General features: G+C 39.3%; 1 protein-coding gene across 1 annotated transcript; it reads left to right on the forward strand.

The window, feature by feature from the left end:
- Positions 1-6,806: 6,806 nt before the first annotated feature.
- On the forward strand, positions 6,807-51,464 carry TMEM26 (transmembrane protein 26). The gene is made up of 6 exons (XM_065894521.1): positions 6,807-7,071; positions 25,364-25,442; positions 29,522-29,635; positions 31,632-31,852; positions 47,520-47,596; positions 50,608-51,464. Exons 1-6 carry the CDS (start codon positions 6,881-6,883, stop codon positions 51,030-51,032), a joined length of 1,107 nt encoding a protein of 368 aa, XP_065750593.1. The 5' UTR covers positions 6,807-6,880; the 3' UTR covers positions 51,033-51,464.
- The last annotated feature ends 20,625 nt before the right edge of the window (positions 51,465-72,089 follow it).

Raw genomic sequence — 72,089 nt, forward strand, 5'->3', positions numbered from 1 at the left:
CTCTTGCTATTCTAAAAGTATTTTCAAACTATCACATAATTATTCCCTTACCTGACATTTCTAACGTGAGCTTTTGAATTTATAAGCTGCTTTCAAATTAAATGAAATAATCAGATAAATTCTTATATTAGTATGTCAATTTCCTTTTCGAAAACACACTTTTAAATTTTATAATAATTTTAGATTTACGTAAAGTTTGCAAACATAGTGCAGACAGTTCCTGTATACCCCTCATCTGGTTTCCCTCTTGTTAATATCTTACATTACTACCAACTAAACTCTAGACCTCATTTGGACTTCACTAGTTTTCCACTGTCCTTTTTCTGTTCCAGGATCTCAGCGAGGACACCACATTCATTCATCATGTCTCATTAATTTCCTGTGGGCTGTGAGAGTTTCTCAGTCTTTGCCTGTTTTTCATGACCTTGATGGTTTCGAGAAGTACTGGTAGGGTGTCCTGCAAAATGTCCCTCAATTTGAGTTTGTCTGGTGCTTTTCTCATGGTTAGACTGGGGTTATGGGTTTTGGGGAGGAAGACCACAGAGATACAGTGCTATTCTCATCACATCATATCAAGGGAATGTAAACCAACATGACTTATCACTGTAATGTGAACCTTAACCTCAGTGTCCCTTTATGGAGCAATTTCATATTCGTTACCTCATGTGACTCTTTTAAGGATCATGGCATGTACAAGCCTGGCATCCCCAGCTCCATTTTACAAAGGAAGACCTTGAGATGGGGTTTGGAGACAAGGCATTATGACTGTCACACTATCAATCTCTCCCTAGCCCCCTGACGGTCTCTTGTAAGTCACACCTAAAAGAAGCATTTATAAGAAGCATCTTACGATGCCTTCCTGTATACATTCATTTTAGTGCTCCTGTGGTTAAGAATTTTCATGATTCAATGCTACATGTTATCTTCACGACTACAGCTATAATCCTAGGCTTATAATCCTAGGCTGATTTGGACAAACGCAAAATGGATCAACATGTCCAATCAACCAATCAAGTAGCCAACTAATCATTATTTAAATTCACCTTTGGAATGAACTTTCTTTTTTCAAACGGATGACTTGGTGCTTGATAGTCATACTTTATTTTCTGAAAGATTCAAGCCTTCTTACCAGACCCCAAAAATCTTTAAAAGAAAGTTGTTTCTTCATCTGTGAAATAGGCTTGTGATTTACATAGAGATACAATATTTTGGGTGTGTATTTCAATATGATAGGAAGGGGGCCTGATAACTGTCCCTCTAGAGACACTAGTAACAATAATGATCATTGGTATTATAATGATAGCAATAATAATAATGGGGCTTCCCTGGTGGCGCAGTGGTTGAGAGTCCGCCTGCCGATGCAGGGGACACGGGTTCGTGCCCCGGTCTGGGAAGATCCCACATGCCGCGGAGCGGCTGGGCCCGTGAGCCATGGCCGCTGAGCCTGCGCGTCCGGAGCCTGTCCTCCGCAACGGGAGAGGCCACAACAGTGAGAGGCCCGCGTAACGCATAAAAAAAAAAAAAAAAAAATAATAATAATGGCTAACATATTTAGCTGTTACTATGAGGCAGAATCTGTGCTAAATGATAATCTCATTTCATCATCAAAATCTATGGGTTAAGTGCTACTTAACCCATAGATTTATATCCTCATTTTGCAAATGAGAAAACTGAGGCTCAGCGAGATAAAGAAACATCAAAGTTTACACAGGTCATATTCTTGAAGTATTTACTTTGCTAGGGCTGCCATAATAAAATACCACAGACTGGCTTAAAGAACAGATAATCTGGGACTTCCCTAGTGGTCCAGTGGTTAAGACTCGATGCTCGCAATGCAGGGGGCCCGGGTTTAATCCCTGGTCAGGGACCTAGATCTCACATGCCGCAACTAAAATATCCCGCATGCCTCAATGAAGATCCCGCACGTGGAAACGAAGATCTCACATGCTCCAACTAAGACCTGGCACAGCCAAATAAATTTTAAAAATAAATAAATATTAAAAAAAGAAAAGAACAGATATTTACTTTCTCATAGTCGTAGATCACAGAGAGCAGTTTGCTTCTGTCTGAGGCCTCCTTGGCTAGCTGAATCCTCACATGGCCTGTCCTCTGTGCACGTACACTCCTGTTGTCTCTGTGTACCCAAATGTCCTCTTTTTATAAGGACACCATTAAATTGGATTAGGACCCACCTTAATGGCTACATTTTAATTTAATTACCTCTTTAAAGACCTTATCTTGAAATCCACTTACATTCTGAGTTACAGTACTAGGGGTTGGGACTTTTAACATATGGATACTGGGAGAATGTAATTCAGCCCATAACAGGAACTGTGACTCAAACCCAAGCTGCATGACTCCCAAGCCAAAATCTTAACTATTTAGCTATCCTGGGAAATGAATCTTACACCTTCAGGGTAGTAAAACCACCAGCATCTTTAGACTTACTTATCATCACAGCCAATCGTGCAGTGTTTCCACTGATCTGTGATTTACTACTTTATTATTTACCCCATCATTTACAAGCAGCTGGCCTTAGAAGAGGACTCAGCTATGATGCCAGCTGGGGAATAACATACTTCTGTTTTGGGGTGTTGCTTATTCAGCTCTCACTCGTATCTTCATTTATTTGTTCAACAAATATTTACTGAGTGCTTGCTATAATTTGGGCATTTTTCTAAGCACTTTAGAAATATCAGTCAATTTAATCTTCATAATACATGAAGGTATTATCATTCCTCTTATCTTACAGATGAGAAACCAAGGCTCAAAGAGGTTAAGCAACTTGCCAATCGCTTAAGAGGTGGTGCCAAGGCTTGAAGAAGGCACCTTGAAAGCAGCCTCACTCCAGACCCTTTGCCTGTACTTCAGATTTCTCTTCCTTTCTAGCTGTTAAAGTGTCTGAAGATGGATAATTACCTCTGACTTTTCCTTTTTTAAAATAAAAGTAATTATTACAGTTACTAGTAACTTAGCAAAGATCTGTTTTTCCTCTACTATTATACATAATGTGAAATAGTTGCAATTAGAGTTCCTATTTAATCCTTAGGTTTCAGAACAGTAAATAAATCTGTGAGTTTTCTGGTTCAAATTTGTGATCTAGCAGCTAAGACGTCACCTTTGAAATAATAGAAAAGATTTTTAAAGCCAGAAAGGATGCAATTAAAACAGTGCTTTGAAAGCATGGGGGGACAGAACAGGCATTTTGAGGAATTTCAGGAAGAGAGAATACAGAGAGGATAGGGTCAATGGAGAAAGTAGAGCAGAAGAAAACAGCCTAAGAGAACAGAGATGAGCACAGCTCTTTCCATGAGAGCTCCTAAGACGCTAAAGTCATACCAGCAAGTGTGAAGAGCAGCTGTGCTCAAGGTATTTATTCAATAACTATATTCAGACGGTCTATATTGGGGTCCACCGCTACTCCTTACCTAGAGCCCTCAACGATCTCGAGTTAAAATCTGAGAAGTGTTCTTGAAAGAAAGAGCGGGGGTGGGCTGGGTGAGACTCCTAGTAAGGGTGTAAGGAGAATCAGAACACTCTTGGGGGTGGATGTGGCTCTTGCAGCAGCCAGGGCTGGGGGATGGGGTAGAGGAGAGAAATCAAGGCAGCTCTACCAAGGCCTGAGTGAGACGCACTAAGCACTAGCTCTCAGAGGCTCATGGGAGCCCTCCTTACACTGACACCACTGCCTGCTTCTGTGTGTGTGCGTGTGCGTGTCAGAGTGATGTCTGAATAGGATCAAAATGGGGCTATGGGAGAAATGAACATTATTAGGAGGTTGTGGCTTTTGAAACCAACCTGCAACTTTGGTAGCTCTGGATGCAGACATGACTTTGGATTGCATCACTGTTGGGAGGCCATGGGTGGGACCGTAATTGCATGCACACTCTTCAGGTAGTATCAGGCGGGGACATCTCTAGCCCTGTAGGTGTGGGAGATTTTTTTAACTGCTCAGTGCTTTTTTCTTTTTTAAAGATTATTGGACTCTTGGCTTGAAGGTTTCAAAATATTTTTCAAAGCTTCCAGTTTTCTAAAACGGGTTTAGGAGAAAATTAAAAAGAACTAACCTTAAGGTGCTCGTTAATGACAGTTTTGTTTTTCAGATCCAGAGACAACAGAACCTATACCGAATCTAAACCTTCAAAACAGAGAAAAACCAAGATGTGGGGAAGATGTCAGATTGACCTCCTTTCTTTTCTGTTAACCTCTCCCCCTGGAGAGCCCTTCTCAGGAGACCTGAGAAAGAGAAAAGGAACCCCCTAAAGCAGGCAACTGGTCTCCTCCCTCTTTCTCAGGAGACCTGAGAAAGAGAAAAGCAACCCCCTAAGGCAGGCAACTGGTCTCCTCCGGGTGAGCACAAAAATTTCACAGCACATCCACTTCAAGCAAGGCCACTCTGTGAGCGTGATGGATCAAGACAAAAGATAGGACCACTCTACAATCATGTCCGAACACAGACAAAACATGAACATTGTCCAAACCACAAAAATGACCAAACATTCCCCAACTATCTAAATTAGCGTCAAGACACTCAATTGTAGAATTATTAACGCCTACTTGCTGATAGCATCCAATTTAGAGTAAAGCCCCACCTTCTTCAGCCCTCTTTAAAATCACCTAACACAAGCCCAATCCTTTCTAGTAAGTCTTTTCTAACCTTTCTGACAGCTTCTTAGTGAGACACCCCACAGTTCTCCATGGAGTGTGTACTCCCTCCCTAAAAACGTAATAAAACCAACTTGTTCAGCAATAGATGTGTTCCTGGTGCTGTCGGGATGATGGATTTTGACAGGTCTTAGGAATGTCAAGTTTCTCTCTGCACTTTTATTATTACTTGTCTCAGATCATCAAAGAGCAGCTCCCCTGGACTAAGTTTCCTGGTCCAGGCAGTAATTGCCAAGGTTTGCCAAGCTCTTAGGACGTGCCAGGAGCTTTATATGAATTAACTCCTTTTATACTCACAATGGCCCTACGAGTTGAGAGGCTTAGTACCCCGTTTACAGATGAGGAAACTGAGGTACAAAGGTTACACACAACTAAGTGGCTGAGCCAGGAGTCCAGGACAGCCAGTTGAGCCAGTGCTGGGGCTCCAACGTCCACACCATGCTGCTTCCCGCTGCACAGAATCACTGCTGTACAGTCACTGGTCACTGTGCCATCAGCCTGCACTGAAGGGCACTATAATAAACAGCCCCAGGATATCACTGCTAGGTTTCCTGTAAGATATGGAAGAATGCAGACGCACAGGAAAAAAAAAAATCTCCTTAATCACAGCACCAGAAATAACTGAGTTTCTTTTAAGTAACTGGATTTTTTTTCACCTAATGAAGACAGTAATTGTATAATTCAGAGATTTCAACCTAATTTAAGACAGGTATGGGATGATTTTAGACTGAATAAACCTAAGCAAGAAAGACAATTCTCTTTGAGTTTTACTTTCAATTTTACTAATGTGGTCAAGAGAGCATTCCTGCTTGGTAGTAAGAGGACTAGCTTTTTTTTTTTGGCCGCCATCACGAGGCACGGGGGATCTCAGTTCCCTCATCAGGGATGGAACAGAGCCCCCTGCAGTGGAAGCCCAGAGTCTTAACCACTGGACCACCAGGAAAGTCCCAGGACTAGCATTTCTTTATTTTCCCAGAAAGAGGGAGGTTGAGGCACAGAAGCTTGGAAGGTAATAATTAATATCTAGCAAGATCTCAATAACTTAGCTTCATTTTATTCTACTGATTTTTGGTAATTACCGTCCATTTATAGCCTACTACACTGATTTTCCATTTACAAGTGATAAAAAGATTTCTTTAAAAATTATTTCAGTAAAAATTTGAGTTCGTTTAAGGAAAAATGTTAATAGTGGTACAGGTGGTAGGAGACCAAACAAGGAAACAAAAATCATGAAGGTGCTTTGGGAAACGCTGACTTCAGTTGCCTCTTTGCCTTGGGTGCTGGCAAGTCGGAGTTTACTTCATGAGTCATTGATGTCAAGGGTACAGTTCCCTACTCCATGAATATCTCCGTCTGACCTAAACCTAGCTTTATCTTGTCTCCCCCTCACTGTCCCCTCTGCCCTCTTGTCTTGCCACCCTACTTCCTTTCAGAAAAAATAGTGTGTGGGGGGGCGAGACATAATAAAGACTATCTCTTTGCTTTAATAACACCTGGTCCAAACAGTGGAAGTGACCCGGGCTACCCGTCCGCTAAGGGAGGGGCAGGGAGCTCTGGGAAAGCCCAGGGTGCCTCGTTTCCTCTAGTTCGGGAAAGTTTTAATTCTTCAAACTGGGCTGGAACCTTATTTCTAAACCTGCCTGCGCAGCAGATTCTCCGGCTCTCCTGCGTCCCATCTCAGAGTCACCGTGAGAGCCTGTTCCTGCAAGAAGTGTGAGTGAATTAAAGTACTTCAGTGGAAAAGTAAGGGAACCCCCCAGCCCCCGACGTCCCCCTCCCCCTTTCTGGCTATGCAGCCCCACGACCTTCAGTTCGCCTCCCTCTTTCCAATTCCCCGGAGCGGCGACGTTCTCGAGGACCCCACGGAGGCCGGGCGGCGGGGGTCGAGGGCAGGGACAGAGAGAGACCTCCCCACTCCCCGGGATTGGGAGGGGGATGGGCAAGCGCGGGAGAATAACGCCTGGGAGCCCGAGCAGCGCAGCCCCAGACTCCCCGGAAAGCCCGAAAAGCTGGGTGCAGAATCGCCTCTCTTTCAAGAGTTCTCAGGAAGTTTGGGGGAGGGGCGCTCCGCTCGCTCCTGTTCGCGGGAGGGTGAGGGAGGAGGACAGCAGCGGCAGGTCTCGGAGCTGTGTCGCGTCCCGCCCTCGGGCGGGCTCGGGTGCTCCCGGCGGCGGGGTCTGCGGGGCGCGGGCGCGGGCAGAGCGCGCCGGGCGGCATGGAGGGACTGGTCCTGCTCAACGCCCTGGCCACCCGGCTGCTCTTCGTGCTGCACTCGCTGGTTGGAGTCTGGCGAGTGACCGAGGTGAAGAAGGAGCCGTGGTACTGGCTGCTGGCGCTGCTCGACCTCTTGCTTTTTCTGGAGACGGCGCTGACCCTCAAATTCAAGCGCGGCAGAGGCTACAAGTGGTGAGCGCACCCTGGGTGAGGGATGGGCATGCCGAGTCCCCGGGCGCTGTCCCTTGCGGCACTCTCAGGCGGCCCAAGAGCCCGTCTCCCCGAAGATTCTTTACTGGGATGCGGAGGACACCCTTTGTCCTCGCTGGGAGCATCGAAGGAGCGCGGGATGCTTGGGCGTCGCTTGGACACAACGGAGTGCCCCAGGGTCCCAGGGCAACCCGGGCGAGGGGAAGGCTCCAGTTGCAGCCATGCGCCACCCAACCCCAGGTCTAGCAACTTGAAAGATGGGAAAAAAGAAGGGAAGCGCTTGCATGCTCTACAGAAAGTGCTCCAAAGTGGGAGAGTAGTGGGGCGACGGGGGTGTCATGTGCTCTGCGTTCTGAATTTGGGGTGTGGTTGTGCACGGCTTAGCCTGAGTGCATGCAGTTATGGGAATGCCCTTCGCCGGGCATCAGCGACTTGTGTAAGGGCTAGTGCACATCGGGCAGCGCTGGGGGCAGCACTTCCCGGGGTGAGAAGCCACTCGCAGCACGTCTGTGGTTTCAGCCGCTTCGCCGCAAACCAGCCCCAGCATGGCACTAGCTTCAGGTGTCTTCCGGGCTTGGTTGCTTCCGAGCCTTGGTTAATGGTCAGCCCATCTTGTCAAATGTGTCATTTCTTGCTTGTTTCAAACAGTCTGCTTAGTTTCACTTAGATTTGTTCTATATCACCTTAGGAAGTTACCTTAGATATAAATGTGTGATTTTGACATTGGTTTCACTTAACCTGCTTAGATTCATCTTAATTTGCTCTAACTTGTACTAAGATGGTACTTTTGAGATGAATGTGCATTTCTGAGCTTGTTTGCTCATATAAAGTTTATATAGCATTTACAACGTTAAAAAAAAAAAAAGATGGGTTACCATGCTGGTGAAGGTACTAGCAGGCAGTGGTTCAGCCTTCACCTCAACGTGCCAAACCGCAGACTCTTTAGTGATGTTTGATTTCCTCCCCAAAGACTTGGATGGCAATCAAAAAATTGAGAAAAAGATTCCCTGCCATTTACAAAGAGCCTCTATCTCTATGGCTCCACTCCCAGGAAATTTTCAGCCCAAACTTATCTGAGTTAGGCCTCTTTCTGTATTATTTTTTAAAACAATGAGTCTGTGTTTTCATGTATGCCATATTTAAGAAGAATACCAACTGCTATGAGATAGAGGAAAATACTGTTAGCCAATTCAAGAATTGTATACATGATGGCATATTAAGAAAAATTAAAAGAAAAAACCCCTCGGGACGGTTTTACATAGTAAACTACAAAAGGCTGTGTATTTCACTACAATCCAAGGGAGAGAATGCGTTGTCTCTTAAAATCATGTGAGTCTTGCTTAAATTTTCCACTGTCGAAAAATTTCTAGAATTATCAATGAAGGAATTATTCAAGTAGAATCAATTTAATACAACAAGGATTGGAGGAATGTCACTGCCCCTCCCCCCACTAACAGCTTATCAAGCAAGAGAGATCTGAGGAACTTTCCAGTATGCCTTTCGGAAATCTCAAAGAACAATAGTATTAGTTCCCCAAATAAGCCTTAGGGTTAAAGAAACAAAAGGGAGAAAAGTGTTCACACAGCAAGCGGATCACGTGAGATTGATTTAGCTTTTACTGAGTAGCTTTAACACGCTAGGGTAAAAAATATCTTCAGTAACATGAGGATGAAATCTGAGGCTTAAATATGTTCCATGGAAAGTAGTCCTGCCACCAGCCACCATCAGAGCTTCTGGGAGAAATGTCAACCTCAGAAGAAGGACCAGCTCAACTGGCCCTGAAATATCCTCCTTCTTCTCCAAGAGTGAGGGCTTAGCTCACATTAAGTCAAAATTCCATGCCAGTTGTGTAGACATACTGTAGGCAATGGAACCTTCATGTCCGTATCACCATTGACCACTGATTGACCCAGATTGACATGTAACTTAAAACTGAGAGAGGACAAAAGGATGGGCCAAAAACTGGTGATGGTCAATATGGCAAATTAAACAGGAAACTGGGGACATGTTTGTATATAGAGCATGGATTCAAAATCAGACAGATAATGGAGTAAAAATTGGGGCTTTCCTACTTACTTGCTGTGAGGCACTGAATAAGTTACTTAACCTTTTTGAGTCTCAGTTTCCTCATCTATAAATACTTATCTCATAGGTTGTTATGAATTAAATGAAATAATATATATTGATGGTCAATGAATACAAAAGAAATGGTCTTTTCTAGATCCTAGAGTTTTTCTTATTTTTATTATGAAAAAATATTCTGTGTCCAGTGGACATATTTTCTGTCTGTAAAAGTCAAAAAACTTTACCTGAGAGACTGGCCAGTAAACCATTGGTTCAGAGCCAAAAAGCCGAAAATAATTCTCATCTTTATTTCAGAACAGGCCCATGATGTATATTGTATATTATAGCACTAACTGAAAAAAATTTTTGCTGGCTCAATATCAAGATTATATTTGAGAGTTAGCAAAAAAAAAAAAAATCCTTGATAGACTTGGCTATTATAAAATTTCAGGAACAAATGAGTCTTTGTAAAATGATCTAAACAGAAATGTGGTAAGTAATTCTTTGTTCTACTGATGTTACCAAATAAAACCGAGTCTACAAATATCGTCATTTTCATGATGGACAAAGGTCACATGCTGTTCTTTCATAAGTTTGAGAAAAAAATCAGAAAGTGGAATGCTAAAAAAATATAGAAAATTATCCTAGATGTAACATGGTGACACTTAAAAAGGGTTTGATTTGGGACATACTTCATTTCTGGATTGAAGTTTTCTGAGTAAGGAAAAGCGTAATTTTTTGTTGTTTTTGAACGTTAAAAAAAAGTTGTCATTAGAAAATCAAGGCTGATGGAATAAAAAAAAGATAAAGTAAAAGTGATGGCAGTAGGAAAATGTTCCTCTAAGTAGGAAAATGTTACTACAGAGATCTTTATGTAGATCTACATAATATAAAGATATATGTATCTTCTTCTTTTGGCTGAGTTGGGTCTTCGTTGCTGCGCGTGGGCTTTCTCTAGTTGCGGCGAGCGGGGGCTACCCTTCGTTGCGGTGCGCGGCTTTCTCATTGCGGTGGCTTCTCTTGTTGCAGAGCACGGACTCTAGGTGCATGGGCTTCAGTAGTTGCAGCACATGAACTCAGTAGTTGCAGCATGCAGGCCCTAGAGTGCATGGGCTTCAGTAGTTGTGGAGCATGGGCTCTAGAGCACAGGCTCAGTAGTTGTGGCACACGGGTTTAGCTGCTCCACGGCATGCGGGATCTTCTTGGACCAGGGATCAAACCAGTGTCCCCTGCATTGGCAGGCGGATTCTTAACCACTGTCCCACCAAGGAAGTCCCTATATATGTATCTTTCGATCCATTGGTCTTACATTTTTGACTCTACCCTATAGAACCAAAAGTACCCATATGCAAAGACACACATACAAAAATACTAATTTTCATCTTGTTAGTGGAAAATAAAGCTAAAAGCAACCTGATTATTCACCAATAGATTGGTTGAAAAATTGTAATATACCCATACTATAGAATATTTTGCTGGTATTAAAAATAATGAACTAGGGCTTCCCTGGTGGCGCAGTGGTTGGGAGTCCGCTTGCCGATGCGGGGGGCACAGGTTCGTGCCCCGGTCCGGGGGGATCCCACGTGCCGCGGAGCAGCTGGGCCCGTGGGCCATGGCCGCTGGGCCTGCGCGTCTGGGGCCTGTGCTCCGCAGCGGACGAGGCCGCAGCAGTGAGAGGCCCGCGTAACGCTAAAAAAATTTTTTAAAATAATAATAATGAGCTAGATTTTATCTATTGACTTTGAGGGATGTCCATGATATGTTGTCAGAAGAATAAAGTTACAGACTTATGTATATTATGCCCTCAATTTTTAAACAAACTTGTCAAAGAACTACCCTTTGTATCAATTGAATACATTGTCTATTTACTAGTCAAGAAGAAGAAGGAGGGGGAGAGGAGGAGGTGGGGAGGCAGGAGAAGAGAATGAGAAGAAGAAGAAAGAGGAGAAGAGAAAGAAGAAGAGTTGGAGGAAGAGGGACAACCCTCTCACACTGAAAATCAATCAATCAATCAATCAATCAAGGCCTGAACGGTGGACTAAACTCTGTTTATACATGAAGTGAAAATTTCTCTTCTGGAATATCAGATCCATGAAACTCCTTTAGACTGCTCTAGGCTAGTTTGAACATTGTTCTTTTTATTAAAATTTGCACCTGGCCCCAAATAAATTAAATCTATAGAAATCATGGTGCAATAAACAGAGCTAGAGAGGAAAATGTGAAAGAAATTTCTTGAAACGCAGCAAACATATTACACTTGTCCAAAGAATGTTTCTTTAGCTATTCTTTGGATAGGAAAAATGGAACTAGAGCTGCTAAGCTCAGCTGTCCAGGGACAGGCAACATTACATCAACACTAAGAACTTGCCAGTTGGAGGAGCTTAATTTGTTGGAATCCTGTAGAATAAAGAGGGTAAGCCAACGACACGTTCCTTGTTAAGTCCAACAAATGTGTGCTGGTGGAATTTGGCCCTTTTCCCCTAGTATTTATTAATTTCATCTGCTCTTCACTTACTTTTCATTAAGATGAAAATTAGTTTCACTGCTTTATTTTTTCTTGATTTTGTTTTCTATTGTCTGGGGAACAATCCAAAGGGTCTGTGAATTACCATTTAGGTACAGTCAAACAGAAGATAAGATTTCCAGTTGCTTTCTAGCTAATACTGATAAAATATTCCTCAGGAAATAGAAAAGCGATCAAGATTGTGACAAATTTGAAGCCTGTTCACTTAAAAGCAGGTGGTATCTGAGAATAAGTAGAAATCTAAGTTGAATTTATTGATAAAACTGTAGAATTGTAAGCACTGAGCTTTCTTCATCAAAATTTCAAGAATACAAGGTAAATATCATTGAGTTAATAAAACAGCTCACTTATATGGTCACCTTTCTGCATTGTCTCTTTCCCTTCTCTTTTTTTTTTTTAAAAATAAATTTATTTATTTATTTTTGGCGGTGTTGCTACCAGCAGGCTTTCTCTAGTTGCGGGGAGCGGGGGCTACTCTTTGTTGCCGTGTGCGGGCTTCTCACTGCGGTGGGTTCCCTTGTTGCAGAGCACGGACTCTAGGCGCTCAGCCTTCAGTAGTTGTGGCTCGCGGGCTTAGTTGCTCCGCGGCATGTGGGATCTTCCCAGAACAGGGCTCGAACCTGTGTCCCCTGCATTGGCAGGCGGATTCTTAACCACTTCGCCACCAGGGAAGTCCCCTCCCTTCTCTTTTATTAGGTTGAATCAGACAACTACTTGTTGACCTGCCTACTAAGTAAGCATGACACATGCTAGGCGCTGTGAAGAAACAGAAAACAGACACATTTGAGATTTTAAAATAAAATGTAGCATTTCAATGAAGTGTTCAAATGTGTGGGAATAAGAATAATTGTGAATATTTAGCATTTCGTGATGTTCGGGCTCTTTCAAGTGTTTTACAGAACTTCCCACTTGATCCCGACAGCAACTGTAGTTATTTTCTGTTTCTGTTTTCTCCCATTTTTAGGTGAGGAAGCTGAGGCACAGAGCTGTTAAACCATTTTAAGATCATTGAGTTGGTGATGGGGAAAACAGGGATGTTAAGACTCTAACAATTTAGAGGAGAAATGGATGTGGGGAGGAGTGATGGGGCAGGGTGGGGACATGGCCAGGGAGGAGAAGAGGGGGCTTTACAGCATTTGAGCCGCAGCAGGAGAAGCAGATATGAGAGAGAAGAGTGCCAAGGCTGGGTAAGCAAAGGACATCCTGAGGGAGGTGAGTGTGGGGAAACGATAACAGATTTCTCTGGAGGAAACACAGAGCCTTATCGTTCTTCATTCAGCAAAAATACCTGGAACATCTCAAGTGTGTTAGATGTTTTTTTTTTTAGTGCCAAGAATACGGAGGTGAATAAAGCAGGTAAAATCCTGCCCTGCAAGAACTCGTATCTTAGTCAAGGGACTCAGAAAATAAAGTAAATAATAAACAAGTGTGCTGACGGGGAACTGGATAAAGGCAGTCAAAAGGTACAAACTTCCAGTTATAAGATAAATAAGTACGAGGGATGTAATGTACAACATGATGAATATAATTAACACTGCTGTATGTTACATACGGACGTTACTGAGAGTAAATCCTAAGACTTCTCATCCCAAGGAAAAACTATTTCTTCCCATTTCTTTTATTTGTATCCGTATGAGATGGATGTTCACTAAACTCACTGTGACAATCATTTCATGATGTACGTAAGTCAAATCATTAATGCTGTACAACCTTAAACTCACACAGTACTGTATGTCAATTGCGCCTCAGTGAAACTGGAAGAAAAAAACCAGGTGTGCTGATAAGTAACAATAAGCAGGTAAACAAATGAGGGATCAGAACTATGAAGGCCTAAGTGGGATGGGTTATAGAGGGATGGAGGCCCCGGGGGAAGGTTCCACTGGGTGGAAAGAGAGATGTCTAGCTGGGGAGGCGACGTGTGAGCTGAGTCCATTAGAGAGAGAAGGAGCCAGGCAAGGGAAGAGCCAGGGAGACGATGAAAGGAGTGAGAGGAAGAAGAGCTATGCGTGCTTTGGGACACTTCCAACATCCTCCCAGAAGACAGAGAAATACTTTCTCTTCTAGTCTTCATTGTCTCTTCTCTCCATGTCCCCTGCCTCCAAGTGAGAAATTCCTGCTAAATTTTATATTTGATCATATCTCATTTTAAAAAATTGAAGTATAGTTGATTTATAATGTTTTAGGCATACAACAAAGTGATCCAGTTATATACACATACATACATACATACACACACATATATGTGTATATATATAGTCTTCTTCAGATTCTTTTCCATTATAGGTTATTACAAGATACTGAATAGAGTTCCCTGTGCTATACAGTAGGTCCTTGTTGTTTATCTATTTTATACACAGTAATGTGTATCTGTTACCATATCTCATTTGAAACATCATGTGTTTGAAAATGTCTGGCTGGCCCCCAACTAAAAACAGGAAAGATAAATTAAACATCAAAAGATATTCCTTCCTAAATTGACTGCAAATTCAAACCAATTGTGTAAAAAACTCAGTGAAATCTGATTTGATTAATCAGTTGTATTTAGACGGTTCAGCAGTGGAAATGAAGAACCTAGACTTGACAGGTATCATATGAGGTCTGATCCCGAACAAGTTTTGAGCAGTGTAGAAGAGCTCTGTAGGATTATAATGCTGTAGTATTTGATAATATGTATCTTCCTCTACCAAAACTGCTTACAAGAACGCCACAGAGGACGTTGGGAAATAAAAGCACTCTTCTCCTGATCTTGTTGGGCATCAGAGAGGACGAAATGAAGGCATTTAGAAGGAGACCCTATGATTTCCATATGGCCAGGGTGGGCACCGGAAATTCTCCCAGGAGATAAACTGTTTCTCTTCTTGTTCACATTTGCCGTCCAGATTTCCTGATATCTCTCCTTAACTTTTTAGTTATTCCAATAATACTTTCCACTGTGCGTTGGACTTATCAGCACTGCCTGCAGTGTACATCCAGAGCTTTATAATATTCGTTATCTTCACATGTGTTTGTGTGTATGCGTTTTCTATCCTGAACCTTGAGCTCAAGGCAAAAGGGTGACTTACATTTGCATCCTTTTTGTAGGCATACACTGAATGTTACCAGCAAATGACTTTGATTTTAGTGATCCGAGTCATGGTTTAGGAGGAAGAGTCTTAACCTATCTTGAGTTAGTACTATGCTTTGCTCCCAAGAAGAAGTCATATTTTCTTCCTTTATTTCACAATGAACTTGGGATCAAATCAATAATTATGGCTGCATTTAGAATGGGACCCCCAGGAAGTTGAACCACTGAATGATGCCCGTGTTTTTCTCTACCAGTATGTTCAAGTGAGACATTTAAAACTGAAAATTAAGGCTATAATATTTTGTAACTTCGTGTACTTGACTGGGAGAAAAACAAAGTACAAATTAGTGTGGGCAGCTCCCATGAGTCAGTGTATATGTGTATATCCCTACTTCTAAATTTCAAGCATTTCTCCTTCTCATAGCAGTGACATTATTATGCATACAGCATCAGGACGAATCTGAGTAGCTTCACTTTTACAACAATGGAAAATTCACCTTTACATGGAGGTTTATTTTCCCCATGTGCATTTCCCTCCCTACTCCGGAAGTTCCTCTAAAGTACCAATATCAGGCGTGTTAGACCTGGAGTGCATAAATCATTTTGTTAAAGAAAACCCATGGTTTTAAAAAAATAAAATAGTATTTTTTAATATGCAGGTATGAAAAAATGAACTTTCTTTGAAAGTCACGTTAAGGATTGTTAACAATCCACAACTTTAATATAAAATGCCAAGGTGGGGCTGATTTTGTTTAATTTTTCTGAATATAAACTTACCACCCATAGTTGTTCAGGGAGAGGGGTTGTATTTTATCTTTGGGTTGTCTGACCTCCAAGAAGTAGCTGGTGTATGACTGACTTAATGTTGTATGCTTATTAGAATAAAAATTAGTAATTCTTAGAAAAAGAAGAAGTCCTCTCTATGACGGATGCCTCTGGCAGCCTTGGTTGGGTCCTACAAGAGTCCTTTGCTTTCTTATTTCCCTGATTGAGCCCCCTGTTCCACACACCTATTTTATTATTAGGAATAGCCTCTTAATATATTGGCTGTGCCATTTTCTGACAGTCTGTTGATAACGGAGATGAGGATGATGATGAAAGTGACGGTGATAATGCAGGTGGTAACAGTTATTGATTACTGAGTACTGACGGTGCTCCTAGCCTGCTTTACATCCATTATCTCCTGTGATCCTCACGACCACCCAATGAATTCGTTCTCATCTTTATTAGTATTTTATGATGGGGACGCTGCCGCATAGCAAGGCTAGGTCACGTATCTAAGGTCACGACTAGTAATAATAAATCACAAAAACAATGCCTAGCATATGGTGAGCCCTCACTTTTATTGAGCCCGGCTTTTGCACTGAATGGATTACCTCCTTCACTCCTCACAATAGCCCTCGTGCTACTATTCTAGCTCCTACTTGCAAATGAGGAAGCCAAACTCAGAGAAGTATTCCCACGCTCGGATTAAACTCCATCAGCCTGTTTGTTGCGCTCTGCGTTCAGTAACCAAACTGGGTTTTGCCTGTGGACAGTACAACTACGTATATTTTGGGGGTCAAGGATTCCCTGCAGTAGAGAAAGGGTCAAAGTATTTACTCTGTTTCAAAATTGGGTAGGTGAATCTCAGGTGACTTGCTAATGAGTACTAGGATGGTTTTGCTTAGAATGTAGAAAATTTCAGACTCCACATGGCCACGACTCAGAGACACTTACACAAGCAGACATCCCTGTAAAATCAAAGCAGATGCAAAAGAAGACAGAAGAGGGGAAAAATTCTAGAGCGTCTTCATTTTTGGTCCTGAAGTGAAGAACCAATCTCTTCCCCAGAACAGAAATAAATACCATTGTCTTTTATAGAGTGAAATAAATTGAAGTGTTATATAAATAACATCCATAATGCATTTAATCCTCTGAGAGACCATTAAAATTCATTAGTCATTAGTGCTTAAGTTCGCTTGTTCATTAAACAATCATTTATTACAGTAGGTGCTATGATGGTGTTCTTGAAGGAATATAAAATATGCGCAGTTATATGAGGACAAGACAAAACAATACTCTGAGAACCAAATAATTTTCCACAAATTCAGTCCAAGAGTGCAGAAAGGCTTCAGAATAAAGATACGGTCTGTATGGTACACTTGTGGGACATGGAAAATTTCTCAGGTATGTGCTTTATGTCCTAGCCTTTGAAGTGGCTGGTGGTTTTACAAGAGTGGAGAGAAGAGGGAAGGGCTTTTCGGGTTGAGGGGATATCATGATGGTAATACACAGGGCTTCAGTTGGAACCAGCTCATTTACGAAGATGTCACGATTTCCTTTGCCTCAGAAATTCTATGAGCAAAACAGTAATGTAAATCCTAAAAACCGATGCATATTTTGTCCCTAGAGCTCGTTTAGTCGTCCTGAAGCATTTTGTTGAGGTTTGAACGTGAGCAACTTCAATTTTAATGGAGTTTGTTCTTGCTTTAGATATCATCTTGGAAATTCTTAAGTGAAGTATGTAATACTAATTTTGCTAGTGGTTGATATTATACTTTGAGAATGTTACCTTATTGAAAAAACAATCAGCGACAATGAACAAAGAAAGTTACAATTAAAGGCCTAGTGTTCAGCTTCAGAAGTATTCTCCTTTTTACAAAACCTAGATGTGGGCATTCTTCAAGGGCTTTGGAAATCTAAAGAACGATTCCACTGTAATAGGTATTCCTAGCCCATTTGAAGTTCCTCCCTGTCTCTTCTGTTCTTGTTATTAGTCTGCTCCCCCATAAGATCCTGGAAAAGACAAACCCATCATCTGATCTTGGTACCTATTGAAACATACACACTCCATATTCAATTTTCCATTGGTGGGGAGTTCTCACCAGCCTACGGCCATTTGGTTGTGGCCTCCCCTCCCCCTGCTCCTCCCTTATGGGCGGGCACCAGCAAAGGGCTCTAGGAGGACAGATTAGTGATTTCCCAGGCATTTGGGGGTCCTGTGTTCTAGAGGAGCACAGGGTGCATTTTGAGGGGTGGCAGAGAGGTAGGTGCTATCTGGAGGCTGTCGTATTGGACACCCTTACCCCCTGTGCTAACAGAAAGCCCTCCTGAGCAGCCCAGGTGGAAACCGTGGCTGTTGAGGCCCACTTCAAGAAACCAGTCTACAAGTAAGGAGGCCAGACAGTCCTTAAGTTGTTAGACACGGTTTAGGGGCTCATGAAAGGATATCTTGACCTAGTTTCTTGATTTCCATGAAAATAAGCCTATTAATATAAAGTGCTCCAGAAATTTTGAAGACCCTCGAGGCTGTTTAACGTGAGATTTTGAAACCTGGGTCTAGTATATCCTGACAACTCCACACTGCCTTTGTAGAGTAGGAAATACTGAGCAGTGAAATATAAATAAAATCGCAGTTCGCATCAAAGTAATTTTGGAACATTATTTTTGCTCCATTTAAATATTATCTGTCTTCAGATTTATGCATATAATTACAAGATTAGAATCCTCATTGTTTGCAGAGAGAAAAGCTACACAGGGTAGTGGGTGATATTATGGTTAATTTTTCTTCTACTTGCCTACTTCCATTGTTGTATGTTTCTAAAGTGAATAAATGTTACTTTTTCAATAAGAAAACAATAATAAATATCGTTTTGGGGAAGAGGAAAATGGAATCCTAATTCTACGCTAATGGTGAGTTGAAGTAGATATCCATTGCAGGACTAAATTGCTAAATGTCATGACATAATCATTTTGTGAAAAACACTGTCATGTTGAAATGACAACTTTGTATGGCAAATGATACTTTATATTTGGATGAACTGAACTGAAAATAAAGCAATGAGTATAGCTCTTTAAGAGCTCAGAGCAGTGTCTAGCATGTAGGAAGACCTACAAACATATTAGTGAACAAATAAGTACGTAAACAAATAGAGAAAAACATCCTTTTGCTGTGTATTTAGAGAGAATTGGTGTGTTGGCTAAGGGCTGTGAAATAAAAAACAAACAAACAAATAAAAAAAAATTTCTGTGGAGAAAAATTATCTTCAGGAAGGCTGGAATTTAGAAAAACTAGCTGAGAAAAGGGAAAGCAATTTGGCATTAATGCTGGGCATCTTCTATATTGTGATAGGGTAGTGATAGTTGGAACTGTAATAAGTCTGAGTTTCCAAGGATAGGTAGCTCATCAGTAATCAGGTATCATCAATTTTGTAAAAATATCCCACCTGGACATGTCTTATTCATTTAATCATATATTTATCAGTTTTTGTCAGTCTCTCAATAGTGTAACATAATTTTATAAACAAGCAACCAGAAACCTGATTTATTTCTGAGATGGCTAGACCCCTCTCTGGTATTAGTGCTTGTGGCTGGTATCTACTTACTTTTGATACAATTAAGACATGAAAACTGGAGTAAAATGATTTGTAGCCCCTAAGAAAGGGCATGCAATTCGGTAAATTACCCAGAAAAAGGTGGGATCAGGCTTAGTTTTTAATTTTTAGAATTCACATTCTCCTTGGCTCCAAAAATGAATCACTGACAATGAGCTATCAAGAATATGACAAACCTTCAAAATAATAAGTAACAGCTACATGTCATCTTGACATATTAAAATCCTTCGTAGTGGCAAAAAAATACCAAATTTATACAAGAACAGAATAATTAGTTCATCATAAATCAATTTATGATGATATTTCAAAAAGAGATTTCTAGTCAAACCAGCAACAGAGTGTCAAGAAAGTTGGAATTATAAATCAACTAGGACCTTATGAAATCACTGACTATTTGGGGGAGCCCATCATGTGCCAAACACTGTGGAAGGAGCTGAGGGCATAATGTTGGGCAGACAAGACACAATTCTGTGCTTGTATTGGGTTGGCCAAAAAGTTCGTTCATTTAGTGAATACGTTGTTCAATAAAGGTCTTCATGAAAATGAAAAGCGGCCTTTATTTTTACTTAAAACCGAACGCACTTTTTGGCCACTCCAATATTACTCAGAATTGCTGGGAGACAATTAGTGAACACAGGTACACATACACATATATACATATACATATATATAGTTATAAAATTTGAAACTGTATGGGGTGAAAGTGAAGAGTGTTATATATAGAACAAGCGTAACAAGGAGATCTAATTTAGGCTGGAAGGACAAGGAAAGCTCTTCTGTGGAGTCCTATAGAGCTGACATGAATTCTGAGAAGGAGATAATCAGGTGAAAAGTGAGGGAGAGAGGTATTTCAAGGGGGAGAAATACATGTGTGAAGGCCTGAGTTAGGAACTCACTCAGCTTTTTTCCAGAACTGAAAGAAAACACCATTATAGGAGCACAGTGAGGAAGAATGCAAGCAACAGAGACCAAGAGGTAGGCAGGGTGCTGATGGTACAGCATTTTATAAGTCATGATGAGCAAAAAGCCCACGCCAACCATGACTGTGTGACAGTAAGTGCCTTAACCGTGAACGTGAAGTTAGACATAATGATGTCCACAGCACTGCAAACAACTTCCCTTGATTCAGGGAGTCTCAAATAGCTTTGGCTTTGAGAACCATAGTTTAAAAATGGGATTGATTTTAAGTTATTTGAAGAAACAATCTTCTAACCAGGTATTCTGTGGGTCCGCTTTAAGTGTAGGTGCTGAATATGTGGCCATGAGTGTATCTGCAGAGCTGAGCCTGGGTAAGGCAGCAACTCACATGTATTGAGCATATACAGTATCAAGCTCATAACACTGTCTTATTTAATCCTCACAACCACCCTATGAGGTGGATATTATTATACCCATTTCCATAGACAAGGACATTGAGTCTCAGGAAAGGTAGCGACTTTCCAAAGATGAATGAATAGAAGAGGCAAGATTCAAGTTTGGGTCTCTCAAGTTCATGAAAATGCTACCACAGTGTCACAGTTCCTCAAGGGACACAATAAGAGGAGCATACTTGTTACCAGACCCGCTGAAATGGGAAGAAAATGTCCTCGTAGATGCCAGCAGCCTCCATTCACTTCATTTGCTCAATCCTCCCTTTATTTATAAATTCAGGCATTCAAGCATTTAAGTATTTGCTTAATAGACATTAATTAAAGACTTAAAAAGACACCTGAGACCACTGAGGAGGAGAAAAAATGAAGGAGAGGGAAGAGGGAAGGGACATAAAGATATATATGACTCAGGATCTGTCTTCAAGGAACTTAGGAAAGCGAAGTCATATATGCACACAACAAGAAAACAGTGGAGAATGTGTTGGGTCACAAGAGAAATACAAGTTAAGATTAACTGCTGCCATTAAGTCCTATATTGCGAAATACAGGAAGGACGTCGACGGGTAGAGACGTAAGAGGAGGGCTTTCCAAAACAGACAATCATAATTTGAAGGGACGTTTGCTCCAAAAACCATGTCAGAGCCTCTCTTCTCAGATGGACCAAGCTGAAGGGGCAATAGAGCCCTTTGCTCTTAACAGGGACCCATGGTCCAATAAAACATATGTGACATATGGTTGAAATGTCTTCTTCATGTCCCAAATAAAACCTATCATACATGTTTTAATACTTCTCTAGATTATAGAGACTTATTTTCTCCAAAATTAAAAAAAAAAAAGAAATTTCAGTTGTACAACTACCACAGCCTACTACTGGGGGAGGGGAGGGGGAGGGGGAGGGGGAGGGAGAGGGAGGAAGTAGGGAAGGAAGCTCCTGATTCTCACTTGCTATTGACCACTTCGCAGACTAGGCATTTCGTTGGTAATTCTACCTGGAAGCCTTTGGAAATTCCAGCAAATCCTCTTAGGTGTAGGGTTAAGAGGGTGGGAAATAGGGGGAGAAAGACTATGGACTCATACACTCTTGAGCTGAATATGATTAATTCTCGGAGGGTTAAATGTGATTCCCTCTTCCCACCCCCTTTTCACTTACATCAAATAGGTCTGATGAAGAGGGGCTGAAGTGAGGGAAACTTTCTAAAACATTTTGTTTTGTTTCATTTTAAATACACAGCAGGTTGAAACTACTGAGTTGCTCAGCTTGATAGAATGTGGTAAAGGAAGAGGAAGGGGAAGGGGAGATAAGATTAGATAATGGAGGCTTTGAATATCAGAGAGAGAATTTAGATTTTCTGTAGTAAGCAGCACAGAAAATCCTGGATTTGGAAGTTTTTTGTTTTCTAATATAACTAGATTCCTAATTAGAGGAAATATGTTGAACCAGGATAGTATTTTTTTCCAGTTACAGAAATAAATCTTATGCATAGAAGATGTTAAGGGTTATTGTTCTTTTTTATCCTTAACCTCTTTCAAGAGCTATGTTATGTTCAGTCTAGAGTCTCCCTAGATGATTATTATAACAGTATTGTTAGGGGAGTTAATCCCAAAATTAATTCCAAGAGAGTCAACAAAACTGCAGTCCAGCCAACATTTGATGTATCCAAACAGACATTTACATATTCCCTCCGACTGTCCCTCCAACCAGAATTCATTTCCTTTCCCAATTTCACAAAGGAAATATTCTCTCCTGATGTTTCCCTTGATATGGAAGGTCAAAGAATTAAGTGTTCCTTTTCTTTTTGAAAGCGTGTTCAACATGGGGGCTTTTGATATCTTGCTGCAGCCCAGCCATCGTCTAAATCAGATTTTAATAATATCATGACGCATACCCCTTTGTTTCCAAATTATTTTTTGCAGGAATTCAAAGGTAGGGTAGTGTCCATTTAAATACTGATTTTTTTTAAACATCTTTATTGGAGTATAATTGCTTTACAATGGTGTGTTAATTTCTGCTTTATAACAAAAGTAAATCAGCTATACATATTAAATACTGATTTTTTTAAAAAGACTCTCTTTCTTTTGCCCTTTCTCCCTTCTTCTCAGAAGTTGAAAGGAGATATTAATGAAAGGGTTAACAGCCTTTAAAAAGTCCATTCTAAAAATTTTCCTGCATTTAGGTTTGCTCACTTCTTCCCCCACTGGATTATAACAGTATGAATTTAGTAGCATTTCATCTCAAACAATTCTATTTTTGAGCAATTAACATTTCTATTTTTCAGGTCACTTTAAACCATCACATATGTGTACTAAAAGTATTTTAATAAAATTATATTGACTTACAATTTTGACTTTAAGATGATTCATAAAGCAAGATTCCAATCTAAATTAAATGAAATTGGAAGAAATAAATTTGGAAAGTATGTAATTTTCATCTTCTTTCAAATTTTTAAGGACATGTTGTCATTGCACAATGTCCCATAATTATATTAGTAGTAGCTACTTGTTATTGAATGCCCAACTCTGCCAGGCGCTGCTTTATAGAAAGTACAGTTGACCCCTGAACACTATGGGTTGGAACTGTGCAAGTCCACTTATATACATATTATTTTCAAGAAATACATACTATATACTACATGTCCCATGTTGTTTGAATCTGCGGATGTGGAACTGTGGATACAGAGGACCGACTACAGAGTTATATGTGGATTTTCAACTGTGCAGAAGGTCAGTGATCCTAACCTCCACGTTGTTTAAGGTCAACTGTATAATAAAAATTCCTGTGAGATAAATGTGACAGCTACGGACTGAACTGTGTTCTCCCCAAATTCATATGTTGAAGCCCTAACCCCCAATGTAACTGTATTTAGAGACAGAGCTTTTAGGAAGTCAGTAAGGTTAAATGAGGTTCATAAGGGTAGGGTCCTAAAATAATAAGATTAGTGGCCTCATAAGAAGAGAAGAGAGGGCCTTTAAGGATCCACCTGCCAATACAGGGGACACAGGTTCAAGCCCTGGTCCGGGAAGATCCCACATGCCACAATACAGGGGACATGGGTTTGAGCCCTGGTCCGGGAAGATCCCACATACCACGGAGGAACTAAGCTGGTGCACCACAACTACTGAGCCTGGGCTCTAGAGCCCACAAGCCACAGCTACTGAGCCCGCATGCCACAACTACTGAAGCCCACACTCCTACAGCCCACGCTCTGCAACAAGAGAGGCCACTGCCATGAGAAGCCTGCACACCGGAACGAAGAGTGGCCCCCGCTCATAGCAACTAGAGAAAGCCCGCATGCAGCAACGAAGACCCAATGCAGCCAAAAGATAAATTTAAAAAAAAACAAAACAGGGGCTTCCCTGGCGGCGCAGTGGTTGGGAGTCCGCCTGCCAATGCAGGGGACACGGGTTCGTGCCCCGGTCCGGGAAGAGCCCACATGCCGCGGAGCGGCTGGGCCTGTGAGCCATGGCCGCTGAGCCTGCGCATCTGGAGCCTGTGCTCCGCAACGGGAGAGGCCACAGCAGTGAGAGGCCCACGTGACGTAAAAAAAAAAAAAAAAAAAAAGAGAGAGAGAGAGAGAAATCGCTTTCTGTCCTTGTGATGTGTATGCACTTAGGAAAGGACATGTGAGGATCTTAAACTTCTGACCTCCAGAACTGTGAGAAAATAAATTTCTGTTGTTGAAGGCATGCAGTCTGTGGTATTTTGTTATGGCAGCCTAAGCTAATATAGGACTGTTCCCATTTTGTGGATTAGGAAGCAAACAGAGGTCAGTGGCAACACTAACATTTGAACCTGATGTGTCTGACTACAAACAAAAGCACTCTCTTTGAATTGCCCTCTGAATTTTGAGTCTGAAAATAATTAATATAGATAGCTCTTTAAAAAAATACCAAACCCTTCACCTGTTGTTTGTTGGTATAGGCATACCTCGGAGATACTGCCGGTTCAGTTCCAGACCACTGCAATAAAGCAAGTCACATGAATTTTTTGGTTTCCCGGTGCATTTAAAAGTTATGTTTACACTATACTGTAGTCTTTTAAGTGTGCATTGTTTTAAAAATCAGTGCACATACCCTTAATTTAAAAATGCTCCATTGTTAAAAAATGCAAACGATCATCTGAGCCTCCAGTGAGTCTTGGAAGTAACGTCAATGATCACTGATCACACATCAGCACACAAATATAATAATAATGAAAAAGTTTGAAATATGTGACACAGAGACACAGAATGAGCAAATACTGTTGGAGAAATTGCACTGATAGACAGACTTCCTTCACGCAGAGTAGCCAGCAACCTTCACTTTGTAAAAAATACAATATCTGTGAAGTGCAATAAAGCAAAGCGTAATAAAATGAGATGTGCCTGTATTTTTATTTGTACCAGGTTTAGCAGAAACACACAAAGCCAGTTGATTTCCTTCAGTACATATCATCTGATTTTTGTCTTTTTGTATGTTACTATTTGAGCTCTCAGAATTTCAGGTTAATGTTGAAAAATGTAGCCCATCTTTCTGAAAGGACAATGTTCAAAAATCCAAGATTTACTGTTGCTGTATTTGCTTTTTGTAAAATGTATTAAATACAAAATATGCAGTTTTGTGCGTGAAACTAATTGGCAGTATCCCATTAAACTATATTAAAATTAACATCTATTAATTGGATTAGAAATTCAGTGAGAATGACAGCTGCTAGTGCCTTTTCCAGTTACTTTGTTTCTCTATAATCCACATGGCAGGAATCACATAATGCTTTTTCCCCCTTAGAAATAAACACTTGAGATAAAATGATCTGACTCAGTGTGGTCAGGGTATGTGCACTTGTTTTCTTTTTAAAAAATTTTGTAAAAGCTGAGCTATCTTTTTTTTTGCTCTTTCACAGGTTTTCACCAGCCATATTTTTATATCTGATTAGCATTGTTCCATCATTATGGCTTCTTGAAATGCACCATGAGACCCAGGTATGTCCTTTTGGAAAGTAGGGAAGTGAAATACTCAGCAATAAACCACATTCATATTATAATCCAATTTCTGTCAGAAATGCACTTTTCTAAGGAACTGGAGTTATCAAGATTTGAATAAGTAAGAGGCCTCAGCAAAAAGGAAGTGAATCCGTGATCTGTAAAACCCCATGAAAATGTTGCATTCATTGAAGATTTAAGACTACATCATTCATTAACAATTTGGGTTAGAGATCTTGTGCTTAAGACTTCCCCTCCAATATGCTACGGTTCACATGGGGATATACAATTCTGGTTTTAACCCTTGCCGCTTCAACGTGTTATCGTGCTAAGAACGGGCAGGGCTCAGTCATCTAGCATCCTATAAAATGACATTTTTAGGGACAACAGAAACAAAAAAGAAACCCCATCATCTGTACTCAGCTATACAAATACAATCAAACTTGGAGGGGCTATTTGAAGTAGTCTGTCTTAAAACACAGGCTTTGCAGGTTACGGGAGATTCACTTTTGAGGGTCCTATGAACTGTCTCAGTAAAATAGGAATTTCACCCTAGGGACCCGAAATAAGGGTAAAGGAGAGGAGCCAGGGGACCTACCGTCAGGAAGGGTGGGCTCTCTGTTTTAAGACCACACTGACCTAGAAAACAAACAGTGGGTTCCAATAAGAATCCCTAATCTATATTAGGGAGATACAGAGGGAGGTACTGATTTTTAAGTGAGTTGCTTCTTGCCTGGGCAACCCTAGGTAGCAGGCTCTAGGCTGGATTCGGTCATTGATTGTTGTAAATGCTCCTGTACAACACTGGGGGTGCCAGTTGGCGAAGTCCATCAGTCTGCAGCCTGGACGTCACATCTTCAGGGTGCAGGTTACAGGTTCATATGCTTTACAGTAGTTATAATATTATTTTAGGACATTTACTGGTAAAATATGTGACTGTTTCACAGATTTCTTTGCTACAGTTGGTCATTTTATAGCAAAGTTAAGCCTCTGATATACATTTCAGATATTCAAACCTTATCTGGAAAATGCTTGCTCCAAATTTTAGGCACACAGAGGGAAATTTAGTTCTGTAGACTATTTCTGAGTTCCACAAGCATGTACCAATGATGTAGGCATGAAGAAAACATTTGTCTGCCTAAATCTCCTGTTTAAAAAACACTGAAGTCAAAGACTCTCTATACGTTTGTAGCAAAAGTATTTTTGTCACAGTAGATTGGTTGGTTCAAGTTATTATAGCTTTTAAAAACTGTACCATAAGGATTAGGGGACTGTTTCAATTTCCTTACTACTTACTGCTTTCAAGGATATGAAAATAAGCTCTGGTGATTTGAATCATTTTTTTCCTTCACATCTAATTCTATGACGTGGCTATCATCCACAATAACAATTCATTTCCCCAAATGCTTTTATAATATAAATGCATTGCACAGTTAATTGATATACAGGTCCAATCCTATTACAACAAATAGCATGCAACCAAAAGCTCTCTTTTTAAGAAAAAAAAGATTTTTGAGCCCTGGGCAGTACCTCTCTAATTTTCATACTACAAAAGAAATTGGACCTTTAGCAGTAATGGATTTGACTCATTTTGACACTGAGAATTAAAACGAATGCGCAGTGATTGAATTGGGCAGGCTGGGCAGAGACAGAAGTAGAAAAAAGTGAGAGAGAGACAAAAAAGTATTGGAATTGCGTTTAAAGGAATAAGAAATGGCAGAATAAAGGGAGGTAGAGAAATTCTTAGTCCATTCATGTAGGAAATTTTGGTTATGATAATAATCACTTTTTTCATATAGTCCCTTCATTTCGAAGTATTTTCAGATACATTTTCTCATTTATACACCCAGCAACTTCTTAAGTTAGACATGGTATATGGATTTCTATTTTATAGAAGAGGACCCTGAGACTAAGAAGGGTTAAGTAATTTTCCCAAGGCCACACAGCTAATCAACCACAGTTCTGGGGCTTAGAACCTGAGTCTTGAGCTCTAGTGCATTAAACCACACTGCCTTTCTCAATTATGTGTTCTATGTGTTACAGGAATTTGCATCAAAATCGTCTGGATTTTTCATGATGGGAAAGGATAATTTAATTTCCTTTCACATTTTCCCTTTACTCTATACCCTAAATGCTCTAACCTATGACTTGGCATTTGAAAAACACGCTGACCTATTTCATGAAAACATTTCCCCTAGATGATCAATTCTGTACCTTCATTTCTGAATCTGGCTGGGTCTACCTGAATGGAAACAAAATGCTTATGACAACAGTTATGACCTTAACTCTTAGTCAAGTCTATTTATGAAGTGGCACAATTCAAGCAATGGAAATTTTCTGGTCTTGATGGTGTCACAGTCTGGTTGACCCAACGGAGTACTTTTGAAGCTATTAAAAGTTTTAAGACAGAGCCCACGAAAAAGTGACTTGTTGGCACCCAGATCATGCACATAACTCACTTATACAATGCTGAATGTAAACAATATTACCATAGAAACAATATAAGTCAGGTTAGGTCTCAGGAGTCAAACCCACTGTTCTTTGCAGTCCTAAGGCAGCTGCCACTTAAAGGAAAGTCGTATCAATTTATAACAAATAGAGTTCTAAGAATAAAGAGGGACTCAGGTCTTTATACCATAACACGAACTACAAAACTATTTGCTATCAAGTTATCTTATGCTGCAGTATAGATGATGATTTTTTAAAAATAACAAGATGTCTATGGATTTTTAGTGATAAGAATGTAAAAAAACATATCAGGGTCACCATTTTAAATATACAATCTGCTTTTCATGCCTGTAAGAGAAGTGGTCAAATCTGTTTCCTGTTGAACATTAGGTTATTAGATAGAGTCACAAAACTCCTCTGCAATGAGGACTTGTTGCTCAAAGATTTAATTTGTTATCTTTATTATCCTTTCTCGGAGCCTTAGCTGTACAAAAAAAAAAGGGTACAAACAACTGCACTTTTGTTCTTAGAGTTACGGCACATGGCCATTTTTCTTAATTATTCTTGTCATTTCACCTGTAACACTAGTTGTTTTGATGGAAGGGAGGAAAAAAATAGCTTCTTGACAGACTTTCTTTTCTACTTTTCCAAGTAGCTCATAGAATGATCGATGAAGTATCCAGAATAATTAAGAAAAATACACTTCTCACAATGTTAGCATTTAAAAAATAATAATTTCTCTCTAAATCCAAATGTGTGCTCATGTGTGTGTGTGTTTGTGCGTGTGTATGTGTTTCAAAAGTACGTTTGCTCTGCAGATGTTTTAAAAAAAAATCAACCATATATATATATATGTATTTTTTTTTTTTTTTTACCCACTTGTGAAATAATCATTGGCTACAGTTACGTTTTCAAGTGCCACCCCTTTCCTCTCTTATGTACTTTTTTCTTCTCTTTCTGTACCTCGGATTCCCAGCATCTGGCTGTATAAATCATCCACAGTTCACTTGTAGAAATTTGCATGCAAAATGAAAGAACAAGAAGGGGAAGAAGTGCCATTTATTTTAGGTCTATTGTTAAATTTTTTATAAACCTAAACTGACTCCTAAAGTGACACAAGATGTATATGTTGGTGGGTGAATATGTTAATTTATTATTATTTGGGGGGGTTGTTACAGTGCCTAACAGGCATGATTGAAAGTAACTGAATTATCTGTAGTAGCAAAATGGTATTTTAGATAAAGAGGCCTCTGGACAAGAAACAAAATCTTAGAAGGAATGCTTTGACCAGGATCATACGTGCTTTCATTGGTTGTTGGTTTGTTTTATAATTGATCCAGGGTCCAAGGAAGGGAACACAGTGATCGATCCATAAATTCTACAGCTCTCCACAATGAACTCAGAGCATCTCATAGACTTGTGGAAAAATAAGACACGTATAGTTGACTCTTTTCTCATATTAGCTGAAAAGTGGTTTTCTATCTCAGGCCTATATTCTGATTTTCAGAAATGTTTATGTATACTATGAAATGTCACATATTTGCTCATAACCTCTTAGACACATTGAAGCCATCTTAAACTCTACCTACTGTGATATTTTTTGACATACTGCTTTTTAAAACACTTCTTAGTATTGCAGTAGCCAATCTGAAGGAATGTCAAAGAACACCAGCACCAAAGAAGACTTCAATCAAACTCTGTTGTCAACTGAACAAACCAACAGAGCGGATGATCTCATTGAGACGGTGAGAGCTTTCTCACTGTATATTAAAGGATCTAGCAGATCACCCTTTCATAACATACTCTATACCTTTCAGCTCATTCTTTCCTAGGGAAATTTGCCAATTGTTTGGCTCAGGAGTTCACAAGATAATTGTATTTAAAAATATTATTAAACATATTTAACTTACAATAATAGGCATATATATCTTATATACATTAATAAATATATTTAACCTGCAGTATTAAGGAACCTTTAACACTTAGATCAGACAGTCTATGTACAAAGAGAGATACATACATTTGTGAAGGAATGATACAATGGAAAGACTGAGATCTGCCCTATATATTTTTTAGGTGTTTATGTTAATAAATCAGGGGAGATTTCCAGCCAAAATAGAATCGCTTGTTTGTCCTTCTCATGCTTGATATTTGGCAAACTAACCATGACCTATTAGAAAATGATATACTGGAGAGACTCAAGGCCAAGGCCCCTACCACTGAACCATGTTTTCAACAATAAGACAGGCTACAGATTCTGTGAGGTTTAACAGAGCTACTTCAAGCTTCAATCACAGCTTACCCAGATCACTTTGAACAAATCAATCTCACTGTCTCTCAGTTTATCATCTGACAATTGAAAATATTAACCCTGCTAGTATGCTTCCTCCAAGAATTAAATAAAATGTATGAGAAGTCTCAAAGAAGTGTGCGAATGAAAGATTATTGACCTTCACTCACGGCTTCAATCAGGTTAGCATCCTGCCTTGTCTTTTATCCTCCCTTAACCTTGACACTTGACATCAGCACGTGATCAAGAGGGGTAAGTAAATTTTGCACAGATACAGTTAAGTCACTTGTATACATCAGTTGGAATCACTATCCAATCCACTTAAGATCTACACCCTTGTAGTCTTTAGAGATCATAACTGATAGGGCCAATAATATACTTTCAAAGTTATTTGGAAGTTAAGTGGGCAAGAGATGGCATCCAGAATACATGAATGGGATGTAAATTTTTCTCAGAGTCCAAGAATAGGGGCAGAATAAAATTTGGCTGCTAGCTTATGAATTTTTGAATAATATGTTAAATGTTCAGAGTAAAAATAACCTTATAGTTATTCTCTTTCTTTACTTTTAGGTAATGAATAAACACTATTATATATTTTCTCCTTTGATATAGTGGGGGTTTTTTGTTTTGTTTTGTTTTGTTTTTTAAGAGATGTTGGGGGTAGGAGTTTACTAATTTATTTTATTTATTTTTGCTGTGTTGGGTCTTCGTTTCTGTGCGAGGGCTTTCTCTAGTTGTGGCAAGCAGAGGCCACTCTCCATCGCAGTGCGTGGGCCTCTCACTGTCACGGCCTCTCTTGTTGCGGAGCACAGGCTCCAGACACGCAGGCTCAGTAGTTGTGGCTCACGGGCCTAGTTGCTCTGCGGCATGTGGGATCCTCCCAGACCAGGGCTCGAACCCGTGTCCCCTGCATTAGCAGGCAGATTCTCAACCACTGCACCACCAGGGAAGCCCTGATATAGTGTTTTATAGCTATAAAAATCAAAAGAGAAGATTTGTACCATGCTAAAAATATTACCAGATTAGTAAATTCCAATTTGAAATCTATAAAAGAAAAATACAGGAATTTTTAAATTTTAATATGGAATTTTTAAAATGTTGCTATGTGTTATACTGGTTACAGAGACTGATGAAATGATAAATTATCTATAAAACATTGCAAAATTGGTTTTTAAAATATCATATAGTACAATGCCCCTAGTAAGTGAAAGGTTTAAATTACTTTCAGTTATAAGGCTGCCCCATTTTAAGGACCACATTAGCTTTTTTTTTTTTTTTTTAGCATGTTCAGTTGAAAAGAGTTGTGCTTTCTTTATTAAGTGAAGAATCATTTTCTGAAAATGACCTTCCACAAAAGCTAACTATTGACTGACAGCCATGGTGAAGAAGACCTCTCTCTCTAAGGTGGTAGCTCATAATCCTTCTGTCTGTATGACATTTCTCTTAAACAGGCCAAAGTTTTTGTAAATAACTTATCTACAGTATGCGAGAAAGTTTGGACTTTGGGACTCCATCAGACATTCCTGCTAATGCTAATAATTGGAAGATGGCTTCTGCCCATTGGAGGCGGGATTACTCGGGATCAACTCTCTCAACTTCTCCTTATGTTTGTGGGGACAGCTGCTGACATACTGGAATTCACAAGTGAGACTCTGGAAGAAGAAAATGTGAGGTAAGAAGGCCCTGCAATGAAAAGACCTTCTTTTCAAGGTCAGGCCCACACACCTGTCTTTTTGTTCTATTATTTATATTCTGCATGAATAAGGATTTTCAGGAGATCATATATCCAGTGCTAGAATCATAGAATTCGTTGCTGTTCAGGTACATGTTAGGTACCAGCCCCCTAACACACACACACATATATACATATGTGTGTATATACATACATATGTATTACCATATATATATAAAAACATTATATATGAATATGTCAAGGATGTTGCTGCTAGAGAAAAGGGGCAAATAATATTACCCATGGGTAAGAACAGAGAAGCTCTGACTGTTTGCAAGACCACAGATTAGGTGAAGCCGTGGTTATCCGAAAACCTTCTGAGGGTGGAATGACCATCCCTAGCTTCTCTTTCACGTGCTCAAGTGTCCAGGAATGTAGCCAATCATAAGAGTCTCTTCTAGAGCAGAGCAAAGCTACCATTCCAGGGAAGAACCTAGAGGTGACATGGAGAAATCACTCCTCTAGCCAGCTGGGGAATTTATACTCCCTGATGTGAATGCAGAATGGGGCAGATTAAGTTTTATTTTACTAGATTTTATTTTTAGTCAGTTTTGTTGGAAGTGCCCAAAGGCTATCTGGTGTAGATGCCTATAAATTAAAACTTATTGAGTTGGTACTTTTATTTTTGCCACAAGCAAATAAACTCAGAATCCCTGATCACAGCTGCTTATGGAACTACTTTCTTACCTTTAGGGATTTAAGTCTCAGTGCCTAAATGTACTTTCAGCTTTGGTTGTTTTGCACTATGCTATAAAAATAAATTGCAGTGAGGCTGGCTTTTAATTCTACATCTTATGCTGTGTTTCTCAAACAACGAAACATAAAGCTGAGCAAAATACACTAACTTACTGAGTAAACTTAATACCCCAGTTGTAGTACAAAGTGTATCTGTAACCATAGCTTACCTTCACGTGATCATTTCCTGTTCCACTTCTACTGAGTTTTCTTATACCGTAAGTAGACATCGAATTTTAAAAAGAATCCAATCTAAGTTGACCCATTGTCCTCAGAATGTTGACTTTAGCTTTGTAGCTTTAATACCAAATATTTGGTCAGTGCTTCACATCGTATAACACATTTTCAGATACATTAGAATACTTACAGTACAATGAGGTTACAAGAAAATCATGAAGAAATCATGACCGAGCACATAAAAACAATAAATAACTACAGGCACAGTGATATGGACATGACAATGTAAGGATGATTAATTCTACCTAAATAGAAGTAGACACATAAATGCCAAATATCTAGTGAGATGCATGGGAAATAGGGTAGGAGAGGGGGTTCAGGAGGAATATGTTTTGAGGGGCTGGTTATAAAAATGTGAGAAACGCCAAACTCAGCTACCTTAATGGCCTGTTTATGAGGCCCATCCACAAGTGACACCAAGAGGCATTTTATAGATCAGTGTTTCCCAACAGATGTTGAATATTAAATAAGTTAATGATTAAAATGTCAATCACCCGGGGGGGAAATACCTTGAAAATTACGAGGGATCATTCATGCACCAACTCTTGACTGATCGTCTAGTGTGGGCCAGGTAGTGTGCTAGTGCTAGTGGAGACCGGGGAGCAAATGGTGAGCAAGTGATGAAATCAAGGACACACAATCCTATCCCAACCCAGGTAATTTCAGTTCAGCAATTTCTTCACCCACCAATACATTAATCTGAGTGTTTTATAAATTGTTTTTTCTCATTTTAAACTTATACCATGTCCTGAGAATAGAACTGAATAAACTCTGCCCAGGTTATTGTTTTTAAGTTTCTTTTCAGGTTTCATGATCTCAGATGAAATCATTTTATTTTTAATATAACTGCATTGTGTCGGTGACCTTCTGTGGTCTCCACTAGACTCCTGCCTGTCTCCATCGTGACCCAAAGGCTCCAAAATCAAGGCCCAGAGAGAACTGAGAGTTTTTAATTCCCTCCTAAGGCCCACCTCCCAAGTTCTGATTTCATCTCAGGCCCCATCTATACTGCAAGAATTAACACTGCAAATTTCCATCTCTTCAAAGGAAATATTAAATCCTTCTCACTGTAGTGTAGCTTTCCTCTTTGGCCTCAGAAAGACAATCATGAAGCATAAATTTAATATACATGTAAAAGATGTTTACATGTAATATAGCAGAGGGGGTTACTTCATTATAACCAACTTAGCATCACTTATTATTAAAACATTTTCTTTTCCTTTTTATTTTATTCCATAATTTGAGCTGATAGGTTTAGGAGAAAACCTGCAATAATGTCTACATCACAGTGATGTCTACATCTTTCTCCTGCATCCCGCTTAATACCTCAAATCCAGTTTTGTTTTAACCTAAATCAACTTCCTTCCGCATGCCCACATGAAGTTGATCTTCCTAGTTCTTATGAATTTACATGGACTTGTGAGATATGGCAAACGTTTTGTAACAGCTTCACTTTACACACCATATAATTCATCTATTGTAATTCTACGGTTCAATGATATTTAATAAATGTATAGATTTGTGTAACTATCACCAGAATCCAGATTCCTTGTGTCTGTTTGCGGTCAATTCTCACTGCCAGTCTCTGTAGGAATTCCTTTTCTAGAAATTTGATGCAAATGGGATTGTAAAGTTTGTGGTCTTTGTGTCTGGTCTTTTCACGTAGCATAATGTTTTTTTGGTTCATTTCCACTGTTGCATGTGTGGGTAGTTAGCTCCTTTTTAATTGCTGAATAGTATCCCACGTATATACCACATTTTATTTATCCATTCGGTAGTCAATATACATGTGTATTTCAATTTTCTTGCTACTGAGAATGATATTGCTATGAACACTCAGTTATAAGCCTTTGTATGGATCTGTTTTCAGTTCTCTTGTATAGATACCTAGAAGTAGAATGACTGGGTTTTATGTTAAGAAAACTGACAAACTGTTTTCCAAAGTGGCTATACCTTTTTATATTCCAATCAGCAATGTGTGAGAGTTCCATTTTCTCAACATCCTCACCAACACATTTTTTTTCAGTCTTTTTGATTATAACCATTCTAGTGGGCTCATAGTAGCATCATATTGTGGTTTTAATTTGCATTTTCCTAATGACTAATGACGTGTAGCATCTTTCCATGTGCTGATTAGCTATTCATATATCTTCTTTGGTGAAGTATCTATTCAAATTTTTGCCCATTTTTCATTGGATTAATTTTTATTGAGTTGTAAGAGTTCTTTATATATTCTGGATACAAGTCTGGTATTAGATACATAATGTAAATATTTTCTCCCAGTATATCATTTTTTAATGTTGTCATTTGAATAACAATTTTTTTGAATTTTGATAAAATTCAAATATGGGATGTATCATTTTTTCTTCTCTGTAGTGCTTTGGGAATCATAGATTCTAAGAAATATTCTCCCCATCAAAAATTAGAAATATTTTCCTGTGTAATGTTTTCACTTAATTTTTGTGTATCATGAGGTAAGGGTCTAAGTTCATGTTTTGTCTTGTTTCATTTTGTGTTTTGGCATTATCCTAGCAGTATTTTTTGTCCCAGCGAGGACCAACTGTCTCAGCACCATTTGTTGAAAAGACTATCCTTTCCCTATTAAATTGCCTTGGTATCTTTGTCAAAAATCAATTGACCACGTATGTAAGGAGTTTTTCTGGACTTTCTATTGTGTTTCATTGCTCTGTGTGTCTATCTTATGCCAGTACTACGTTATTGAGATTACTGGAATTTTATGGTAAGTTTTGAAACTGGATACTGTAAGCCCTCTAACATTATTCTTTTTTCAAAAACTGTTCTGATTTTTCTAGCTCCTTTGCATTTCCGTGTAAGTTTTATAATTAGCTTGTCAAATTCTACAAAAAAAATCCTGCTGGAGTTTTGATAAGGATTGTATTAAATCTAAGCATCAATTTGTGAAGAAGTGGCATCGTAATAATATTAAGTCTTTCAATTCATGAACATAAACTATCTCATCTTTTATTCAGATGTTCCTTAATTTCTCTCAGCAAAGTTTTGTAATTTTCAATGTATAGGTCTTACACCACTTTTCCTAAATTTATTCCTAAATATTTTTCTTTTTGATAGAATCATTTTCTTAATTTCTTAGTATCATCTTCATGTTTTTTATTACCACTATGTAGAAATACAATTGACTTTTGTGTGACAATCTTGTACCCAGAAACCATGCTAAACTTGCTTACTAGTTTTGTAGACTCCATATGGGATAATGTCATTTGAAAGCAAAGATATTTTTGATTCTTTCTAATCTGTACGCCTTTTATTTCTTTTTCTTGTCTTATTGCACCAGCTAGAAATTCTTGTACAATGTTCAACAGAAGTATAAGAGAGGACCTTTCAATCTCAAAGGATAAGCATTCTGTCTTTCACTATTAAGGATGATGTTAGCTATAGGTTTTGCACAGATATTTTTAATAGATGCCCTTGATCAGTTGGAGGAAATCCCCATCTAGGTTACTGAGAGTTCTTTCTTTTCTCTCTCTCTCTTTTTCTATGGACACTGAATGTTGCTAAATGTTTTTCTGTTTTTCTTATGATCATTGTGTGGTGGCTATCTTTTATTCCATTAATATGGTGTATTACATTAACTAATTTTCAGATGTTAAATCAACCTTGACTTCCTGGGATAAATATCACTTGGTTATGGTGTATAATCGTTTCTATATGTTGCTGAATTTGGTTTGCTACCGTTTTGTTAATAATTTTTACATCTATACTCATAGAGCATACTGATTTTTAGTAATATTTTCAAATGATATTTTTCCTGGCTTTGGTATCAGGGTAATATCCTTCAATGAATACCTCAGGAAGCATTCCTTCTTTATTTTCTGAAAGACTTTGTATAAGACTGATGTTATCTCTTCTTTAAATATTTTATAGAATTCACTTAGGAAGCTATCTAAGCCTAGGTTTTTCTTTATGGGAAGATATTTTATTATTAATTCAATATCATTATTTCTCATAAGTCTATTCAGTTATTCTATTTCCTCTTGGGTCAGTTTTGATTATATTTTTCTTTCAAGGAATTCTTACATTTTATCTAATTTTATTTTTTATATAAAGCTGTCCATAATATTATTCCTTTATACTTGTGTCAATTTCTATAGGGTCACTTATTATGCCCCTCCCCAACTTTTCATTCTGAGTTTGGTCATTTGTGTCTCCTCTATTTTTTCTTAGACTTCTCAACTTAGTCAGTCTTTTAAAATAACTAATTTTCGGTTTCATTGATTTTCTCTATTATTCTGTTTTATATTTCATTGGTTTGTGTTCTGATGTTTAATTTTTCCTTCCTTCTGCTTGCTTTGGATTTAATTTGCACTTCTTTTTTCTAGTTTCCTAAGATGGAAGCTAATTGATTTGAAACCTTTCTTCTTTTCTAATATGGTATTCAAAGTTATGTTTCCTTCTAAGCATCTCATAAGCTTTGATATGTTATCTTTTTAATACAGTTCAAATTACTTTCCAGTTTCTCCTGTGAGTTCTCCTTTGACCTATGACTTGTTTAGAAGTAAGCTGTTTAATTTCCATATGGGGATTGCCCAAATTTCTCCCTGTTGTCTTCTATTTTAATTCTGTTGTAGTCTGAGAATATACAAAATTATTTTAACCCTTTTAAAATACTGAGACTTATGGCCTAGCATATGGCCTATACTGGAGAATGTTCCATGTGGGCTTGAAAAGAATGTGTTGTTTGGTTGAGTGTTCTGTAAATGTAAGTTATGTCAAGTTGGCTGATAGGGTTGTTCAAGTTTTCTATATCCTTACTGATTTTCTGTCTAGTTGGTCTATCAATTATTGAGAGTGAGGCATTGAAATCTTCAACTCTTATTATTGAACTGTGTATTTCTTTTTTCAGTATTGTCAGTTTTTGCTTCATGTATTTTGAGGCTCTGTTTTTAGATGTGCACACGTTAATTTTTTAAACTTCTTCCTCATGTAGTAACTGTTTTTCATCATGAAATGCCACTTTTTCTCTAGTAATATTTCTTGTCTGAAAGTCTATTTTGTCTCATATGAATCTAGGCACTCTATTTTATGACGACTATTGACATGGGATATCTTTTTCAAACTCTGTATCTTTACATCTAAACTGTATTCCTTATATACCACATATAGTTGGATCTTGCATTTTTCTCTCAGACAATCTTTGTCTTTTAATTGGAGTGTATATTAATTTCCCAGGGCTGCCATAACAAACTACCACAAACTGAGTGGCTCAATACGACAGAAATTTATACTCTCTTAGTCCTCAAGGCTGAAAGTCCAAATCAATGTGCCAGCAGGGTTGGTTTCTGTTAGAGGCTCTGAGGGAGAATCTGTTCCCTCTTGTGGCTCTCTTGTGGCTTCTGGTGGTTGCTGGAAGTTCTGGTGTCCCTCAGCTTGTAGACACATCACTCCAATCTCTGCTTCTGTCATCACATGGCATTCTCCCCAGTGTGTCTGTCAGTGTCTCCAATTTTTCCCCTTCTTATAGGGACACCGCTCACTGGATTAGGACACAGGTTAATCTACTATGACCTTCTCTTACCTTGACTACTTCTGCAAAGACCCTACTTCCAAATAAGATCACATTCTGAAGTCTACGCAGACATGAATTTTGGGGAACAATTTCCAAGCTTTTGCAATGTGTTTAATCCATTAATATTTAATGTAATTATTGATTTGGTTGAAAATTTTATTTATTTATTTGTCTATCTATCTATCTATCTATTTATTTATTTATGGCTGCATTGGGTCTTTGTTGCTGTGCGCAGGCTTTCCTCTACTTGCGGCGAACGGGAGCTACTCTTTGCTGCGGTGCACAGGCTTCTCATTGCAGTGGCTTCTCTTGTTGTGGAGCATGGGCTCTAGGTGCGCGTGTTTCAGTAGTTGTGTCATGCGGACTCAGTAGTTGTGGCTTGCGGGCTCTAGAGCGCAGGCTCAGTAGTTGTGGAGCACGGGCTTAGTTGCTCCACGGCATGTGGGATCTTCCCGGACCAGGGCTCGAACCCATGTCCCCTGCATTGGCAGGCAGATTCTTAACCACTGCGCCACCAGGTAAGTCCTGATTTAGTTGAATTTGTATCTGCCATTTTGCTATTTGTTTTTCTCAATGTCTCATTTCCTTTTTGCTCTTGTGTTAATTAGTTACTGCTTTAAAAATATTTTTAATGAACAATTTTAATTCCTCTATTGATTTGTGTATTGTTTTATTACAGTGGTTACTGTAGGGAATACAATATGATTTTAGATCTTCACATTCTATTACAAGTTAATAGCTCAATTCCCTCCCCCCTCTTTTTTGCAATTATATTGTCATATACATTACGTCTTTATATGTTGTAAGCCAAACAGTACAGTTTTATAATGATTGTTTTATAGACTTGTGTTTTTTTAAAGAAATTAAGAGAAGAAAAGATATGACTGTATGTTTATATGCTCTCTTATATTTACTTACATATTTGAAGATGCTCTTTATTCCTTCTTGAGGATTTGAGTTACTTTCTGGTGTCATTTTCTTTCAGCCTGAAAGACTTCCTTTACTGTTTCATCTAAGGCAAATGTGCTGGCAACAAATTCTCCTAATCTTTGTGGAGAAATGTGTGTATTTTTCCTTCATGTTTGGAAAAATAGTTTTGTTGTATGAAGAATTCTTGCTCCATAGTTTTTACTTCAGCATTTTATACGTATCATTCTGCTTTCTTCTGGCCTTCATTATTTCTGATGAGATGTTAGCCATTGTTTTGTCATTACCCTGTACAAATGAGTCGTTTTTCTTTTGCTGTTTTCAAGATTTTCTCTTTCTCTTTGACTTTCAGCAGTCTGTGATGTGTCTAGGTGTGGGTCTCTTTGTCTTAAACGTACTACAACTTTGTTGATCTAGGATCTATAAATTAATGTTTTTCCTCAAATTGAGGAATTTTCAGCCATCATTTCTTCACTTTTTCTGACCCATCGTCTTTTCTTCCTTCTGGGACTGCTATTACAAATAGAAATGCTTAGTTGTGTTCCATAGGTCTCTGAGACTCTGTTCATTTTTCTCCTATCTGTTTTACCTACTAGTCTTCAGACTGGAGAGTTTTCACTGATTTATTTTCCAGGTCACTGATTCTTCCACTATCTCAAATCCATATGTAGAGTCAAATTGTAGAGCTCACCTAGTGAATTTTTCATTTCTGTTACCATATTTTCAAATCTAGAATTTCTATTTAATTCTCTTTTTAGTTTATATTTCTTATTTCAGTTACTTATTTGTTGAGTCCCTGTCATATTTTTCTTTAGTTTATGGAACATAGTTTTCTTTCATTCTTTGAAAATATTTAAGATAGTTGCTTTGATGTCTTTATCTGCTAAATCCAATATCTGGACCCCATTAGAGTCAGTTTCTATTGATTAATTGATTGTTGTTGTTTTCTTCTGAGCATGGGTCATGCATTCCTGTTTCTTTGTATGTCTCATACTGTTTTGCTGAAAACTGAACATTTTGTATTATGTTTTGTAGCAATATATTATCCTCAGGCTTCCCCACATGCCTCAGGAGTCTTTTTGTCATCTTTGTTGTCTCAATAAATTGCCTGAACTTAATCTGAGGACTCTATCTCCCCTTGGATTGCAGTCACTGATGTTTCTGCTCGGACTTGTTTTTTGTTTGTTGTTTTAATTCTTATTTTTGTCTTTAGCATGGCTATTAGGGTCACACCTATGGTCAGCCAATGATTTGAGCAGGGTTTGTGATCAAACACTCTGAGCCCTTTTGAGTTCCACCCTCTGCTGATGGATCTGTGTATGAGCTGGATCGCACATTCAAGTTCAGAAAGTTTTCATATATAACAAGTTTTAAATTTCTACTGGGCCTTCTTGGATCGTCCCTGCACATGTCTGGCATACTTGGAGACATTATCTAGCCTTTCTATGGCTCTCTTATTTTTGGAATCTCTCCATTAAATGTTAAGTTAGTCTGCCCCTCACCCCAGCTGGGGCTGCAACCTCTAAGTAGGAAAGCCATGGGCTTCCCCATTCATTTCCAACTAAATGTGTTACTTTTACGGACCACACCTTTAACCATGGATTTCACACTCCACTCCAAATCAAGTCAGCATACTCTGGTCACAAGGGGCCTCTGGTTTTCATTGCTAAACTCTCCCTGGTAAAACCACCACTCCGACTGACCAAGGCAGCCTTAACATTCCCCTTAGCGTGATTAAACTTTAAAAAAGTTTATTCCTGAATATAAGCCTCTGCTCTCCCTTTCCTCAGAGCACTGATTTTAGAAAACTTGCAACTGTAATTTCTTTCTATGTCCCTTTGAGATGCAAGTCTTCTCTTAGACTCTTTCCAGCTTTACAGAGTAGGAATATGGAGGATGTGAGAGCCATCCCTTTGAAATGTGATCATCAGGAAAGATAACACCCCCATCTCCTAGTCTCTCTGAGACGACAGGAACCTAACTTATATCAGTGCCGATTAGCAAACATAGATGGCCTAATCACATTGACCAACTTCCCTCTCTAACAACCTCTAGTACTGTTCCACTAGCTCACCCCAGTGTTTAAAAACTCTTCTGATTTTGTTTCAGTGGGGGTGAATTCAGTCTCTCTCCCTTACTGTAGACTTCAATAAAGTCTTCATTGCCTATTTAACTGTCTGGTGCCATTTTTCCTTCACACAGCAAAGCTGGAGGTTTAAGGGAACATCCCATGGGCAAGAATGCCTTAGACACTCACTGTTCTTAACTGAAGTTCTACCAGGTTTTCATGAATAAATGTTACTCAATTTTTTATTTGCCTTTGGTTTATTTCCAGAGATCTGAAGTGGTTGTTTTTGACAATTTGTCCAGCGTTATGTATGTTTGGTGGGGAGAGGGTTTGCTGGCCATTTCATTCTGCTACAGCCACCCTCCAACATTTTAACAAGTCTGAATTTCAGTACAATTGCCAGGAAGAGTTTAGTAGTTATTTACACCTTTGGAGATCACTCTGCAGTCTTTTTTTGAACACAGATCATTTACTGAAAAGAAAAAACACACTTGGTAAAATGTTCCCGTAGCATTACTGCTACTTCACTGTGAATATCTGACCAAACAAAGGAGAGTTTTTCTATGTTTACACTATGTGTTCTTTTAGTTTAGCTTGTTTTGCTTGATGAAGCATTTCTTCCAGGTTAGCTTAATAGCTCGTTTGCTTGCTTTCTTTCCTTTTCTCTCTCTCTCCTTAATTTTTTTGCTCCTCTGAAGAGGTTTATGGGATGCTTTTTAAAAAGCTAGAGCAACTCTATCCACTGATTATCTCTTATTTATAGGAGTATTTACACTTTCAAAAAGAAACAGTTAAGCAAATTAGCAATGCATGAGAATACACCCTCAAACCATGCACAAAAATAAACTCAGACTGGCTTAAAAACTTAAATATAAGACAAGACACCATAAAACTCCTAGAGAACATAGACAAAACATAAATCATACCAATGTTTTCTTAGGTCAGTCTCCCAAGGCAATAGAAATAAAAACAAAAATAAACAAATGGGACCCAATCAAACTTACAAGCTTTTTCACAGCAAAGGAAACCATAAACAAAATGAAAAGACAACCTATGGAATGGGAGAAAATATTTGCAAACGATGTGACTGACAAGGGCTTAATTTCCAAAATATACAAATAGCCGATACAACTCAACAACAACAAAACAACCCAATCAAAAAGTGGGCAGAAGATCTAAGTAAACATTTCCCCAAAGAAAACATACAGATGGCCAATATGCACATGAAAAGATGCTCAACATGGCTAATTATTAGAGAAATGCAAATCTAAACTACAATGAGGTACCACCTCACACTGGTCAGAATGGCCATCATTAAAAAGTCTACAAGTAACAAATGCTGGAGAGGGTGTGGAGGAAAGGGAACCCTCCTACACTATTGGTGAGAATGTAAGGTGGTGTAGCCACTGTGGAAAACAGTCTGGAGGTTCCTCAGAAAACTAAAAACAGAACTACCATATGATCCAGCAATCCCTCTCCTGGGCATGTATCTGGACAAAACTATAATCAAAAAGATACATGCGCCCCTATGTTCATATCAGCACTATTCACAATAGCCAAGACATGGAAACAACCTGAATATCCAGAGACAAATGAATGGATAAAGAAGATGTGGTACAAATGTACACTGGAATACTACTCAGCCATAAAAAAGAACAAAATCATGCTATTTTCAGCGACATGGATGCAACTAGAGATTATCATACTAAGTGAAGTAAGTCAGAAAGAGAAACAAATACCATATGATATCACTTATATGTGGAATCTAAACTATGACACAAATGAACCTATCTATGAAGCAGAAACAGACTCACAGACATAGAGAACAGACTTACGGTTGCCAAGGTGGGCGGGGCGGGGTGGGAACAGCTCTTAGCTGTTCTAAGAGCTTTATATGTTTAACATATTTAAACAATATATTTAATTAAAATTATAATATAAAATCCAATAGCTATTATTACTGTCATCCTCACATTTGGGATTAGTAGATGCAAACTATTATATACAGAATGGATGAACAACAGGTTCTATTGTATAGCACAGGGAACTACATTCAATGTCCTGGGATAAACCGTAATGGAAAAGAATATAAAAAAGAATGTATATTTATGTATAACTGAGTCATTTTGCTCTACAGCAGAAATTAACACATTTTAAATCAACTATACTTTAATAAAAAAATTAGCAATTTATGACTTTATTTTTACTTTTCACCCAATAGTTGTGGTGCACTGATTTACCAAATGCCAGTCTTTTATCCTCCTAGATTTCCAAGCAGAGAAGTGATACATCTATAATTATACTTCAAATGATCTTTTGTCTCTATATGAATAGAGCCCACTGTCTGCTTACATGCTTCTCAGTTGACGTTTATGAAGACAGATTACACATGAGAAAATGGGGCAAGACAAGTTGGGGAGACAATTACACAACAGAGACAATGCTGGAGAAATTGACTCCAAAATTCCTTCACAAATTTGGAGTGTTTGCCATTTAAGCTCAGTGATGTATTTATATTCCAGCGTTTAACCTTCCTGGGTAAATTTTACTGTCTGAATTAATAATACAAATTTGTCCGCTCCAAAGATTTTCTGGCCATCTTTTCCAAAGTTATTTTTGATAACTTTAGTAATAGGTTTCTCAACACCCACATTCTCCCATATTGTGTGTGTTCAGATGATAATACTTGTGAATGCAAAAGACATATATTTGGTATTAGAGGGTTAGAGTTTGCCTTACTTAGGGCTAAGGTCAGTTTATTATTTATCCCTGTTTTGTATAATAATAAAATTAAAACACAAAGAGTTTAAGAAATATGTTCACATAATAAAAATAAAAATACTATTACTACTACTAACAGTAGTAGTGGATAATATTGATTTATCTCTTGCTGTGTTCCAAGCACTGTTCTAAGGGTTTTAGTTGTGATGAGTGACTTAGTCTTTACAACACCACCATGAGGTAGATACTGTCATTACCACGATATTATAAGCTGAAGAATGGCAGGCAAGAGAAGTTGCAAGAGTCTCAAGGTTACGTGGTAAAAAATAATAATACTTAACTTGTGGTAGTATACCATGCTTAGTCTGTATCCAGTGCTGTTCTAAGAGCTTTATATGTTTAACATCTTTAAACAATATATTTAATAAAAATTATCATATAAAATCCAATAGCTATTGTTACTGTCATCCTCACATTGAAGGTGGGTAAACCAGAGCACATAGGTATTAAATTACTTGTTCATATTCGTGTAGCTGGTAAATGATTAGTCTGGGACTGGAAGCCCACATCCTGTCTCTCTGGTGAGGGTTAGAGCTGGTATTTGAACCCTGGCAACCTAGCACCAGAGCTCATGCTTTACCACTTCTTTCTGCTGCCTTGCAGACAAATTGCACGAGTTTTTTCGTAGAATTACTGAAGTCTGAGATGAGAAGAAACTTCAAAAGTGACCATCTATTGAGAAACCTATTTTACATCTGTTACAAAATCCTCTCCAAAATTTTCTCAAGTTTTTGTCCAGACTTTCTTTGAAAACTTTCACTAATAGAGAATATACTAACCCCAGGGGCAACATGTTCTATTTTGAATTAGCATTATTAGAAAGTACTTTCCTCTACCGGGATGAAATTTGGATTCTGACAGGTGCAACTCAAATCCTCTGAACCTGAATTGGCCCTCTGAAGTCGTAAGAAATAAGTTTAATTCCTTCTCCACATGATAACCCTTTAAATGTATGAAATCAAGTTTTAAAGCAGTCTTCTCTAGTTTTTAGTTCCTTGAACTATGCCATGTCTAACATGGCTCTGAGTCCTCTCACCACCCTAGTCTCTCTTTTTTGGACCAAAAATGTTTTCAGTGTTCCTCCTAAAACATGAAGGACAACACATAATATGTCAGATACATCCTGAATATTGTAGAATAGAGCAGGGCTAAAACTGTCCATTTCCTTCATGGAAATACTACCATGGAAAGGTAAAAAAGATGGATGCTGAAATCACTGGCCAAATAGAGATAATAAGTGTACGTACTTTGTCGAGCTGGTATGAGGATTAAGTGTGATCGCAGAGTTAAACACTTAGAAAACTGCCTGGCACATAGTACGAGCTCAGACACGGCAGGCAAGATTATTAAAAAAATTCAGGCACTTACTGAAGGTCTACTATATAGAGACATTGACTTTGCAAAGAGGGAAAAGTTATAGACTGCATTCCCTAGGCATTTTCACTTAAAATTCTAGACTTTAAACTTCTCGGGAAGAGACGTATGATTGCATCTGATTTTGGAAAATCATAAATCATGTCACACTGCGGACTCATCCTTAGATAACAGGAAGGGAAAATCCTTGAGCCTTTTTAATGGCTGCTGCCGTGAAGTGCTACCTCTTCCATCCTATTCTAGGTCATCCAGTTACATCCTGTCAAGATCTTTGGGGATCCTGATTATGTCTTCTGGGGTATTGGTTTCTCATCCAGCCCCCAATGTCATATGTGCATATGAGAAGCCTTCCGTCAATGTCGGCAACCAACTCAGTGATGAAACGTGAAGCAGAACAGAATCAAAGGCGGAGCCTGCAGCGACCCTTGGAGAGCTCCCTTTACAAATCCCTGAGTCATTTACACAGTTAGGTATCCACCTAACTGAACTCACACTCAGAACATTTCTTAATCTTGCTAATAAGAACACTATGGGAGGCTTTTTTCATGAGCCTTGTTTAAATCCAGTGTCTATTATTATGTATGTATCATTATCTGCTTAGTAATCCTAACTCTATTTTTAAAAAAAAGGAGGGGGGGAGAGAGAAAATAATCTTAGCTGAGTGCCGTTGTTCTCAGGTAACCTGTGCTGATTCTCAGGTAACACTGTCTTCTTCAATAAAGGCTCTCAGAAATCTTTCATATAACTAGTTATATAATCTAACTAGGGATTAACAGTAAATGTGCCTTTATAGTTGAAAATATACTTCTGCTTCATTTTGAAAGTTAAGAGTTCATTTCTTTGTCACCAACCTTGTCTTCACCGTTAACTGCCAGGACAGATAACGATGGCTTAGAAATCTCATTTACAAATTCTCTCAGAGTTTTAAGATCTAATTCTTCAGGGCCTCAATACTCGAAGCATTTAAAGATATCCCTTACAATCACCTCATTGAGTTTGGTTTCAATTACTCTTCCCTGATGTTTTTCTATCCCTCTCCATTCTGGAAATCCCTCTTGACAGAGAAGTTGGCAACAAAATCTGTTATTACACCACTAACCTCAAATTGATAATTTCCTCTGGGATTTTGCTGTAAAAAAGTGACTTTGAGACTTCTTTCGGATCCTTTGCGTTTTTGTAACCTCTCTTCTTTCTGACTTTAGTCTTCAAGACCATTTTCCTGGGTCTATGACGTTTGTATTTCTTCCAAGTACAGATCCTCTGATTATTCGTTCAGCAATTCCTTCCACAAATATTTGTTGAGTGACTGTTATTTGCCATGTACCGTTATAGGCACTGGGGAAATCCAATGGTGAATGAAACAATCACATCCTTTAATTTACATCCTAGTGTCCAATGTGTATCTTTGATGATTGGATTTATCTCCCTACTTTTTGTTCAACTGAGGATAACTTTCTTTTACATGCCAAGCTCTTAATTGTTGAGCCTCATCTAGGCCTTTTGAGATGTACTTTTAAGCTAGAGTCTTGGGATCTTGGAACAATTTTCACTTTCCCTCCGTGAAATTTCTTGAAATCAGTTCTCTGAATTTCCAGGTTAATGTCTAACTTTTGTCCTAGCATTTCCCTCCCATAATGTGTCCATGATTCTGTAAAACTAAATACAGCAATATAGGACCAAGAGGCTCTGCCATAATTCACACAGATGTTGGCACATGTGGAAGTTGGGTTTTAAGTCCCAGATTTTTTTAAACTTCTTTTTCATTATTCCATTTTAATCATGCATGAATTTTTCATGGATATCTTATATCACCAAGATATTCTGACAACTCTCAAGAGGTTTATTAGGATATAGTCAAATATGAGAACAAAAAGAGATAAGATTTTTCTGCATGTGTTCGTATTTTTCATCACTAATTTAAAATTTTGTCTGCATTCTAGGAATAGCCCTGCTCTGGTCTATGCCATCCTTGTTATATGGACCTGGAGTATGCTGCAGTTCCCACTTGACCTGGCAGGTAAGTGTCCGATGTTTGCTCAAAGAAACAGAAAATTACAGCTCTTGATTATGAACTGCAGTGAAGCTAAGGAAGCATTTGAGAGGATTATCTTTTTTTTTTTTTTTTATCACTTCGATATCTCAGTGTTAGTTCCAGTTCAGTTTAGAAGACAACTAGGTTGAAACTTAGGAAAGCCACGATCCACTCTGGTACATGGTGAGCCTGAAACAATTAAGTCGATAAGAGCACAGCTTTATGTTCATTTCATACAGTAGTTCCATCACTTGCAATTTGTAAAAGCTTCTGCAAATTAGTTAACACATCAGCGCCTCAGTTTTTCATCCATGCAATGGGGATGATGATTATTGCAGTGAGGATTGAGGGTCCTTGTGATGACAAAAATAAGACATAGTTTGTAGCGACTGTGCTTCAGTACACTTACTGGCATATAAATGTTATCTCCTGATTTTTTAAGGGGCCGTTTTCATTCCTTTGTCAGACCCTTGTATTAGAACTTCAAAGGGAATAAGAGCAGGTTCAGGGCCACATGGGAAATTAGATTTTTCCTCAGTATTGGCTCTTAGACTCCCATTGGGCTTATTTTAATAAAGACATAAACCCCGAAGACTTTGCAAGAAGTAAACGGTTTTCTGGGCATTTCATACTGATGATCTAGAGCTGCATTATCCAGTACAGTACCCACTAGCCACATGTGGCTGTTTAGATTAACATTAATTAAAATTAAATAAAATTTAAAGTTCAGTCACACTAGCCTGCTCCGTGGCTGCATATGGCTATGATGTCAGACAGCACAGATATAGAACGTTTTTCCTAACACAGATGGTTCTATTGGAATACATTGACCTGGACTTATCCCATAACTTCTAGGAGCCCTGGAATTCTTTTTTTTTTTTTTTTTTTTTTGCGGTACTAGGGCCTCTCACTGTTGTGGCCTCTCCCGTTGCGGAGCACAGGCTCCGGACGCGCAGGCTCAGCGGCCATGGCTCACGGGCCCAGCCGCTCCGCGGCATGTGGGATCCTCCCGGACCGGGGCACGAACCCGCGTCCCCTGCATCGGCAGGCGGACTCTCAACCACTGCGCCACCAGGGAAGCCCGCCCTGGAATTTTGATTTGGTAATTCTCCTGGATGCCACTTTACTCTGAAGAAATTCTAGGATTGAATAGTTACGTTTTCCTGAAGTCTGACTCCTTTCTTACGGTACCCTACCTGATGGCCTCAGGGTTAGAATTAATCTTTGTACAGAGATATTTAATTTTTTCCTGCATCTTTTTTTGGTCCACTTTGATAGGCACAGAGGTTTTAGAGGCCATTTTAGACCTTAGCATCCACTTTGCAAAACAAAATTGCCAACAGAAGGAAAGAGTGGCTGTGGCTTTTTGGAAATGCCCCAAACCTAATTACTAGTTAATAACTGCACACAAATGTGTGCCAATAACACACACACACACACACACACACACACACACACACACACACACACACACACAAAAACACAGATTTTGTCGTAATGTGCCCCAGAAGGTACTCTATACCATTAATCAGCTGGTGTCCTCTGTGAGAATTTTAGGCACCTTCAGTTTAGATGTCGAATAATACTTTTAGGAGGTCCTCTGGGAGCCATTTCCCAACCCTAACTTCTTAGGAACGGTGACTATTGATCTTACGTTGGGTTTTCTTTTGTCATTCCCTCTGCTGGGCCTCACCCTCCCATATCTTGTGGTTTACCGCCTTGCTTAGAAAATTTTTATTTAAGAAAGAAATTCTGTAAACTTTCAGGGGTGATAATGTTATGCAGCTGTTTGAAAAACAAAGACCAAATGTTACTTCTGACTAAATCACTATTGTATTTCCAACAAACGGTACATTATGTGCACCCATATCAAAGCAGCTTCATAATATTTGCAGGCTCCAGTAGACGAAGGCATTCTTTGTTTGAAAACTCCAAATGGAAGTCTTCATTATTATAAAAGGATTATTTTCTGCCCTTGACCCTGAATTAAATTTACATTTTAGAAATTAAAACAGAAAAGGTTCATTTGTTGATTGGACCTCCTTTTGTTCAACTGGAAAATCAGTAATTATATCCAGTCTTTCTTGTAAACTGTGAAACAAAACCATAAGGAATTAGACGAAATAAAATAACAATGGCATTTATTTGGGCTTTTTTTCCCCACCCCTGTTAGAGAGATATGTTTAACGTGACTTCAGTTTGAATTTGAAGATAAGTGCTTGAATTTTCACAACACAATTTACATAGAGGGCCAAGTGAGTCAACCAGTAAATAGGCAGGTACCAGAGAGGGGATGCAGATAGCTCTGGGACACCGACACTCTGTTTCATCTCCCAAATTTAGCAGCCAGGTAAGTCATGAATTATCCTCAGGGAAAGACAGTGAGAAAGGAGAGGTGCCAGGGGTGTTAGTCTAATGGAACCAAAAACAGTCAGGGAATAGGGGCCCCTCTCCTCAAAGCTGTCATTGTTCTCCAGTTTTCAAAGGAGGAAACTGAGGTCCAGGCAGCCTAAGTAACTTGGCGTGCATCTTGCTGTTAGAAAATGAGGAAACCAGGAGAGGAAGCCAGGCTCCCTGACTTGAGGCTGAGAGCACCCTGCCGTGCTGCCTTCCGACTCTGCAGACTTCAAAGACAGACAGGGCGGCTTCTTCTGCTCTTTATCCTTTCTAGCCTAGTTAATTGCGCTTTCCCCAGTGTGAGTGAGGACTTGAAGACGAGCTGATTTTGTTTTTTTACGTGGATAGAAACCAGAGGCTGGCTTTTTTTCATGTGTGTCATTGGACTTATAACAGACGATCCATTTTGAATATAAAAAGCCCAAGGATGTAAAATGGCAGGGTGGTTACACTTGTTTCCCTCCAGAATGAAATTACAGAATCACTCCCCATTGTGAATGAGCGTAACCCCCACGGCTGATGACTTGTCCCCACTTCACTCTGCCTTACTTTTCTGCATGTCAGAGAGCTACGGTAACGGGTCTCTCTTGCGTTTTCAGTACAGCACGTTGTGTGCCCTGTGTCTATGACAACAAGGGGGTTCCCCAGCCGCTTCTTTTGCCAATACAGTGCCGACCTCTGGAACATTGGAATCAGCATCTTCATACAAGACGGTCCCTTCCTTGTTGTGCGACTCATCCTGATGACCTATTTCAAAGTGATCAACCAGATGCTGGTGTTCTTTGCTGCCAAGAATTTCCTGGTGGTGGTGTTACAGCTCTACCGCCTGGTGGTGTTGGCCTTGGATGTCCATGCCTCCTTGCGGAGTCAGCGAGAACGCCTGAAAGGAGAGCACAGACGCCCAGGTGTACCAGCTGAGAGTGGGGTCTCACCTGGGGCCTGGGCAGGTGGTTCGAAGGAGGGCTTGGCTATTCCTTTACAGGCCTTGCCGGTCACCTCTGACGACTCTCCCCTGACCCCATAGTTAGTCACCGAGAGCAGCATGCCGCCAGAAGGCTTGACTTTCCGGTTCCTGTAGACGGAATCTTCTCTCTCTCTCTTTCTCTCTTTTTTTTAACCTTGGCATATAATAATTTTCAAAAGAACAACATAAAAAGTGATCTTAAACCAGAGCCGAGGAACTTCTTTTTCAACGGAATGAAAAGAATTTTGATTAGTGGCTGTCGCTACCACGTCTGTGTGATGGCATCAGATGCTACAGTTGTTCAACCGCTAAGTGATTTGTTTGTCTTGAACTGTTTGAAAAGCTGTGGACAGGGTTACAGTGACACATGCCCTCAAGACATTTAATGCAGACAAACTGTCCTGGCTGTTACCTGAGAATAGAGAAGCTTTGAACTTTGGCTCTATTGTCAGCCTATCTCATCTGATCTTTCCTGCAATGTCCCTCTGACATCAAAAAATGTACATTCAGTGAATGCAGAATAAATGAAGGGAAAAGTGCCTTTAAAATTACCTCACTGTGGGCTGGAAGCACTGAAAAATCTCTGCCCAGCTGCCATAGCATCAAGAGCCCTATTCATCGCTGCACAGACCTTCCCAGGAAACATCATTTTTCTGGGCTGCTGTAGTCTTCTGTCATGGCGCATATGCTCTTACGGAAATGTTACTGCTTTGGCTTGGGTGCCGCAAAATTCACAGCAAGCCATCCTGGTTACGGATCTATTGGTTGGGAGGCAGGAAATACTTGTAATGCTAGCAAAGTCACAATTTCCATTCTAAACATGATTTGCAGTATTCGTTAGCATTTCCCTTAACTCCACTTTACCATTTTCTACATTGCCAAGTCGAACTGCGTGGGTTGATGCAAGGACGCACTGCAGCAGTGACTAAAGGTGTTTCCGGCCCTTTAAGTGTTACCATAGTCGCTGGTGTCTGCCGGCTGTCAAGGTAGCTCCTCTGAACTGCCACATCTGGAGCCGGCCTTTGGTCTCAGGGAAGATGCTGGTGATGGAGACTTGCATTAGCCCTGCTCATGGCCAACAGCCCTGGATTAGCGAAGGGGATCAGAAAATGCCCCAGCATCGTGGAAATCGGGAAATGCGCTTTTCTTCCCTGCATTACGACTGCATTTCCCCAGTACTGAAATAGCCATACGTTCTCTTTAATATGCCTCTGTACTTTCCAGATGGAGGCGATTCAGAACCTTTTAAAATGATTTTTTGCTTTTAAAGATACAGTGTGAAAATCTACCTGCTATAAAGTATAATTACTTTATAGTAGTAATTATGTAAAGCAAACAGCTCCAAAACTGTTCCTTTAGGGTTCAAAGCATAATTCCTCCTTGCTATTATGCTCAGGAATTGAAAGGGACATTAAAGATAAGGCAGGGTGTGACCTTAAATTGGGTGTGACCTACCGACAACCAATTGGGACAATTTCAACTATAAATCTATGTGAGAGGATATCTGTTCAAACCATTTAATAAAGAGTTGCATAGGCAAACTCTGTTCTTATACAGAAAAATTAATCCTTTCCACGTAATAGCTTCTCCAGTCCCTGATAATGTTTCTATTTCTTTCTTTTTCTTCCTTGTGTTTCTAATTTTAACAATATGATGATTGTAAAATTACACATGAAGCTAATGGAATACATTTATAATTTTTCATAATAACTTTATGAAAGTTAAGATCAGGAAATTATATTTATATAAAGAACTTGACGACTTTTAAGGGCATGCTATTTAGAACGCTTAGCAATTGAAAGCCAAATAATAACTGCTATTTATAAAGACACCTCAGCAGAATCTGTTTGTATGTTGACTGTCTTATGTTGAATGTTTTCCTCCACAACATGTATGTGCTGCTTATTATTGCAGATTTGCTCCTGGGCATACTATTCACGTTCCAATTTTTTTCTTCCAGCCAAACAAATATTGGGCCTCTAAAAATAAAGTATAAAGTAGTATGGCTGTTACAAGGATATTTTTTAAATGCTTTCAAATCCGAGACTGGGCTTGGCTCTGTGAATGAGTTTCTAGTATTGAAGCATTCTGTAGTTATAAAGCGCCCTGGACAGCAGTTACTTCCCAGAGGCTGACATTCTGGGGCTGGCTTCTATTGTACCTGTAATAACGTAACGGACTTAGATCATCTGTATAAGGCGATGCAGGCCATACCTCTCTTCCAGCCTCCACAGACGGAGAACACGCATATCCCCAACCACTGAAGAAAGTGGCTTGTTTGTGGTTGCTGGTGCTATTGTTATTATTATTGTTACTGCTGTTATTTAATTGCTTGATTAAAGCTCAGTCAAATGTGCTTCCTAAAAACCTATCATTCCATTTGCGAGAAAACACAGTGCGCACGTTTTAGCGATGCTGTGTAGAAACACACCTCATAACCATCTTGTGGGCTTTCTTCACTTACTAGGGGAGTCTCCGAGGACATGACTTGACACTGCAAGATTAGTGATCTGTCTCTCTCTTTGACTATTCTGTTAATTTTTATTTAAACTGGAACAGATAACATAAGAAAATGGAAATTTTTATTGGCCAATAACATCCTTTCTGATCTTCCAAAATGAAGATTGTTACACAAATTCATCAGTCGGCTCTGTTGTAGTTCCACTAACATGTAGTAGCACTTCAGGCCTTTTAAGACCAAAAAGATGTGGCCAGTTAACTATCAGCATTCACTATCGTAATATTAATTGTTAACTTGTTATTTCATAGACTTTTCAAAGCCCTGGGAAGGCATGCATTTCAGTGCACGTTTTAGGATTTCCATACGGGTTTCAGAGATCCACACTGACTCTTATTATCTTTGGCATTTGATCTCAATGTCTCAATCACCTCTCCTGTTAAAAGAGAAAGGATTGCATAGGGCCACTGTCCACCTTCACTCTACTCCAGTGCCAGGAATGTGACATACATGCTGACATACATCTAGAGCCTCAGAGATGTAAATGAAAAATCAAACCGTCTAGAATTATAAGAACAGAAGAGACTGTTACTTTTTTTCCCCTAATTTCAGACTTTGCTTTTTACTTAATGGACATTCTGATCCACTCTCAGAAACATCTGATTTGGGGTTAAACTAGGCAGCTGGACGATGTTTATGGCTTTGAGGCTTAAATAACTTTCTATATGATGGGAGAAACTCTAAACAACGTTTGAACAATCAGCTCCTACAGTCTTATATTTCATGGGTGTCCATCCTCTGAATCTTTCTTACAGAAGTATTTTATAAGAAAATTTTCTGTGAATTATTTATATTTATACTATTTTGGTATGAATGACATTTGTATTATATTATATACATTAAATAGTTTGTGTACAACTTTATCTTAATGTCTGTTTTTTGCCTGCATTTCCTGTCTTTGTTCTCTACTGTAATTCAGTTTATTTATTTTTTAAGCTCTGGTTTAAAAAGAAAACTGATCTACTTAGAATATGACTAAAGTGGCATTTCAAACTAATGTGGAAAGACTGACCAATTTTATAAATGATGTTGGGATATTTGGCGAACCATCTGGAAAAAATGAAGTTAGATTTTTATCTCATGCAATACATAGAGATAAATTCCAGATGGATCGAAGATCTAAGTGTAAAAGTGAAAACTATAAAATATTAGAAGAAAATATGGAATGTCTCGTTAGCATCTAGGGAGTGGGAAATACCTTCCAAAGCAAAACATAAACCCCAGAAGCTATGAAAGAAAAGAATGACAGATTTCCTTATGTAAAGATTTAAAATTTCTAAATGGCAAATGGTATCAGGAATACATCACTATTATCTACTTTTTGGAGAAAGGTGTCAGTGCGCTCGGACAAGAGAAATGAGAGGTAAAGATATTAGGAAGGAGGAGCGAAATTCATCGCTTACTTCTAGAAGACTGAGTCTTGAATATGCAGGAAAAGCATAGGAAAACCTAAGAAACTGTTACAAATAATCTGAAATCACACAATAATCAATAGCTTTTCTATACACAAACCAACATCACATAGAATATGTATCTGAATAAGACATTTCCATTATAATACGAACTAGCATCATAAACTACATAGGAATAAACTGAGTAAGAAATGTGCAAGATTCGTGTGAAGAAAACTTTAAAATGACTTTGAGGACCATCAACGAATAATTTAACAAATAGAAAGACATATTCTATTGGGAAGTGGTAAGAAGCCTTGATATTTTAAAAGGTATCAATTGCTCCTAAAGTGATCTATAAATCTAATACCATCTCCATAATGAATCAATAAGATTTTAATTTTTAATGACTACACAAGCTGATTCTAAAGGTATTATGATTAAATAAGCTTGAAAGAATAGCCAGAAAATACTAAAAGGAAGAAAAAAATTAGAGAGGGTGATTTCAGCATATTTAAACATATTAAAGAGCTACAGTAAGCAGGAGGATCTGATTCTGTCAAGAAGAAAAATGGAACAGAATAAGGTCAAGAAATAAATTGAAATACGTAAGGATTTTGATACATGGTAAATCATGGGGCTGGGGTTGACAGACTATTATAAGTGGTTTCAGGTCTGAAAAATATCAAACTGGATCCCTACTTCAATCCTCATAGCCAAAACATTTCCAGATGGATCAAAGAATCAAACATTAAAAATAAAAAACACAGAGAACTTTGCTTTTACAATTGCAATGGTGAGAACGTTTTCAAAGCAAGATATAAAACTAGGAACCGTATATGATTCATATATTTCAACTTGTAAAACTAAAAATTTTACATCTTAAAAATACCATAGGTCAATTCAAAAGTTGAACAACAAACACGGTAAAAATATTTTTGCAACAAATGTAACAAAGCATTAGTTTTCAGAGCAAACAGTACTTACAAATAAGAAGAAAAAAAATACCCACTGGAAAAAGGAGCAAAAGAGGTTACATATATGATTTACTGCAAAAGATACAGTTAAGAAAATGGAAATCAGACCACAATGAAATACCATTTTTCAAATCCAGACTAAACCACAAGATAGCATTTTTCAATTAGCAGGTTGGCAAAGATTCAAAAAATTTTTAGAATGCTGTATTAGAGGGGATCAAGGGAAGTGGGCATACTTATTCGTTGGTGGTGAGGATGTAAATTGGAACAATCCTTTGGAAGACAGTTTGGCAATATCAGTCAGAATTAAAGGTACATTTATCATTTGACCCAGCAATTCAACTTCTAAGAATGTAGCCTGCAGATACATGTGTGCAAAAATATGTATACAAGCCTGTTCGGAGCAGTATTTTCTCAGTATTTGCTACAATAGCAGCATAGTCTCCATCAATAGGGTCATTATTAAATTACGGAACATCTAGACTCCATAATACTATGTAGCTTTTAAAGAGACTGGAGTAGGTCCATAAATGCTGATAAGGAACAATCACTTAGATATTTTATTACATCAAAGTAAGGGAGAAAACCATGAGGTGAGCATGTCACTCTCTTTATAAATGTTATCCATGCCTTGTCCAGTGGCTAGAAATAGAGGAAATGATGCTCAAATTTCCAATGATCATGGACAGCCCCACATTTTTTTTTACCTTAATGCTTTCTATAATTTGAAAGTTTTAAGTATGCATTACTTTTGTAATTTTAAAGACAATTATTAACAAAAAGAAATCTCACTAACTTATAGAGCCTGCTGCTATGTACAGATACTCTAATATCATTTTGCAAATAAAGGAAAAGCACACCATTCTTTTTCACCCAAGAAGATAAAAGACTTTGCCATTATAACTAAGGATGCTTTAGATGAATCAAAGGTTTAAACCATATCAAATTCTGCTTGCCTTACGAAGTGTTAAACCTTAGGAAATGAAATAATGAATAGATCTAAAAGAACCTGGAAAAATCAAACTGACCAAAATGATTCACTGGGTCTTGATGAACACCATGGAGACCACTTTACAAGAGCCAGTCTGACACTTTCACACTCCATAGAGTGTGAAAACCATAGAGGAAGACAAACCATAGCGGAATTTCACATTGAATTACAGAGTCAAGCTGATTTCCCCAGGAGAGAGAGAGAACTAAAGGAACCCTGAAAGACAAAACTTCAGGAAAAATCTGTGCATCTGTTTCCCAGTCCATATTTACAGCCCATCTAACTTGTTTATGTAAACTTTTTAGATTTTTGCCAAATCTCTACTAAATTTATAATTGATTGTGATCAAATGGATCATATGCAAATCTGATCAAACTAGTGAGGAAAACAGAAATTCCTAAACCAACTAAATGTCAGATATCATATAGTCTTTGTATCTAAACTAAGAATTTCGGACAAGGGAAATTGGATCCGCAAGACAAAATATGTTTTCTCTGTGGAAGGTGTTGCTCAGTTTCTACCAAGTGCGTAGCTGGAGAGTTCAGATGGTTGTGGTTCTGGGATCTTGGGGGTTGTTTCTACCTTCTGGCAACAAGTATTCTTCCCTAGTATTCAAGGGCTCCCATATGACCTGAGTGACAGCTAACAGCTGGGTCAAAGCTATAATTATTTCATCAGCTCTCTTGGTTTCAACTAACTCCTACCAATACCTAGTTATTGGCCTCTAACGTCAACTCTTTCCTGGACTCCGTGCCTGGATTTGCATCTCCCCCCGCCCCCAGATATGCTGCAAGCATATGCACTCAGTATACATGAAGTACAAGTTGTACCACACTTAACATGTAATATGCCCCTCTCCCTGTGTTCCATATAATGGCTAGTAGCACCACTAGCCTCTCAGGCACCCATGTTAAAACCAGAGGGCTTCCCTGGTGACGCAGTGGTTGAGAGTCCGCCTGCCGATGCAGGGGACACGGGTTCGTGCCCCGGTCCGGGAAGATCCCACATGCCACGGAGCGGCTGGGCCCGTGAGCCATGGCCGCTGAGCCTGCGCGTCCGGAGCCTGTGCTCCGCAACGGGAGAGGCCACAACAGTGAGAGGCCCGTGTACCGCAAAAAAAAAAAAAAAAAAAAAAAAATCAGAGATATCCTTGACCCTTGGTTCTTCTTGCTTATCCTTTTCCAGTTTTAACCTGCCCTCTCTATTTCAACTGCTACCATCCTAACTTAGTGTCTCATCATTTCTTGCCTCACTGACTGCAGTCATTTCCCAACTGGTCATTCAACCTCCTGGTTTAATCCCCCATAATAATACTCCAAACTGAATTCAGAGCTGTTCTAAAATGCACAGTTTATGTCTCTTCTGTTTAACACTTTGGTGATGCCTTTCTTTCAACAAAATCAAGCATAAAGTCCCAAGGAAATCATTTAAGACCTTTCACAAGCTGGCCCTAACCTGACTTTTCAGTCTTTTTTACCATCAGTCACTGCACTCATACACACACACACACACACACACACACACATACACCTGCCACCATAACATACTACCCATGACCCCCTAAACTTGTCATCATCCTTTACATTGCTATGTATTTGTGTACCATGCTATTTCTTTTCTTCAGATGCTCTCCATTGCCAGCACTCCATTACTGATACCTTGGTCTACTCACTCCTCCCTTCTCATGGGCAGCCCATTTCCCCATCCCGAGTTAATGGTTAGGGGAGGAAGAACAATCCCATCAGCCCAGATTATTCCGCACCCTAAGAGCACCCAGGAAAGTGAGCACAGACCTCCTCTGGGAGCAGAGACATCCTCCAGTCCTGGGTCACTGATTTCTGGAGTTTCCTCTGAAGCAGCAGAGCTGATGAGGACACCAGGTAAGACAACATGGACACAGAGCTACGGGATTTGTCACTTATCATGATCGTGAAGAAGAATCTACAGGAGAAGCGATGGGTCAGTGGTCCCCAGAAGTTTTCCCCTCTTCTTCTCAGATCTGGCTGAACTAGTCAGTTGCTCCTGTATTTACTAATCTAGCAGCTTCTATTTATATTGTCTCAGTGATGTCTTCCCCTGCTCCTTATGAAGAGTCCCCCTTCTAGCAGTATTCCTCACCTAGCGATCGCCAACCATGGCAGAAACCCACAAAAGCTTCAGAAGGCTTAGCTCAAAGATCTCATTTGCCCGTTTCCCAGATTGAGTGACTCTCCTCCTTTATTGTGTATTTACAGCACTTTGTACTTGCCTCTGTCCCAGTGGTTACAATAATATATGCAACGATTCGTTTATGTGTCTATGAGCTGTCCAAGGGCATTGGCCATGTCTTAGACTCTATCATAATAACCAAGCAGATCCAGACCCACTGAAAGTTTGTCTGTCCCCAGAACTCACCAAGCTTCTTTCTGTCTTGGGGACTTCGTTCGCGCTGGTGCTTTTTCCTGGGACAACTCCTACTTCCACCCCCCATTTTCCCAGAGCTGGCTCCTTCTTTTCATTTGGATTCCAGCTTAAGTGCAAGGTCCCCAGAGAGGCCATCACTTTTTCCCTTCGCCAATAATTTCCACCACAACTATCTTTACTTTATTCCTAGCATTTATCATTAGTGGAAATTATCTCTACTTTATATGTCTATTTGTTTACTGTCTATCCTACCTATAATGGAAATGTCAAGGTCAAGGGTACCTATCTTGTTCATCTCTGTGTCCCAAGTGGGTAGCACATAGTAGCTGCTCAAAAACTACTGTTGGGTACGTTATTTTTCTGTGCTTATTTATACCTATACTTTTTTATAAAACTAAAATCAAACTACATATTTACATGTATATTCTGCTTTGTTCATTTATTATCATTTCTTGAGCTTTTCCTAATGTTAATTATTCTTTGAGAATATAATGCCCAGCTACTCTTTTGTGTGAATGTAGAAAAAGTTCTAAACACCATTTTTTTAGATTCCACATAAAAGTGATATCATTGTCTTTTTCACAGAGAACTCTACTCAGTACTCTGTAATGAACTATATGGGAACAGAATCTGAAAGAGTGGATATATGTATATGTGTAACTGATTCACTTTGCTGTACAGGAGAAACTAACATAGCATTGTAAACCAACTATACTCCAATAAAATTAATTTTAAAAAAAGACCTCGGGCTTCCCTGGTGGCGCAGTGGTTAAGAGTCCGCCTGTCGATGCAGGGGACACGGGTTCGTGCCCCGGTCCGGGAAGATCCCACATGCCGCGGAGCAGCTGGGCCGGTGAGCCATGGCCACTGAGCTTGCGCGTCCAGTGCCTGTGCTCCGCAGCGGGAGAGGCCACAGCAGTGAGAGGCCCGCGCAACGCAAAAAAAAAAAAAAAGTGTCCTCTCCCAAATCAGCTCCTTTTCTTGAATGCTCAATGCCTACAAAACCACCATCCTTCCAGTCATTTTGGCTTAAGCTAAGGTGTCATTTTTGACTGACTCTACTCATTCACACATTTGCTGAATCTTACTTCATTTTTTTTTTGCATACTGAATATAATTTTGTTGCTTTTCTCTGATTACACAAGTCATATGTGTTCAATGCAATGATTTCAAACATATAGAAAAGAGGGTAAAAATCACGTGGGATCCCACCTTACTGTAATGTTCATCATTAATAATAATCATTCTTTCATGAATCTTTTACTTCAGATAGAAAAATGATAGACAGATGACAGCTAGCTAGCTAGCTAGCTAGCTAGCTAGGTAGATAGATGAGTTTATAGAAATAGGATAATATATTAATTAAATCTTTAAAGGTAAAGAAACATCAAAAGAGTTGCAAAAACTGTGGGTTAAATTTGTATGATGAATAATGTCAGCTCTCAATCTTGTCAGTATTATCTTTATGAAGGCATATATAACCTCATGTGGAGAAATGAAGAGTGTCTGTTTTAGGGTTTTTGTGAATTTGAAGCCTGGACCAAATGGTGCCCCTGCGGAAATTCTGGAATTGGGACCTTGTTTTATTTATCTTTCTATGCTCCATGGAGACTCTCATGGTCTGTGTAGAATAATATTTTGCTCTATGAATGATCAGTGGCCTCGACAAATATCTTTTAATACCTACCACATACAAGCCACTGCTAGCTATGTGAGAGATACACAAATGAATAAGACACTGCCCTTGCTTTTGAGGAAATTTATATCTATGGTTTTTTAAAAAAAATGTTTATAAACTCCATAAACTTCGCTTCCTACCACCTGTCTTCAAGCCTGTGAAGAGCTCATTTTGGTTCTCTCTGGGTTTTGTGTAGGACCTGAAGTTTCCAACCTTGTTCCCAACATACACGTTGACACATAAGAGGGGATGCAAAAAAAAAAAAAAAAAAAAAAAAAAACGGAGATCTGAGAGGGCCGATTTAAAAGAAATGAAAGTTGTTTATCTTTTGAAAACACGTTTTGTAGGTGATGGCTCTTGATCACTGCGGGACGGCCACTGTAGGATCCCTCAAACATTGCAAGATCTCATCCTGGACCTGTAATCATTTTGGCTATAATCTGTTGTCTTCTTTTCAAAGGATGCAGCCATTCTGGAGAGGCTTCTGTCTGAACTCAGGCATATTTCTAGGCTCAAAGTAGCGGGACACTGCTCATGTGAAAGCACCATGGAAGACCTGAAAGCACTATATGGACCTACAGAATAATCTACAGTGTGTTCCCAGTACATGTCCAGGACAGAAGATGCTCATTTGTCACATGTGAGGGAGCAGTGAAATTTATTTTTACAGATTCACTGGGCTGAAAGGAAGACTACGTGGGCCCATCACATTCTAGCAATTTCCATCACAGCAAAAACAATCTTAGAAGGAAGACATACTTGATCTCTCCTTGAAGATTACAACCTCTTTCATCAACTCTTTGCAAGTACTTTTCAAAAAATTTAAGATTATACATCAGCGATATATGGCATAAAAGCATTAGAGAGGGCTTCCCTGGTGATGCAGTGATCGAGAGTCCGCCTGCCGATGCAGGGGACATGGGTTCGTGCCCCTGGTCCGGGAAGACCCCACGTGCCGCGGAGCGGCTGGGCCCGTGAGCCGTGGCCGCTGAGCCTGCGCATCCGGAGCCTGTGCTCCGCAGCGGGAGAGGCCACAACAGTGAGAGGCCCGCGTACCGCAAAAAAAAAAAAAGCATTAGAGAAAAAGCTAGTTGAAAATGTCAGTCATATTTAAGAGCAGATGTCCACCATTTCTCTCTGGGGAAGCAGCCCATTAAGCTGTATGCTGCTGAATCAGATGTGACAAAAAAAGTTCATTCAGCCCGGTTTATTTTGCCTTGAGAGTCAGAAGCATGAGTGGCAATGGCTGGTCTTTCTGGATCTGCTGTTTCTTTTACTTTCGAGACTGTGGAGTCGGACCTGACTGAGCTCACGGACATCTCTGGCTCTGCGGCACACATGCGCCCCTTCACGGCCTGGGTGCCGGTGATCTATAGCATCCTGGTAATTTGTGTTTTGAAACTGCACACCTACCTGCCCAGATGTAAAATCAGCACCAAGCAGAATCAGCTTCCCCTCGAATCTGTGTGCTCCGTGTTCTTCCACAGAAGACTAAACACCGCAGTGTGGATCCGGGGTGCATGTTATACGGTGCATGACACCTCTGGGGGTGACAGCCACATTCATCAAAGCTCCAGTCCCTCGAAAGGGATAATGTGCAGGAACTGTGTGAGCAGCTATTAGAGAATTCATCCTTGCCTTATGGCTTTTCTAAAACTTAATAAAAATCCTCTTTTCAATCAGAATCTTCTAAAGAATACAGACCTCATTTCTCCAACTTCCTGGAGAAGCCAAAGCAAACATCAACTACTATAATTTCTAGTTTTCAGTTTCAAGTGCCTCAGAAATGCTCTTTCACTTAGTGTCATGCTGTTGATCTCCTTTCAGATTTGCCTACACAAGGATTTTACCCAGGACAGATTCTGCTCTTTATTTGTACTTTGAGTCACATACCTTTGGAGCCTTTGAGCTTGAAGGAATGTTAGATCTCCTTACCTCTTTGAAGGCGAAGAGATGAAAGGTGGAAGAAGAGAAGGGGCGTCCTAGTTTTACTCTAGCGAATGGCACAATCAAGACCAAAATGACCTGTGCACAAAAGCAAAATACACACAACAGAACAAAAATTAAACACTTTAAATTAAAAATTAAAGTTTTCTGCCAATAACATAGTACCTGTAATACCCTTAGGATAATCTTCCTCGCTCAACATTTTAGAGTTTATGCAATGCTTTCACATAAATTGTTTTAATCCTCACAACCACTCTAGATGCAAGTTTTTTTTTTTCTTAAACAAATGAGGAAATGAGCATCTTTGCCAGTCTTTGCCGGAAGACTGGCAAAGATCATGTCTTTGGGTCTGAACAGGGGCTCAAGTCCAAAGGTTCAGATCCCCAGGCGGGAATGCATGATGAAATGATTCTACCCATCAGCGAGCAGCAACTTAAAATATCTAAATAGATTTGCTTTTTCCCATTGGTCTGTAATTTTCCAAACTTAGCGTTGACCAGCAAAATTGTCCTGCCGTACCCAGAAGTGGGTCCACAGACACTTCCAGAAGGTGACAACAATATCTGTCAGAATGATCAGAATGGGATTAAATTACCACTCGATTTCTTTGGGCCCTAAACTGGTTTGTTCCCAACAGCTTCAATCCTCAGGAGTATTAAAGTAATTTGACGGCTTCTTCCCAAAGAGAGATTTATATTGTGCAGATTGGTTCAAAGAAAACTCCTGCCATTGTTTCTGTGGTACTGGGATTAATTATGCCAGACTGTTTTCGTTTATTGTCTCCTTTTCTATATTTAATGGAGCTAGGAAAAATAAAACTCATTTTTCTTCCTTCCCACGCTGAAACCCCTACAATATTTTCTTAGGCAAATTAATAAAAGACACCGTGACAGGGAAGATGTGGGATTCTTCTACAGAAGACCTTCTGAGTTTCCCTGACACAGACTTCTTCCCTTCCCTTCCCCTCCAAGCTCTTCCTCTTTCATAGAAGCACTTTAAGTCATGGGGGTCAGGAGTCTGCAGCAAGTAAACGTGAAACGAAAACACTAAGTTTTCCTTTTTCTTCTTTCTCTGATTTCTTCATCTGCATAAATTAAAACCTATTCTAAACTGGCTTCTTTGCTTTGGCACAAAAATAAGTTCTTCTAGTGCTTATGAGGTGCCCAGTCACCTCATCCTGGGTCTTCTGCTTCGTTAACTTTTTGTTCCTCAACTTGCCAGGCATATCTCTTGTCAGACCAGTATAATTTTTTTCTGTAAAACCTGAATTGGTAACCTTGGAAAGTCTGAATTGCATCCAAAAGGAATTCATTACTGAGTGGCGGTGACTTTGACTTTCATGAAAATGAATGCTCCGAAACCATCAGCTTTGGAAAATAATTCATTACACTTTTTTTTTTTTGGTGGTGGGGTGGATAAAAGTGCCTTTCATAAAAGTACCTCTTGTATGAGTATCCTGTGTGACCTATCTCTTATGAAAGAAAATGTTAGGACAGTCAGCTATTTGGAAACATTGTACATGCAAGCTTTTATGCTGACTTTCACTGAGAACAAGATGAATCATGAATACTCAAAATTATTTCCCCATGGTCCTGCTTAAATCCTAGTTTAACTGTTTCAGGGTATGCACCTGGGGGAAGCCATATGCAATATGGGTTTGGGAGTTAGAGCTTCCAAGAACTGTCCAGCTCTGTGGCCGGTGGGAATGCTGCTCCCTGGAATTTTCATCTCAGTCCCCTCTCGTCTCATTATTTGGGCAGATACATTCATATCTCTCTTTCTCTTGAGACAAAAGAATACATACCAGTAGCCCGAGTATTTTGTAGGTTGGCAAAAGTTATGAGATTTTTCCTTAACTTAGAACAATTACATAGAAGAACAGAGTAAAAGATTCATACATCGAAGACCCAGATTTTTAAAATTTAATATTAAATTTGCTTCAGAAATTTTTTATATTAAATACATAAATAAAATAGGAATTAAGGAAAAATCTGCTTTGTACGTCTACTCAATGGTATTCTTTCTCCCTCCCTAGAGGCACACACTCTCATCAATTTGGGATATATTCTCCCAGACCATGTTTTTACATCTTTACTACCCATCTTTAAACATTTTATACTATTCGAGGCAGACGATTCTGTTTGCCCACCTACTCATTGTCATTCCCCTCTTCCCTTCTGTCAGGACACTGCTCTTGTTCAGGAAGCAGAGATCAAGAAGTCTATTCATTCAACCCTCCCAGCCTCTGGTGCAGCTAAAGGGTGGAGGGGTGGGTAGGGAACGACATGACCTCGATTTGACCAAGGAGGTAGAAGCAGAAGTTCAGAAGATGAGGCTTCTGTAAAAACCATCATTTTCTTGGTAAGAGGGGGTATATTCAGATTAGGTTCAGATTCATCTTCTACCCTTTCTCTCTACGGACCTGACACATGGATGAACTGTGTGGTGTGGAAGCTCTCATCTTGTCATCTTGAGGATGAAAGAGTGAAAGATGGAATGAGCTCTGGGGAAGGAACCCTGGTTGCAGGTTTGAGGACCCCTAAAAACAATTTTCAAGCTCTCCACCAGAGATGGACTAATTAAACATATTTACATGTTATATACCCTATCCCCTTTCTGGACCACCAGACCTGGTTAATTGTACAAGTGGCCCATCCCTCGCTTTGTGGGACCTGACTGATGGCTTCTTAGAGCCACCTTCATCTGGATCACCTTCAGCTGAACTCTTACAGGACAAAATTATAAACCTCTTTTTGGTTAAGCCACTGTCATTAAGTTTCTTCGAATGCGACCAAACACAATCCTAACTGTTGATATATTGTTTTTAAGATTTTTTAAATGGTGGTATCCTAACAAGCTGTTTTACAACTTGCTTTTTTTACTCAAATTATGTTTGACCTCTATCCACTCTGATACATATCTAGTTCACTTACTTTTAAATTTATTTCCTCTATTCATTTCTTTTTGATGGCCCTTTAGATTGCCTCTAACTTTTCACCATTACCAAAATATTGTTCTGCACAGCCCCGTAGGCTCACACACACAAGAGTTTCTCTAGGATGTGTGCTAGATGTGGACTCTGACAGATCTTCCTGAGATTCTTAATTTGGGTCCAAGTTTTTGAAAATAGAACTATTTGTACATTTAGAGGCAAGTGGGCAATGGCAGTCTCCAGGACTCTTTAAACTATACCATGTCACATTTCCTAATTTTCTTACCATATTTGTTAGGCTTCTGACAAAACTAAATTGAAAGCTAAAATCTGGGGGTGGGAAATGCAGAAACAGCAGCAACTATGTAAGAAAGATTTTGATTTCCACCAGTTCTCTAACCATTCCTTCTGTTATTCCATTTTTGGCCATGAAACTCTATACCAGGAGTTTCCAACCACGGTACTATGGACATTTAGGGCTAGGTCACTTTTTGTTGTGGGACCCGTCCTGTGTATTCTGGGATGTTTAGCAGCCTCTCTGGCCTCTACTCACTAGATGCCATGAGCACACCCCCTCCAGTTGCGACAACCAAAATGACTCCAGACACTGCCGAATGCACCCTGAACATGATACAAATTAAAACTGATATTTACTATCAAAGTTATTTAGCATTAGGGAGTGGGGGGGGATCAAAATCACCCAGTTGAGAACCACCGCTCTACAGTTGCTAATCTTATGGTATTTAGGACCAATATAAACAGAGAATCCCACGGAGGCACTGGCAGACCATGTGATTTTTTTTAAATGGCCATTTTAAGCCCATTTAAGAAGCCTACTATGGATTCAGTTTCAGTAAAGCAATATTTCCAACCCTTAAGTTGGGGAAATTAATTTTGGATATTTATAAAACCTTTGTAAAATAAAAATATAAGAAATAATAACAACAATAATAATAGCATTTATACGGTATTAGGAATTTTCCTAAACATGTTACTATGCCTGCTTGTTTAATCCTCACAACCTAGCTGTGATACAGGTACTATTTTATACCCCTTTCACAGATGAAAACACTGAGGTACAAGAAGGTTAAGACTTGTTCTTCACAGAGATTCTTTTTAATTCTCACAACAAGCCTTCAAGCTTGTGTGTAGCCTTCAACAAGCCTACACACTATTACTGCCATTTTGCAGATGAATAAACTGAAACAGAGATGAGCAAACCTATTAAGCAACTATCCCACAGTATTAAACTCTGAGGTGATATTCAGTGTGGATTAATGTGGTTATACCCATGAACGTGGCATAAATGAAAATTGATATTTACTATCAAAGTTATTTATTATTCAGCATTAGAGGTATGAATCCCTTAAGATGAATTTAATTACCTCTTTTGTAAATACAGAAAAATTAGATGTTATAATTTGTAGTAGAAAATTATATTTATGTCTAAGTTTAAAATTTTCAACTTTCTCCCTGTTTCTCTTCCTCCCTAGCCCCACATTCTTTTCAGTAAGGATTTAGGTAAGGCAGCTAACCAGATGTATATAAAGCTAACTAAACATAATAAAACGTGTTATAGTAACATAAAGTGGATTCAGAAATGATGAGAAAACACTTCCTATATGGACCTATACACTGCTATGGGACGGCTATAAATGAGAATTCTGCTCTCTCACTGCCATTATTAAAAGGGAAATGTGGTCAGTCACATAGTTCCCAGGGCCCATTAAATAAAAAACAAACCCATTACTCAGAAGTACCACCGTGGTTGGTACTAAGATCAGACAGGAATTTCTCCCACTGCACCTGACAAAGTTACACTGTACACGGTGTTCAGAACAGCATCCGCTACAGCACGCAGACAATAAATGCAGTGAGGATTTTCATAAGTCTGGGTGGGCCGCAAGCCCAATTCGGGGAAAGCGTGGTTATCACTTGTGAGTTGTCCTTTTTATCCTGACTGCGATTTGATTCTCTGATGAACATTTCTGAAATCGTCAAAATATCATCAAACTATACAAGAATTTTAAACATCATTCTGATCTTATTGGTTTTTGCTGATTCTTTGGGCTCTCCATTAATCTCCATTTGACACTGCCTTTATAAAACAGACAGATTTACATATTTTAAAATATACTTGCTTTTTTAGATTTTCAAAAATTCCTGTTTGTGCCCGTTCTCCAAAACTACCGTACTGAGCCACCGTAGGGTCACCGTGGTTTATGCTATTAACTTAACAGTGATTTATGTAACTTTATTGCCCCAGCCTGCTCAGTTGCTTATATTCTGTAAGGCTCAGGGCACTTTATAAATTAATAATTTTTAAAAAGCCTACAATAATATTTGCACAGGTCTATTAGCAACCAGAACAATGGTGAGGATTATAATGGTTTTTCTTGCATTACATCTTTAAAAGAAGATTCAGCAGATTAGGTCGAGGTGAAAATAGCTGAAACTTCTAGTTCTTATTGTAATTCAGAAAGTACTGATATTTATTATTATTATTAATAATATTATTATCATCATTATCATTACAAATAGTGAAAGTAGGGATGCATAAATAAAGTCTGCCCTAGGGGCAGCCTGAAGCTATATTCCAGCAAGTAACTGTGCTTCAGTATTATGAGAATTTTTATCCATCATCAATAAAAAATGAGCATAGCAGTTATTATAGCAGTTTCCACAGTCAAGACTGTTTCTGCTATTACATCTCTTAGTAGAAGGGGTGATATGCTCTCCATTATACGATGTCAACTCATCCACCTTTCTGACATTAAAGTATAGTGTACAACCTTTTACATGGATTCTTCCATAGTGAAGTCACATTTCCATGCACTTGGGGCAAAGACACAATGGGGCCAAATTAACTGTGGGCAGAAAGTAAAGTAAATTACATTTTTTATAAACCAATAGGGGTACTGAGCTGCCTTCATTCTTTTTCTGGAAGGGAATGAAGTTGAAATAAATTTGATAAAATAAGGGCTTCCCTGGTGGCGCAGTGGTTGAGAGTCCGCCTGCCGATGCGGGGGACACGGGTTCGTGCCCCGGTCCGGGAAGATCCCACATGCCGCGGAGCGGCTGGGCCCGTGAGCCATGGCCACTGAGCCTGCGCATCCGGAGCCTGTGCTCCGCATCGGGAGAGGCCGCAACGGTGAGAGGCCCGCGTACCGCATAAATAAATAAAAATTAAAAAATAAATATTTTACAGAGCAAGCCTACGTTCACCAGTGGTAGAATTATGCCAGACCAGTGCCCTTGATGATCCACTAGGCACGCTCCCCGGCAACACAAAAGAAACACGTACTTCTCTGCCCCTACACTCTCCAGCACCACGGATACGAATAGCAGCCTGAGCAGCTGCCTGGTGTTGCAGCCATCTTTCCCGCAGCACGGTAGTTGGCGCTGGGCTCTCGGAATACCAAAGTTCCCATCCCTATATGCTATTTTTTTCTCTCCCAAGCCCTTTTTATTTTATTTTGTCTTTTTAAAAAAATATTTATTTATTTATTTAGGCTGTGCCAGGTCACAGTTGTGGCATGCGGACTCTTATTTGCAGCACGCACACGCGATCCAGTTCCCCGACCAGGGATCGAAGCCGGGGCCCCTGCTTTGGGAGCGCGGAGTCTTACCCACCGGAGCACCAGGGAAGGCCCTATTTTGTCTTTCTTTTTTAAGCCTAACTACTCTTGCTTATGATCATCAAAGGGATGTAGTAGCTCCTTGGGTAACTCGCTAAAGAGTATGTGTGGAGAAGTCTGAGAAGCACAAGATTTGGAAGAGAAGACCCCACTTCAAGTCCAGCCTCTACTTTCCTTTGATGTGTTACTTTGGGAAAATGCCTTTCCCACTTCTTAACAGATATTTTTAAGGGTCTATGACCAGCTCAAAATGATCGCCACTTCTCTGGGAAACTATGTCCATCCTGTCTGCACACTCCTCACCCACCACGAACTAGACCTTCTCCCCCAACGGGGTTGACAAAAGGTAAGCTATGGAAAGCTTCATTCTGTCATGTGGACAAAAGAGCAGAAAAAGTTGATCTGCAGGTAGCAAATAATGTGATCGAAAGGAAGAGAAGAGGCAATACAGGAAAGGGAGACTGAGTCTTCTGTGTTCTTAAGCCATCCTAGGAAAGAAGCCAGAGTCACCTTGGCAGTGTTCCCATCCCATCACCTCCACTGAGACCCTACTTGACATCTGTCTGCACCCCTACACTCTGGTTCTGTGAGACCCCCCTAAGTCATGACACTTGGAGTGCTTTCTATTGTTTTTCTAGATTTTGTGGGTCTTTGTTCCCTGCAACTGCAAGAATTCTAAAGACACTCTTGAAGTCTTGGTTTTCCTTTTTCTACCACAGAAATAAGAATTCCTGACCCGCTATTATCATGGGCTCAATGGGAGGGGCACATGAGTTGATGGACAAGGACGTTCTTTGTTAATCATTTTCAAGCTCATTCATTTTCTCAACGAATGTTTACCTGGCATCCGCTATGTCCAACGCTCTGGATGTGAGTATAAAGCCCAGAGAAAAAGAAATTACTACCAAACAGAATTTATGTTCTAAGGGAGGGAAATAGACAATAATTTTTTTTAAAGCTAGTAAATATATTGTATGACAGATAATAAAAGGAAGTAAAAATGTAGTGTAAAGGTGGCAGGGAGTGATGGAGGTGAAGGAGTTGCTATTTTAGGTGGACTGCTTAAAGAAAGCCTCAATAATGCAATAACACCTGAGACATGATGCAAATTAGGGAGTGAGCTACGGGGACATCTGAAGAACAGCATTCTAACAGAGGGAAGGTCAATGCAAAAGCTCTGAGGCAGGAGTGGGCATGTTGTGTTTGAGGAACAGGAAGAAGACAGGAGTGACACCACAGAAAAGGAGATCCTCCAGGGGCTGATATCCTATGGTAACGACTTTGAATTTTACTCTGGATGAGACGGGAAGCTACTGGAAGCTTTTGAGCAGAGATAAGATGTGATTTGACTTCCATTGGAAAAGGATTATTGAGATGTTGTGTTAACAATAAAGGGGAAAGGTAAAGCCAGGAAACTTGTTGGGCAGCCAGTGCGTGGTCCAGGTGAGAGATTTTGGTGGCTTGGGTAAGAATGGTGGCTGCAGAGGGACAAGGAAGTGCCGGATTCTCATTTAATTTGAAGGTAGAAGCTATCAGGGCTGCCGACGGTTTAGAGATGGTTTTGAGAGAAGACGGGAGTAGAGGAAGAGTAAAGATTTGGGGTCAGAGAGAAAGATGAAGCTGTTGATAAGATGGCAGATGACTGCAGGATCCTGAGTTACTGAAGGAGGGAAAATGAAAAGTTTCATTTTTGGAAATGGGGAATTTCAAACGACTATTAGACATCCAAGTAGAAAAGTCAAGTAAGAATTTGTATATGCAAGTTTGGAGGTCAGGAGAGAGCTCAAGACTAGAGATCTGGTTTATGTTCCTGCCTTTCTATTGCCCTTTCCCCTCCATAGAAACATCCCACTTGGACCTGCTAGAAGATTGATATTTTCAGTCAGTGGGATTAAGAAGTAAGGCGATTACAGACAGCATGATACTTTAAGATCAAAGTGTTTGTAAGGGAAGCAAGAGAATTTTTTAAAGCCCCAATTGACTTCCTTGGCTTTCTGTAATTAATTTGGGTCAACATATCTTTTATCTTTGAATAAGATACTATCGGCAGCAAAACATCTTATATCTATAAATATATTTATTGGAAACGCTGGGGATTCCGAGTCAGAAAACAAATATAGACATCACTATAATAATAATTAACAAATTATTCTTTGATGTGTGAGTTGTTGGATGAGCATGTCAGTCATTGAACATTTATCAAGCACTGACTTTGTGCTGCCGAGAACAGCCTAAGAGGGTAACACTAATAAAACTCAGTCCCTGCCTTAAGGGGCTTAGAGCAGAAAGCCTGAAATCTGGCATAATCCCAAGGTCAACTCACAGCAAACTGTAAATTTGCGAAATCTGTCTTTGGTCCTTTTCTACCACCATATTCAGAATTTAATTTATCCTATAGCACATTCACTTTCCAAACCAATCTGTAAACCAGAGAAATTGTATCCCACCGTATACCCTGGAAATACATGCAAATAAAAAGAACCTATATTTGAGATGTGAAATAAAGCTGAGAACCACGAAGGCAACACAATTTGGTGTAAAGAGAGCAAGGGTAGAGCCAACTTCTTAATCCTACTCAGCATGTCACTTACCAACTGGGGCATATACGATAAACTCATTGATATGGAACACTTCAATGCCTC

The sequence above is a fragment of the Phocoena phocoena genome, chromosome 16 (assembly GCF_963924675.1).
Source record: "Phocoena phocoena chromosome 16, mPhoPho1.1, whole genome shotgun sequence".
Lineage (NCBI taxonomy): Eukaryota > Metazoa > Chordata > Mammalia > Artiodactyla > Phocoenidae > Phocoena > Phocoena phocoena.

Excerpts from the sequence above, each read along its gene's own strand:
- TMEM26 (XM_065894521.1), top strand. The coding sequence starts at position 6,881 with ATGGAGGGACTGGTCCTGCTCAACGCCCTGGCCACCCGGCTGCTCTTC. Across the intron at positions 25,443-29,521 it reads AAATGCACCATGAGACCCAG|TATTGCAGTAGCCAATCTGA; the intron begins GTATGTCCTTTT and ends AACACTTCTTAG. Across the intron at positions 31,853-47,519 it reads CTGGAAGAAGAAAATGTGAG|GAATAGCCCTGCTCTGGTCT; the intron begins GTAAGAAGGCCC and ends TCTGCATTCTAG.